General features: G+C 36.3%; 4 protein-coding genes across 7 annotated transcripts in view; all 4 read left to right on the top strand.

Moving 5' to 3' along the window:
- LOC115738893 (ABC transporter D family member 1) overlaps positions 1-14,556 on the top strand; it is a 17,306-nt gene extending 2,750 nt beyond the window's left edge. The window contains exons 1-24 of one of the 3 annotated variants that reach the window (XM_048274270.1): positions 1-390; positions 651-875; positions 1,231-1,428; positions 1,520-1,974; positions 2,213-2,351; positions 2,422-2,500; positions 3,445-3,683; positions 3,819-4,123; positions 4,210-4,321; positions 4,413-4,571; positions 9,249-9,348; positions 9,430-9,538; positions 9,995-10,085; positions 10,470-10,594; positions 10,728-10,877; positions 10,965-11,037; positions 11,944-12,124; positions 12,214-12,375; positions 12,687-12,848; positions 12,929-13,162; positions 13,341-13,501; positions 13,586-13,638; positions 13,738-13,816; positions 14,068-14,556. The exon at positions 1-390 is cut by the window's left edge and continues 850 nt beyond it. In XM_048274270.1, the coding sequence (XP_048130227.1) occupies positions 783-875; positions 1,231-1,428; positions 1,520-1,974; positions 2,213-2,351; positions 2,422-2,500; positions 3,445-3,683; positions 3,819-4,123; positions 4,210-4,321; positions 4,413-4,571; positions 9,249-9,348; positions 9,430-9,538; positions 9,995-10,085; positions 10,470-10,594; positions 10,728-10,877; positions 10,965-11,037; positions 11,944-12,124; positions 12,214-12,375; positions 12,687-12,848; positions 12,929-13,162; positions 13,341-13,501; positions 13,586-13,638; positions 13,738-13,816; positions 14,068-14,154 (3,546 nt within the window). In that variant the 5' untranslated portion in view covers positions 1-390; positions 651-782 and the 3' untranslated portion in view covers positions 14,155-14,556. The remainder of the gene's footprint in view (positions 391-650; positions 876-1,230; positions 1,429-1,519; positions 1,975-2,212; positions 2,352-2,421; positions 2,501-3,444; positions 3,684-3,818; positions 4,124-4,209; positions 4,322-4,412; positions 4,572-9,248; positions 9,349-9,429; positions 9,539-9,994; positions 10,086-10,469; positions 10,595-10,727; positions 10,878-10,964; positions 11,038-11,943; positions 12,125-12,213; positions 12,376-12,686; positions 12,849-12,928; positions 13,163-13,340; positions 13,502-13,585; positions 13,639-13,737; positions 13,817-14,067) is intronic. The other 2 variants (XM_030671684.2, XM_030671683.2) reach the window with 2 other exon arrangements.
- Positions 14,557-43,061: 28,505 nt separating this feature from the next.
- LOC115732317 (disease resistance protein L6-like) lies at positions 43,062-50,732 on the top strand. Its single transcript, XM_048278381.1, has 6 exons — positions 43,062-43,637; positions 44,427-45,513; positions 45,693-45,998; positions 46,120-47,724; positions 50,332-50,664; positions 50,724-50,732. The coding sequence occupies exons 1-6, from the start codon at positions 43,111-43,113 to the stop codon at positions 50,730-50,732; spliced, it is 3,867 nt and encodes a 1,288-aa protein (XP_048134338.1). The 5' UTR covers positions 43,062-43,110.
- Position 50,733: 1 nt separating this feature from the next.
- Positions 50,734-51,757, top strand: LOC115732104. Its single transcript, XM_030662770.2, has 2 exons — positions 50,734-50,934; positions 51,392-51,757. Exons 1-2 carry the CDS (start codon positions 50,741-50,743, stop codon positions 51,570-51,572), a joined length of 375 nt encoding a protein of 124 aa, XP_030518630.2. The 5' UTR covers positions 50,734-50,740; the 3' UTR covers positions 51,573-51,757.
- A 7,858-nt stretch (positions 51,758-59,615) lies between these two features.
- LOC115738825 (ABC transporter D family member 1-like) lies at positions 59,616-62,121 on the top strand. Of its 2 annotated transcripts, none has more exons than XM_048283353.1 (7): positions 59,616-59,883; positions 60,196-60,357; positions 60,438-60,668; positions 60,850-61,013; positions 61,098-61,150; positions 61,250-61,328; positions 61,580-62,121. In XM_048283353.1, exons 1-7 carry the CDS (start codon positions 59,670-59,672, stop codon positions 61,664-61,666), a joined length of 990 nt encoding a protein of 329 aa, XP_048139310.1. In that variant the 5' UTR covers positions 59,616-59,669; the 3' UTR covers positions 61,667-62,121. The 2 variants fall into 2 exon arrangements, with proteins under 2 accessions (XP_048139310.1, XP_048139308.1); XM_048283351.1 differs by having other exon boundaries at positions 59,622-59,883; positions 60,438-60,671.
- The last annotated feature ends 9,968 nt before the right edge of the window (positions 62,122-72,089 follow it).

Here is a 72,089-nt window from a genome sequence, read left to right as displayed (position 1 = left end):
GCAATTAAAATTGGTGTTTGCAGAAAAATTGATTGATGGAAACCTTAAGGAAGATGGTGCATCTTCTGGTTGTATGTGACAGCCTTGTGGCAATGTTTTTCAGACTCATTACTGGAAGTTCCTGGCTCAATGGTTTGTCGATGCTTTTCAGGAAAATTTCGATTGTCATGGACTGGGATTTGTTTCATTTAAAAAATTGAGTATAATCAATGTGGAGAATGTTTGGCCCATCAATATAATTGGAAGGGAATTTCACTCCATAGCCAGTATTGGCACTATGATCATAGTAATTGAGAAGTATTGATGTTACAAGTGGTGTCACTGGGGCGAGGAAACTCTATGTAGATCTTATGGTTAGGCGAGGTTGGTTTTGTAAGCCATGACAATCAGGTAAGAATGAAGATCAATGATTGTCCGTCCCTGTCCTTACTCCTCCTATGCACTGTACGTTCCTAATTGTTAAAAGATCTTTTTGTCAGTTTCTCTATGCCATAATTCGAATATCTAGTTGAGCGTTTTTTGTGGAGCTTTACATCTGCATTCACCAGTAATTAGTTACCTTCTTATGTCTGGCTTCATTTCATTACTTGCATTTAATGAATGGGAAGACCCCAGACTCGGGATGGGATGCTAACTGTTTTCTTTTTCAGGTATTTCGGACGGCTTTGAGCAATAGATTAGCAAAAGTGCAAGGTTTTTTGTTTCGTGCTGCTTTTCTTCGGCGCGTTCCACTATTCTTCCGGCTGATTTCAGAAAATATCCTATTATGCTTTCTTCTTTCCATGATACACTCTACTTCAAAGTACATAACGGGGACACTCAGTCTGCAGTTTAGGAAGATATTGACAAAATTGATCCATACCCATTACTTTGAGGTGTGTATTGTATTTGGGTCTTTATGCTGAAGTTTAGGACAGCTCTCTCTCTGTTTTCTTTAAGTCAGTGCCGATTTTGTCAAACCAAGCGTTCAGTTCCAGTTGCTTATTTCCCGTCTCTTACTGTCTACAAACACTATGCCGTGCCTTTAATTTGTGTGGAACTTTTCATTGTTCTAGCAAGTGGCTTGAAGCAATATGTCGCAAGTTGAAAAACGAAGTTTTGCTTTTCAAGTATCAGCATGTAGTACTGTCTCGAGGGAACAAGTTGTAATTATTCGGTTAGCTAGTGATCACACCATATTTTCTGCCTGCTTTGTTCCCTGCAGTTGCTTAATTCTCTTTGTGGTTACAGAATATGGCATACTACAAAATATCCCATGTTGATGGGCGGATATCTAATCCAGAGCAACGGATCGCAAGTGATGTGCCAAGGTTCTGTTCAGAATTGAGCGATCTTGTGCAGGACGACCTGACAGCTGTAGCAGATGGCCTGCTTTATACCTGGCGCCTTTGTTCTTATGCTAGCCCAAAATACGTTTTTTGGATTTTGGTAGTCCTCTCTCCTCTGCAACGTTGATTATCAGATGGTTTAGATTCAAAGGTCACTTATCTCACTATGAGTACTTGATATTATTTTACAGGCATATGTAATGGGGGCAGGGGTCATGATCAGAAATTTCTCTCCTCCTTTTGGGAAACTAATGTCCAAAGAGCAACAACTGGAAGGAGAATATCGGCAGGTCCATTCTCGGTTGAGGACCCATGCAGAAAGTATAGCATTTTATGGCGGAGAAAAGAGAGAAGCATCTCATATTCAGCAGAAGTTTAAAAATCTGGTGAAGCACATGAGAATTGTCCTTCATGACCATTGGTGGTTCGGAATGATCCAAGACTTCTTGTTGAAATATCTTGGCGCTACAGTTGCTGTTATCTTGATTATAGAACCTTTCTTTGCTGGTGACCTTAGACCCGACACTTCAACTCTGGGACGTGCTGAAATGTTGAGCAATTTGAGATACCATACTAGTGTCATCATATCCTTGTTTCAATCTCTCGGTACACTGTCTATAAGTTCGAGACGGCTCAATCGTCTGAGGTATTGCTTGATCCTCCTGTCACTCCTGTAGCAATTCTTTATGCTTTTCCTTTAACCTATTCACAAATATCTGGTTAAGTTTTTTCTTTTTCAAGCCAACATTTCTTTGGTGTTTTGGGTCTTCATGAAGCTATGTTGCTTCAAGAAACAAAGGCCTTCGAACCTTTCAATTCTTGCTAATTGAATGTCCTAGGCATGACTTTTCAGTTTCTTTCTGACACTGGTTTCATCTGCTCAGTGGTTATGCAGACCGCATTCATGAATTAATGGTCATATCAAGAGAGCTAAGTGCTGCTACTGAAAAATATTCTTCCCGAGGAAATGGAAACCAAAGTTGCTTCAGTGAAGCTAATTTCATAGAATTTTCTGGTGTCAAGGTACTAAAAATAACTTCACTCACTACATCATGCTTTCTTCCCCTTTTCACATATTAACAGTGTCTTCCAGGTTGTCACCCCGACTGGCAATGTTTTGGTGAAGGATTTAACTCTAAGGGTTGAATCAGGGTCAAATCTTCTGATTACAGGTATTATTAACAAGGTGTCTTGACTCAGTAATTTTCTTTTCTTTAGTCCACTTTGCGTCGTGAATTGTCAATGCATAATGGACTCACAAATTCAAACTGTTCGATCCTTTATATTAACATGTTAGCTTTAACAGTAAGCTACTAGGAAAAACTTGATTGCAATTGGAAAAAGATCGTGCTCATTTTTTAGCAAGCTAGGAGGAAACCCATGGTTTTGTAATTATTCTACTTGGCAAAATCTTACAGGGTTTGCCTAATTTTGCTGTTCCCGCATTAGGTGAGATCGAAGATGGCAAAGAAAGGGCGTTTGCTTTTAGATAACCCTATAGTAGCTTGTAATGGTGTAAATACAAAGATTTCATAAGCACTTCTGACATGATTTCTCCACATTCAATCCCTTTTTTTGGGGGAAGGGGGGGTGGGGGGTGGGGGTATTGCAGAAAGGAATTTTTGCAGAACCTTATAATGAGTGTTAACGTAAAGATTCGCATTAGAATCTTCATAAGTTCTTGCTTTAAGCAATCAATTAGATAATGGTTCTGTGCGTCGAGAAGAAGGTGCATTGCACAGAAATACTATTAAAATTGAAATTGCTTCTGCGTTCTTTTGAACTCTGCTGTTTAGATAATCTAATGCATATGCTAACAATTATCTCTGTTGGGTATTCAACTTCCAGGATAGCGATATGTGTGGTTAGCATTCTAAAATGAGATTTTTATCTTTGCTGGTCATAAATTAATTTAAGTTTGGTCTAGATGTAGGTGCTAAGTTCCACCTTCCCTTCTATTTGAGTTATTGGATTAGGTCACTTTTATTGCCTGTCATGATCTGTTGAATCAGTAGCAATGTGACCATTTCTGTGATGTCTTTACTCAATCTCTTTCTCCCGAATAGTTCATGTACCTGCATTACTAACATAAATTACATCATTGCCTCCAATATAGGACCAAATGGCAGTGGGAAGAGTTCGCTTTTTCGAGTTCTAGGAGGCCTGTGGCCACTTGTATCTGGCCGTATTGCAAAACCAGGAGTTGGTTCTGACCTGAATAAGGAGATATTCTACGTGCCGCAACGACCGTACACCGCTGTTGGCACTCTTCGTGACCAGCTGATTTATCCTCTTACAGCAGATCAAGAAGTTGAGCCACTCACACACAGTGGAATGGTGGAGCTGATGAAAAATGTAGATGCTTCCACCTGTCCTTCATGTGTTATCGTGTTTTGCTATAAATAGAATTGGATATTATTGCTACTAGTGGATGGATCTGTAATGTACTATTGACACTAGTTTCCATGGGTGTTTTCTCTTATCTTATAGGTTGATCTGGAATATTTGTTGGACCGTTATCCACCAGAGGAAGAGATAAATTGGGGTGATGAATTATCTTTGGGGGAGCAGCAGAGATTAGGGATGGCTAGGTTATTCTACCACAAGCCTAAGTTTGCAATTCTTGATGAGTGCACAAGTGCTGTGACAACAGATATGGAGGAACGGTTTTGTGCTAAAGTTCTTGCTATGGGAACGTCATGTATAACCATATCGCATAGGCCTGCACTGGTCGCATTTCATGACGTGGTTTTGTCCCTTAATGGTGAAGGAGGCTGGAGTGTGCACTACAAGAGGTTGGTGTGTTTAGATATTGCTGTACTTTCCTGGATTCTTTGGATCACAGGAAGCTGCTCTGTTGTACTGAACATAAAAGATGCAGGGAGGATTCTCCTGTCCTCACTGAAGCTGGAAGCAATGGGATTAAGTCTTCCGAGACAGAACGCCAGAATGACGCAATGGCTGTCCAGCGAGCATTTGCAACCAACACAAAGGCATGAAAACGTCAGAGTGTTGTCATTTGTTTCTTAAATTATTCCTGAGCTTAGTTAGGAACTAACATTCCATGGTTGCAATTTGTCTTAGGACGCTGCATTTTCAAATACAAAGGAACAGTCATATATATCAGAAGTGATTGCAAGATCTCCTTCTACAGACAATCGCAGTTCAATGCCTCTTGTCCCACAACTTAAGAGCACACCGAGGATATTGCCATTGAGAGTAGCTGCCTTATTCAAAGTATTGGTGAGTATCTTTCCTAGTGCTGATGATCTATGCTTGTTGCGCTTGTTAACTGTTAGCGGAATAACTTAACTTCATCTATAAAAACGAACGGTATATATACATATCAAAACCCTTAAAGATCATCATACCCTTTTAATACTCCCCCTCAAGCTGGAGCATGGATATCAAGCATGCCCACAGCTTGTTACAAATAAATCATATCCTACTACTCCCTAGAGATTTGGCGAAAATATTAGCTAATTGTTCACCGATCCTAACATAACTAGTAGAAATAACTCTAGCTTGAAGTTTCTCACGGACAAAGTGGCAATCAACTTCAATATGCTTGGTACGCTCAAGGAATACTGAATTTGAAGCAATATGGACAGCTGCTCGATCATCACGCCACAACTCCATCGGCGCAGGGTCTTCGAATCCAAGTTCAACTAATAGTTGACGCATCCGGACTAGCTCACGGGTAGCTTGAGCCATAGCTTTGTATTCTGATTTTGCAATTGATCTAGCCACAACACTTTGCTTCTTAGTCTTCTAAGATACTAGGCTTCCTCCTACAAAGGTACAATACCCCGATGTAGGCTTCCTATCTCAAGGAGATCTTGCCCAATCAGCATCCGAGAAGGTTTCCACCCTTCTGTGACCATGATTTTGATAAATGAGACCACGACCTGGAGCTTTCTTTAAGTATCTCAAAATTCTGATTACAATATCCCAATATGAGGTACGGGGAGAAGACATAAACCGACTTGCGACACTTACCGGAAAGGAAACATCAAGTTGAGTGATAGTCGGATGATTTAATTTTCCAACAAGTCTTCGATACCTTTCCGGATCATCTAACAACTCACCATCCTCTGCCATCAATTTCGAGCCCACTTCTATTGGTGTATTTAGTGGTTTAGCTCCTAGCATACCCGTCTCTATAAGCATATCTAGAACATATTTTCGTTATGAGATATAAATACTTTTTTGCTCCCGTGCCGCTTCGATACCCAACAAATATCTCAGAAGTCCCAAATCCTTTGTATGAAACTGCTGTTGCAAATACGGTTTCAACTCTTTAATCCTTGTAGGATCATCTCTAGTTATGACAATATCATCCACATAAACTACAAGGAATATTTGACTAGCTCCAGAAACCCGAAACCGGATAAAGCGTAGAATGATCTCCAGTACATCGACACAACCCAAATTGGAGTATTTGCCTTAGTAAACTTCCCGAACCAGGCTTTGGGAGACTCTTTCAAACCACATAAAGATTTTTTTAAGCAATAGCCCCCCGAGCAGCAAACCCTTATGTGTACGAGAATACCCAACAAAAATGCATTTAAGAGATCGAGGATCAAGTTTGGAAAGTCCTGGACGATGGTCACGAATATAATAGACAACCAAATATACAAGGTGCCGGATGAAACAAGGGTTCAGAAGGAAAAAGAAGAGAGTGAGGAATTGCACTCTTAAAAACAGAGGACGGCATGTGATTGATAAGATAACATGCAATCATAACAACGTCGACCCAGGAGGACTTATCTACCTTCATTTCAAACATCAAAGAACAAGTAATTTCTAACAAGTGGCGGTTCTTTCTTTCAACGATACTATTTTGTTATGGTGTATCCGAATAAGAAGATTGATGAAGAATGCCCCATTGGGACATGAATTCAGAGAAATTCTTAGAAAATACTCTTTGGCATATCACCTCGAAGAATACAGACAGAAGCAGAAAATTGAGTATGTACTTCGTTAACAAATGCACAATAAATAGAGAATAACTCAAACGACTTTTCATTAGATATAGCCAAGTGGCTCTTGAATAGTCATCTACAAAATTAACGAAGTACTTGAAACCCAATTTTGAAGTAGTAGGACGTGGACCCCAAATATCATAATGAACTAAAGCGAATGTTCAAGAAGCTTGTTTATTGACTCTTGGACTATAACTAATACGATGCAATTTTCCAAACCGACACGACTCACACTCAATACTAGATAAAGAATGAAACCGGGAATCAAGCTTCTTCAAACTTCCCAAAGAGGGATGTCCCAAGTGACAATGAACTTGATGTGAGGAAACTACCGAACAAGCAACATTAATAGCATCATCAAATACATATAGCTCTCCACAGTATGTATATAGCCCCCCTGACATTATGTCCTTTACCAATTGGCTTTTTCGTCTTCAAATCCTGAAAAACACATGAATCGGGATAGAAGGTTACAAAATAGTTATATTATTTGGTAAGGTGACTAACATATACAAGGTTAAACGGAAAATTTGGAAGGTATGTGACAGAAGATAAAGATATGGAGGATGTTAGTGGAACTGTGCCCATCCCTTTTACCATGGATAGAGAGCCATAAGCTAATGTAACACTAGACGTAGACTCCTGAAAGGCAGATTAGATACCTAAAGAGCCAGTCATATGATCGGTAGCACCCGAATCACTGACTCAGGGGCGAGAGGTAGATGAAAGACACGCTGTTGCATTACTTGTTTGAGCAAAAGTAGCTGTGGAGGAGGAAATTGGTAAAGAAGTCTGGAACTAAATGTACCTAGCAAGTTCCTTTTTCGACATTCTAGTCAGTGTTCTTACTTCAGAAGACTGTGAGGAAAGACTTAGACTCTACTGCATTGCCTACATTAGCTGCAGTCGAATAAGGGGGCCTTCCATGAAGCTTATAATAGAAGTGTTGAATGTGTCCAGGAACTATAGTAATGACGTGTGCGTACAAAACTGGTATTACTCCCTATGTCACCAGAGGTCCTACTGTATGACTGTAGTTGGCCTCTACCAACCCCATGGCCAATGCCACTACTACCGAAGCCACGTCCACCACCACCACTACAACCAACACCACGGTTCCCTTGAACAGCCTAGGCTGAGCTATCAATTGTGGGGAATCTATCCTTAGATGAGTTACGTGAAACCCTTAAGACACAAGAAAATATCTCCGTTTGTGAAGCCATAGTGTTTCCTCCAAGCGTTTGTGAACGAACTGCATTAAACTCTAGTCCCAGTGCTCCCAAAACCCATGACAGCCAATTTTTCTCGCTGCTCTTGCATCTTCTTAACATCATAGGTAATTGGCAACAGATAATTAAGCTTCTCATACATTTGTTTAAAATTAGCAAGAGCAAGAGGTTAGCCCTTTCTGTCAGCTCTAAAGAAATCCTGGGAAACTTCATAGATCCTTGAGAGGTTATTTTGTTTTGAATAAAGGACATTCAAGTAATCCCACAAATCCTTAACGGTAGTAACATGTGTAACCAAGGCTACCACACGAGATTCCATATAATTCCACAGTTGCCCAAGAATTCTAGCATCTATGGCATCCCATTTTGTATCAGCATTAGATTTTTCACATGTTAGATGATGATGTTGGAAACACCACAATTCTCCTCCATTGTTGGAAATTGGTGACACCAACTAATTTTTTCTGTGTCAAACGACTAGAGGATGCAGACATGACCTCAGTAATTACTCCTTTGCCTCCGCCATAACCCATGCTTCAGAACACTCTTAGGACCAGTAAATTAGAAATCTAACATTCCCTCCAAATCAAGAACAAACCTTCACAAACTATCACAACACCAATAATTACCGACTAAATCAGCACCACTGAGACCCCACAATCTTCTCCTTAGCTATCAAAGGATCACTAAAACCTTAAGAAGCCTGGCACAAACTAGCAGCCACATAAACACCTCATACCTCAACCCACCACAACGGACCTCCAAAATCCAGCATTTCTGAGACAACTCTACAAAACAAGTGTAAACCCAACATCCACAGGCACCAACTTCCACAAAAACAAGATGCAGTTTCAGCAACAGTTCAAACCTCCAGAAATTCCAACAGCCACACCACTTACCCAGATTTTCACCTGCCGGAGCATGAGAAAATCAGCCGGAGAACTCTTTCACATCAGCACCACATCAGAACATCTAGGCTGGAGAACACCGGCCTGGGCGACGCTGGAGAAGGACTTTGCCGGCCTAGGTGACGTCCAGCGACGTCGGATCTGGCTTCACCTGGCCTGGGCGACGCCGGAGAAGGACTTCGGCAGCCTAGGCGACGTCCGGCGACGTCGGTTCTGGCTTCGCCTAGCCTGGGCTCGCCGGAGCTGGACAACGGTCGCCGGGCTTGGGTGACACCTGGCTGAGGTCGCCGGCCTTGGGATCTACGATGGATGGTAGCTGGTAATCGGCGACGATAATTTTAGGGTTTAGTTTTTTTTTTTCTTTTAATTTGGCTCTGATACCATGTTAGTGGAATAACTTAACTTTGTTGATGAAAACGAATGGTATATATACATATCAAAACCCTCAAAGACCATTGTACCCTTTTTACCCTTTAACATTAACCATTGCTCTAAAATGTCTATCTTGCTTTGCAAGACATGGTCTTCCTGAGAAGGAGTATGACTGGATGGGATGGCTTAGATATGCCAGCGTTATGTTCTCATGCATTATCATATGCCCCTGAAAAGCTGTCTCTCTTAGTTTTGTTTTCTAGATAAGCCCCGAAAGTTTGTTTTAGTGCTAGGTAGATGAAATGATACACATGTTTTAGTAGGTTGCTGCTCCCTGTATTTCTGTCACCAGACTGCATTTCGTGGGTTTCTTTTCATGTCAACCAATTCATAACATGAGTTACTGAATTTCTTCCTGTTCTCCAGGTACCAACAGTGTTTGATAAACAAGGTGCACAACTTCTTGCTGTTGCTGTTCTTGTATTATCAAGAACATGGATATCAGATCGTATTGCCTCATTGAATGGTATCTTTTCTCCATGTCTCCATTGATTTATTTTCTTTAATGGGATGAATTTAAGAATAGCTGTTCAACAACTCTTATCAGGAACCACTGTGAAGTATGTCTTAGAGCAGGACAAGGCATCTTTCATTCGGCTTATTGGTGTTAGTGTCCTGCAAAGTGCTGCATCTTCCTTCATTGCACCTTCTTTGAGGTACTTTCACTGAGATTCAAATTACCTTACGGATCTCTGAAGCATTAGGGGGGGAGAGAGAGTGTGTCACCATTTTTTTTTTTCAAAGAGTTAATTGTCATATGTACAGTCCATCCTAGCCATTTCGGCCTGATCCTATGTTATGCAGGATATGGTTTGAGTAGATATGCCTGATTGGAAGTAGGAACATTTGGTATAAATTAGTTGTTTGCATGTTAGGTAAAATAATTTTTGCAAGGAAGCCGATTGCATGAACGTCGGAATATGTAAGTTGTAGTATAATGAGCAGGAGCCCCATATATACTTCTTTGCTACTGTAACAGCATTTAGAGTTTTACTTTTACATGCTGGCAGAATGCCTTAAGCTTCTTTGTTTATTTAAAAATTCATCTTGTTTTTGAAGCTTCGCCAATTAAGTTCTGTATTATGTATGAGCATCAGCTGGCTTCATTTCAGGCATTTGACACAAAGGCTAGCCCTTGGGTGGAGGATACGCCTGACTCAACATTTACTGAAGAATTATCTTAGAAACAATGCGTTCTATAAGGTAATAATATAAATAGGTGTCTTGTAAAACTAGCTGTGTGATTCCTTGCATTCATTGCATGAATCGCTTCATTTCTTTTGTTTTGGCTTTATTTTATTCAAGAATTAAAGAAATGCTCCTCTTTAATTTTCTTGCTAGCATCTTCTCAGTGTAGACAATTGCCTATGGTTTCGATGGGTGGAGACAATTTTCAGTTTTCCCTCCGATCTCTCTCACAAGATTTTTTAAATCATCGCAAGATTTCTACACCATCGTCTCACTTTCTCCCCCTCCCTTCTCTTCCAAACAAAGCCTAAAGGTCGCAATTTGTCTCGTAGCCATTTAAAATTTGAGTTAGTCGTCCCGGATACTAACTGAAGCTTTTATTTCATGTTTCTTTTTCAGGTCTTCCACATGTCGAGCAGAAATATAGATGCTGACCAGAGGATAACTACCGATCTTGAAAAGTTAACTATTGATTTATCAGGATTGGTTACCGGAATGGTAAAGCCATCTGTTGACATTCTCTGGTGAGTTTTTCTCTGTAATTTTGACTTCACAATGATACATATTTTGTCAATCTAGCCTCATGATGCAGGCATAGATCCTCTTTGGTTATTCACTGATTTCACAGGAACATTTCCTGATGCTGCATTTATTAAGGTTCACCTGGCGAATGAAGCTTTTGACGGGTCAGAGAGGTGTTGCCATATTGTATGCTTACATGTTGCTAGGTTTGGGTTTCTTAAGGACTGTGACTCCTGACTTTGGCGACCTGACTAGTCAACAACAACAATTAGAAGGAACCTTTAGGTAATGTAGTTTTGGTTCGTCAGCATATTTAGCTCTAATTTATCTAATTTCAGGCATATATATAATTTGCGGTAATGAATGAATTAGGTTCATGCATGAAAGGCTGCGCACACATGCTGAATCTGTAGCTTTCTTTGGTGGTGGTGCCCGAGAAAAAGCCGTAAGCTTATTCCCATTTCTTTTTCCCTGCTTTCAGTCTGAATGCTGCATGGTTGAAATTGGAAGTGTGTAAGATCACAGTCGAATCACTTGTATAGATGGATGTACATAAATAGCTCCTTTTTGCCTGCCTTTTTTTGCCTTCATTATCTATCTTTGTTCCTTTCAATCCTAGACTGATGAGTTATATGGGGGCTAAATGAGTTTTCATGCAAGATTCTAGTTTTGGAAGTTCACATTTTTGCTCTTGATGATGCTTCATTGGATCCTTTTCTCTTCATATTTTTCCCGAACTTTTCTCCTATTCTCAGAATCGAAGTTATGGTATTGCTGCCAGACTTTTGATTCTTGGCCGCCCCTTCTTTCATTTGCATTGGTCACTCAATTTATTTCTACCTAAGAAAAGTAAAATAAGTAAGACTACCCAAGGTGTATATAGTTAACAAAGACAGAAGCCGACACCCTCAACCTGTCATATGAGTCCACCATGTCTCCCAACATCCATTTTGCAATTGCTAGGTGACAATGGTTGCACTTTAAATCCTTAATGCAAATGCTTGATACTTGTCAATTGTCACCTGATATTTGGGCATCGGAGACTCTGGCTGCTATCTTCATTGGGAGATATTATGAGTAACTTTAATATTTGGGAGGCGTTATTGTTTAGTTAGCAATTCTCTTAATGAAGTGAACAAACTTAAGAAACTCAATTTCAGGTTTTTCAATTTTCTAGGGTATGTGTATACGACTTCTACAGTATGTATGGTCAAGTTTTAATGAAGTGGACAGATGCTTCAAGCATCATGCATATAAATTGATGGATGCATCCATGTATTGGTTTCTATGCCTCGTGTCAAAATACCCAATGTTCTCAATCATTCTACTTACATGTTTAAATATCAAGCAGATGGTTGAGTCGAGATTTCATGAGCTTCTACATCACTCTGAATTGCTTTTGAAGAAAAAATGGCTATTTGGCATCCTGGATGATTTTATCACCAAGCAACTACCCCATAATGTTACATGGGGCCTGAGCTTGTTGTATGCTATAGAACACAAGGGAGACAGGGCCTTGATTTCTACTCAAGGTGACTTTATTATTTAATCAAGTCTCTGCTTCATTGAAAGTACTCTCTGTTTTTTTTTTTTTTTTCGTAATTTGTTTGTATTCGAGCAGGTGAGCTGGCGCATGCTTTGCGGTTCTTAGCATCTGTAGTTTCTCAGAGCTTTTTAGCATTTGGCGATATTCTCGAGTTGCACAGAAAATTCCTTGAGCTCTCTGGTGGTATTAATCGGATTTTTGAGCTTGAAGAGCTTCTAGATGCTGCTGCTCAGTCTGGTACATCTTTCTCTGGAAATGCATTGATGATTAAATATTTTCTTTGTCCATGCTCTTTGGTAGGAATGTGCTTCAGTATGATATTTGGTCTTAGTCAGCAGGTTTTAAAGTGTCTACCTAGTCATATATGCATGAATGTGCTACTTTTTCTTTTTAATGTTTTTCTTTTTCTTTCTTTCAGACTAACGTACTTTTACTGTGTCAATGCTACCTCAACATATTTAGTGGTGTGCAAAGCAGTCCACAGTTTGTATTTTTACTTGGGAGTCCCAATGTTTTGCTCACTACTGATGAAGTTGATGGTCAATCAGGGGTATCTGCATCTGATGCCATATTGCCATCAAAAAGCAGCAATCTTCATTCTGAAGACGTCATTTCATTCTATAAAGTGGACATCATTACCCCGGCACAGAAATTGCTTGCCAGGAAGCTGACATGTGATATTGTATCTGGAAAGAGCTTACTTGTTACTGGTTAGAGATTTTTCTTTTGGTTTCTTTTGATAGTCTGCTATACTGGAAAATGTACATATAACAAATTCAGAGTTTTTTAGGTCCCAACGGTAGCGGCAAGAGTTCCGTTTTTAGAGCTCTGCGAGGTCTTTGGCCCATTGTTAGTGGAAGACTCACAAAACCATCCCAATCAATTAGTGAAGCAAGATCAGGTTGTGGGATTTTCTATGTTCCCCAACGGCCTTATACATGCTTAGGAACTCTGAGGGATCAAATTATATATCCACTTTCACGTGAGGAAGCAGAGATCAGACTATCACAGTTTCATGGAAGTGGTAAATTACGTGTTTATGAGATGTAATCTTTGTTCTTTTCTTTGTTTTTATCAAGAACTAGAAGAGAGGCATGCTCATTAATAAGATATGGATAGAGATTAGAAAAGGGCTCTGTAGCTCTTTTTTCTTTCGTGTGGCTGATTAAGTGCTATTATTGTGGATTGCAATGTGATTTCAGATCAGAGATCAGATGACTCAACCCACCTAGACATGCATCTGAAAACTATTCTTGAGAACGTCAGATTAAATTACCTTCTGGAGAGGGAGGGAGGTAGTTGGGATGCTAATAATAATTGGGAAGATGTCCTTTCTCTAGGAGAACAACAGAGATTGGGCATGGTGAGTGAATTGCCATTTCACATTTTGTGACAAAATTCTGCTGCCTAATCTACTTCTAACATGCTTACCTTTTTCCCCCACTAGGCTCGTTTATTCTTCCAGAAGCCCCTGTTTGGCATTCTCGACGAGTGCACTAAGTATGTCAAATGTTCAAACGTTTGTTTTTTCTCGGAACACTTCTATGATGTCTCATTGTGAATTATCTTTCTTCCCCTTTCTCCTTCGTTTGTCCACAGTGCCACGAGTGTTGATGTCGAGGAACACTTGTACAGGCTTGCGGCTGATATGGGAATAACTGTTGTCACTTCCTCACAGGTAAGTAGAATATGTATTATGATTGCTTTTCGGCTGTCTCTCTTAGCAATGATTGTTATTGTTGACCTTTCAAATGGGGGTTCCTAAATAGCAAAAATAAAAATAAAAATGGGGACTCCTAGTCAGTTTTAGGGGACTATAATGTGATGTTAGATGTGTCCCAATGCTTCTGATAGTGTAACTTCAGTTCTTTTCCGCTTGTTGAAGTTACATAATCGTTACTATGGACTTACATCGGTTTCTTTTTCTAGCGTCCTGCTCTTATTCCTTTCCACACGTTGGAATTGCGGCTTATCGACGGTGAGGGTAACTGGGAACTGCGTCTAATCAAGCAATGATTCTCATTAAGGTGACATGTGCCGTTCGAAGAGGTATATCCCTGCGTCCTTCAAAAATATTTAGAACCACAGCCATCTTCGGAGGATTGCATAGTTTTGATGCATACTTAAAGCTGCGTTAGCTCATTTTTACCTATCAGGCTGGATGTGAAAGTAAGCTAGTAGCCTTTGTCTTGAATGGATGGATATGGATGAAGATGGCATACATAACCCAAATAAAACTCAGTCAAGAACTTACTATGTACAGTATTTCTTTTTTCCTTCTGCATCATTATCATAGTCATAGTTTATGTAGTTTAGTCCTGTTGATTCAAGACCAATTTTCTGATTGATTCTGTAAGATGAACCCCTGATTATATTAAATTAGCCCCACTAAATAAGCCAGCGGGGAAAGAATATCTTCAATTCCACTTTCTTATATGCTAATGTAGCTATCAAGATGACGTGTTCTTTTTATTCTGGTGATTCCTTTCCGGATTAGCCGCGGCCTAGTTTGTCCGACAAAGTTCTTATGCTTGAGCTTTCAATGAATGTGATTGTAGTCTTTGCCTGATGAGTGATTTCTCTTGCTAAAGAGATGAGTTCAATTGGAAGTTCTCTTGCTAAGCCTATGTATTTTGCCGAAAGATTTCGAAACGTAGAGACATTTATTTGTATTTCCACAATTATCAACTGTTGTGATAATCTACTTACATTTATTTGTTATTTTTACGCGCGGTTACCAACTCTTTTGAAGATTAGTCAATCTTTTAGTAATGCTATCAGTATTTGTTTGCGGGGATTAAGTTACCCATTATTTTATCAAATTACCAGCTGCATTCACCGGTTAACTATACAACTTTAAAATAACTGTCAACTCTTTTCCAATAAGTCACCAATATTAATTTGTGGAGTTTAATTATTGGTTATAATATGAAATTATCAATTCTTATTTCACTACATACTACTTTGATTCGATCATTTAAAAAATGCCATCCGTTTTAATAATTTTCCGATTTTTATGTGTGCAACGTATGGGGGAGTTAAACACACTAACCCTTATTGAACTCCGTTTATCAACTTTTGTTTGATTGTTTCAAGAGTTAATACCACAACAAATCTTAAATTATGCCTTTTGTGACACGTTTATTCCAAACTGTTTTGTGTGATGCCAAAAATCTTAAATTTGTACTTGTGTGACACATTTATCTTTTTTTTGTTTTTTGTGATACTAAAAGTCTTGAACTTATATATGTGTGACACATCTATCATATGTTATAGTTTCATCAATGAGTGCCGTTGAAAATCCTATGTGGTAGCTAATGTGGATAATGGCGGAGCTAACGTGGAAACTATGCATTTTAAGTTGATAACGGCGAAGCTGACGTGGAAACTATGCATTTTAAGTGAAAGGACCCCATTCTAATTATAAAAAAAAAAAACTGACATGGCTCCCTCTGTTCCTCCAGTTTTGTTGCTGAAGCTTGATTTGGGGCAAATTTTAGGGTTCATCGTTCATGTTTGTTGGAATTAGACATCGATATTTTTTCTTTCTCCTTTTTCACTTTCTTCTGTCCTTCGCCCGAGCTCCCTTGTTCATTTTCTTCCTTTCCGAATGGTATCTTGACAATTTGCTCAACCATTGACGACGGTGACAAAGGTGCTGACGACGACGACGACGACAAAAGCACGAATGGTGACATAGTGGTGAGCAGTTGGAGGACATGTGGTGAGCAGTTGGAGGACATGACAACGCTCACGACCTCAAAATCGAGCCTTAGGCCGCGATTTCAGTAGTGATTTGAATTTTGATGGTGGCAATGAGCCTCCCAAAGGCACCAATGACAATCGATGAGTGGGGGTGTGAGCTCGAGCGATTTTGACAACGATTGAGGCAACTGTACTCGGCTAGAGTAGCTTAAACTGTGGCCACGTGACATCAGAAGATGAATGAACGTGAAGATTCTCCTTAGCTGATCCTCCTTTTTTCGTTTTTTCTACTGAATGGATTATTATCATAACAAAGTGAAGCTCAGATCTCTGTCTTTGGCCTTTCTTTCTTTTGCTTTGTTGTTTCTGGCAATCACACGGGATAAGGGGAATTATCATCTGTCGGAGTCACTTTTGGTTGGACAAAATGTGCTTGTTTACCATATCTAATCAACCGGTATCATCTCTCGAATGCAGAGATGTCAAGAATCAATTACTCGAGAATTTGGCAGTCTTTTTTATTGGGTCTAATTTGGCGATCGGTTATTTCCTATCAAACACAGAAAAGAATGATTATTTCCAGCAAACATGAACGAAGAACCATAAAATTTGCCCGAAATCAGTTGCGACAGAGACGTGGGAAACTAATCGTTATCCACATCAGCCGCCACATTGAAATTTTAACGGTACTCATTGACGAAACCATAACGGAGGGTAAATATGTCACGTGAGTATAAGTTTTGGGTTTTTGATGTCACAAAAAAAACATTAGGTAAATGTGTCACATGGATATAAGTTTGGAATTTTTTGTGTCACAAAAAAAGCTTGAGATAAATATATCATAGTAGGCATAGTTTGACATTTATGGTGGTATTAACCCTTGTTTCAAAAGTACATACTGTTCTAACGAACATATTAAAGTCAACATATTTTATATGAAACTATCGATACATTTTGAAAATTGCTGGCTTCGTATAATTTACCCACATTTTTTTGTACAATTAAGTCGCCAATTGTTATATGAGATCGGTAGCTCTCACTTGAGTTAATTACCATTAGTTATTTGGCGGTTTATGAATTATCATTTATCGATAGTATAATATACAAAAAGGGATAAGCACAATCAAATTAAAGTTCTAAACTTAACAAAAATGTACTTTCATGTGTGTAATGGCCAAAAGGTGCAATTAAGTATCTCCATTAACTCTATCTAATTTGAATAAGGGAAACCACTGACATGACTTTTTTGAATATTTTGCGAGGCCATGTGGGCACTAATTTTGTGCCATGTAGATGCCTCATGAAAAAGGTAAATAAAAAAGAGAGAAAAATAGAAAATAACAAAATGAAAGAGGAAAAGGATAGTGACGTGGTGCCCACTTAGCTAAACTATGTCACTTACTCATCTTATTGAATAACCCTAGCCTTACTTTAACAAATTGGAGAAAAATTCAATTTTCGTTTTCAAGAACCATAACCCTAACTAAACTCAAAACCCAATTCTTCAAATTGGGGCAAATCATCTCGTCGAATTTGCAATGGAGAGTAGAAGCAGGAGAAACGACTCATGATTTCATGAACAAAGCCAAGAGCAAAGTCAACTATTGTGGGCTATGAAGTCCAACAAGAACAGCTTGGACGAAAGACATAATCCAGGGAGAAGGCTCCGTGGATGAGCCAGGTGCAAAGAAGACTTTAATTGTGGATATTTCAAAGTTGAGCAATGGAGGTGATCTTGGATCTACTTCAAGGATGACATGAACCTTAACATGTATTGATAGATGAGTTGGACGATGTCAACTCAATGCTAGTGGAAATCAAGAGACCGATATCTTTGGTAAATCATTTGAAAAAGGAATTTTCAAGGATGAAAATTCAAACAGATATTTATTGAGTGTGCTTGCCATGAGGTTTTCGGGTTTGGTCTGTTTTGTGATCATATGTAACCTTTTTTTTTTTTTGGTCCAATATCATATGTAACCTTAGTAACGAGAAAAATCTACTGAGTCTACCATAGTTAAAGAACAATGAAATGTGTTATTGTATTTCGAACAATAAATGTTAGTTGTTGGAATATTTTCATGCTAGAATGTTCTTACTTTTGACAATTATCTGTTTGTGGATTGAATGGCTTGATTTGTGAGAGCTTGACTAAGTTGAATGGCGTTATTTTATGGTCTATTTGGTGGAAATGGTGTTTTATGATGCGATGTGCGCATTATTGTTGATTTATATGAGGATAGATGTATGTCCAAAAAAATATATAGAGGATAGATGGTTCGCAATTTGCTCTATAGTTTCTACGGCAATAACAGAAATGGTCCTACATTTTCTGGTTAGTTTTAGCTATTTTGCATATGGTGTTGAGGATAATAGAAGTTCCAATAAGTTTATGAATTATCGTTTGCGCTCCACAAATTTTTTAAGTGAACACTTGATTCATCAACTTTTAAAAGTGACGACTTAGGTTCCTTTACTTTTTAAAAGTGATTACTTAGGTTCTTTAACTATCTAATTAGCAAGTTATTGGCTTCACTTTCTTAAACACATCATGTAATAGCTTAAGCAAGATTCCTGCGTCTCATTTTTGTCATCCCGTAACAGCTTACAAGAAGTATTATTTCACATATGTCATCAACCTTGGCCTGAGTTCACACCAAACAGCATTGCATTGACACCACATAGCAAAACATGATCCTTGCACTAGCAAAAATATTTCTCTTACATCAATGGTTACATTCAGAGCGAACATCATTATTGTTAAATACATCACAAGCTAAAATGCAGCAATAACATCACACCTAACAACAAAAGCCAAATTTGACCGAAAAAAAAAACAACAAAAACCAACAAAATCCCAAACAGACAGTGACACATAATAAAATAAACATAAACAAACAAACCCTCCAATCCCAATTTAAGGTGATAGTCAACATATTGTAATAGAGCCTTCATATTTTTTCTTAAATGTAAAGTGCTTTGCATATTGTGATTCTTTGGTGTTGCTGCCACTATGTTCACTCCAAAATACTCGACAAGTGATATCTGAGCAAGATCATGAAAGTCAACGTTTGGTATCAGAGCCAAGCTTCCTTATCCAACATTATTGGTCCAATTCCAATGGATATAAACAAATCACATATGATATTTTTAAAAGTATGATTTTTCAAATGACGCGGTTAGTGACTTTTTTATTACACAAATGGCATCAAATCAATATATTGATGTCAATAACCTCAAGTTCGCTTGCTTTAAAAAATTATATTGTAAAAGTTCGGTATAATATGCTACAAGTATAATTAGATAATACATATGAACATTCATGTTGTTTGAGAATAAAATAATCAAAAGAGCTATTTTATCCCAAAACAAATAATTATTAGGGGCGAGCAAAAAGTGGTTCAATCCATTGAACCAAACAGTCTTCTGGCGGTTCAATCCGGTTTAAGAATACCGTTTTGAAAAAAGCGGTTCGCAAATTAAATCGAACTGTTTTTTGTGGTTTGATTTGGTTTCAACTTTTTTTTTTAAAACTAAACCGGTGTATATATTATAAATTTTGTTAATTAGTTCTACCATTCATATATCAAGTAGGCTATTCAACTAGGCTTGATTTTCATTTTGTCAGAATATATGAAGTGTTGTGAAGATAGAATTTGGTGTTATTTTCATGAAATTACAAAGACGGAAATAAAAAAGTGAAAGAAGAAAGAACAATTATAAGTATGTTAATCGAAAATGTCATATTGTGTTATTTGTAACGAATTTCATTCACTTATTTGCACAAGAGGAGTCACATGGGCCTCATTTCTTGAAGAAATTCTTCCCGGTGGTATGTTGGAGTACCCGAAAACCAAGAATCATCAGCAATCACGGCAAGTATGGCAATTGGGGTTTCCGTTTGTTCATGGGGTCGTTGTACCTCGCCGGGCTGACCACGAAACATTTCATGTTTACATGACAAGGTGGCTTGGGAGGAGGCTCACCATGCTCATCGCCCGCATCTTCTTCATCCTTGAAGAAATTTCATTCGGGTGCGGCATTGGTTTCACCAGTCATGTAATTTATCCGAATGTATACATGTGTGCGAATAACAAAATAAGGGCATGAAGTGCTCTCATTTTCTCAAATAAAGGTCTGAATTAAATATTTTAAATGAGTATGAAATGGATATTGTCTCAAATAAAGGCCCGACTTCACTGGCTGGTCAAGGGCATTCATCATTCACTTTTATTCTTTTCCTTTTTCCTTTTCTTTTTCCTCATTTTTTTCTTTATTGCAGCTGGAAACCCTTGCCCACATTTGGCGGGGGCTGGTCTTGCCTATGGGCGAGGGCTCGCCCGATCGGGCGAGGGCAGCCATCGCCATATCGGGCGAGGGCAACCCTTGCCCAGCCCTTTCCGGTGATCGACCATAGCCTGAGATTGACCACTTGTGAAAAGAAAGAGAAAAACAAAAAAAGAAAAGAAAAAAATTGGAAAAGATAAATTACGAAGATGCCCTTAATTGATAGGATTATTTGGTCGGTCGATGAGATTACACCTTTCTTTGAGACTAACATTACCACTATAAACGCTTAATGAAAGGAGACTCAAAAAAATCATGATTATGGTATCTACCATGAGCGCTGTGATTGTGCTTTGAAATGTGGGCCAAAACTATTGTCGTTATATGGCGCTTTTGACTGCTCAATTGAAATCTTGATTAATGGTGACGTGAAAAGATATGAAATGTGTATCGTGAGCGCTTTAGTAACAGCATGGGAATCTTGACTAATAATGACGTGGAAAGATAATCTAATATTGTGTGAATGGGGTCATAGGGATATTGGTAGGGCAAAGCACGATTCATCCTTAAGGACAAGCTATCTTTTTTACTAAGGAAGAACAAAGGAAACATTAGAAAAAATTATAAATTAATTGTAATTATGTTAATTTAATTTTAAACTTTATTTTTTGCTAATTAAATCCTAAACCTTTTATATTTGTGTCAATTAAGTCCATCCGGCTAATTTTGATCGGCTGACGCTGGCGAGAAATAAATAAGCCCCGACGAGGCTGGCCTTACCCGGATATAAGCGAGACAGTCTCACTTGTACCCGTCCTCGAGATTTTTTGATCAAAATTGATCGGATAAATTGAATTAATACAAATATAAAATGTTTAGGACTTAATTGGCAAGACAAAATGTTTAGGTTTGAATTGGCATAATTGCAATAAGTTTTGGACTTTTTGATAATTTTTTCTGAATAACAAAAGATGATATTTCACCTTCATATAAGAAAAGGGTTTTTTCTTCCTTTTTTGATAGGAGTTTCTTATAGAAAGGAGAAGAAGAAGAAAAACAATCTCAGCGTGATTGTTGGCCAGATAACATTAAATACATCATTTTTTAATTTCCTTTTCTTATTTTATTGAAAATAATGTGGTTAGTTCCTAACGGTATACATATATATATATATATATATGGATATATAGGTGTATGTATATATATGTATATGTATATATCTGTATATGTATATAATATAAAGGAGATTGTCCTCTTAGGACTAATAAGAGAAAATTTAAGAATTATCATAAGATTAAACCACAACAACATAAGCATAACAAACCAGGACAAAAACCTAAGAGAAAAATTAGTAAAGATATTAAATGCTAGACATGTGGGAAAAGAGGACATATTTCAAAATAGTGTAGGATAAACAAAAGACTAAATAAACTTTCAATAGATGAAGAAACTCTCTATCAATTAAATGACATTATGGCCGCAACAGATGACGACTTCTTCAAAAGATTTTCTTGATGGAGGAGGCCTTCAAGTTAATGAAATTGAAACCTCTTTGGAATTACAAAGGTTTACACATCGTCTTCTTGCTTATCGTCTGACCAAATTTCTTATTATACAATTACGCAAACACAACCTAAATGTACATGAGAGCACAATGGAATTCCAATTTCCAATTTCATTATGATATTTTCTTAGTCCTCCTTCCTCGAAGTTCTAATTACCTTATATATATAACCTTAAACAATAGAAAATTTCAAATAAAAACCTACAATGCCTTTATTTTCTCAAATAAGGATTAGAAGTAAACTTTATTTCAAATAATGGCTTAAAATAACCAAATCATCTAAAGAAGGTCTGAAATAAATTTTGTTTTAAATAAGAGTCTAAAGTGGATCTTATTTTAAGTAAGAGCTTGAAATGGCCATATCAATCTAAAAAAAGGGCCTGACCTTGCCGACCGGAAAAGCATTTTCATAATTTACTTTTTAATTTTTTTCCTTTTTTTTTCTTTTTTCTTTTTGCCTCTTCCCTCCATCGGCCGTCGCTTAGCCTCGTTGATGGCTGGCGGAGGTCAACTCTTTTCTTTTTCCTTTTTTTCCTCTCTTCTTCCTCGACCATCGCCGAATTTGGCGAGGGCATCCCTTGCTTGAGGCCAGCGACCTCCGTTGGCCATCGATGAGGCCCGGTGATGGTCGGGAGAGGAGAGAGGAAAAAAGAGAAAAGAAAAAAAGAGAGGAAAAGAATAGAAAAGTAAAAAAAATTAAAAAGTGTATATTTTAATGTTCCTAAAAGACTGCTTCTCCGACGGCTAGGATAGTCACATGCTCGCCGGTCGGCCAAAAGTCCTTATTTAAGATACTTAGACAATTTTAAGCTCTTATTTGAGATGATTTGGCCACTTCACGCTTTATTTGAAATAAAATTACCTTTAATAAAAAAATTGAGGATATATCAAGTTTTTATTTGAATTTTATTTTTCAAATAATAGTTCTTTAATCTTAATCTGCCAATACTTTTATAAAGATAGAGATGGATTGTGTTACTTGGCAGCTTTTCCGTGTGATTGCGACATGTCACACATTTTTGTCTGGTTTTTGGTCCAAGAGAAATCATATTGGAAACATGTTTTCGATAATTTTGCCTTTAAGAATGCCCTTTCGGCTTTTAGTCTGAAGGAACGTGGCTCAGTGAAACTCTGTGTTTTCTCTCTCTCTCTCTCGTCCAATCCAAAGTTCAGACTTTTTTCTTTTATTTTATCTTGTTCCCTTTCCACTTGACATAAACCTCAAAATTCAATTGGCCTGCCTATGAAGAAGCTCTTCTCTCACATCTGACAAATAATTGTTTAATCTTGCGGGCCATTGGAGTCGAAAATAAATTATTTAATGATTAAATTTCGATGATTTTGGGGTTACATTTCGATGTTTATGGGGTTATACATAACCGCCAAAGACCGTACTTAGTGGGGCTATTAGTTAATTCATTGCCCTATAGAAAGAAGAAAAAGAAGCAGCAGTAGCAGCAGCAGCTCTGGCACATTCAATCGTGTAACCTTCTTCTCTTTTTGATAAGCCTAAGTTAAACTTGACATGATTTTTGGACCCTGATAACATTAACATGAAAAGCATCAATTTTTTCATCTATATTCTTAATTTCATTTGAAAATAAAGTTGTTGGTTTCTTACGCTACACAATTTTCTTTTTTCGTTATCCATAATATTCAGAATTAAAGAAGGTTTCCTTACCAACTTTTTGTTAAACGTCTGACCAAATTTTTAATTAGACCACTAAGCAAACACGCTTAAATGTACATGAGATGACAATGGAATTCCCAATTCCCAATTTCCAAATTCCAATTTCTTTTTGATGTCTTCCTAGTCATCCTTCCTCGAAGTCGTAATCATTTTTTTTTTTCCTGATATAGTTTTTTTCTGCTTTAAGATACGAGAGAACTTCACATTGGACATCGAATGTCTTGGAGTTATCTAGATAAAGTAGACACATCACTTCAATACCCGTGAAACTTGTGTCTATTCCCTCTTTCGAGTCCAATCCAAAGTTTGAGACCTTTTATTTTTTTTCATCTCATTCCCTTTTCACCGACTAATGTTAGTTGTTTAAACAAGCACGCCATTGGATTCGGAAATAAAATATAAGTTATTTAATCCAGCAAAAATAAATGTGACAAGTGCCAATTAAACCACCAAATATGATACCGATATGTTTGGTGGTTTAAGCATAATCATCAAAGGCCATATTTAGCATGGCTATTAATTAATCGATTTCCGTAAAAGAAAAGATTTTCTCCGTTTTGAAATGATTAAAAATCCTACTATAAGTCAAAATTGTAGGTTTACCTACTACTTTTCGAAATTACCACCATTAATTAAAGTGTTTATCAATCTTTTGTTTATTAAGTTACCAACTATTTTTGCGTAAAGAACTCTTATTTTGCTTTTCTAAATTAACACCCTAAAACCACTGGGGGTTTGCCCCAGTGGTTACTCTTCTTACTTGAAAAAGGGGAGGTAGGGGGTTCGAATCTCCACCTTCGAAAGGAGTTGGGGAGGGGATGCATAAGGAGGGAGTATAGACTAGAATATGAACCAGACCAAAATAAAAATAATAATAACACCCTGAATTTTTGAGTTAGTTTCTGACATTTACTTTTCTTTTCTGCATATTCTCTTAGAAAGAAATCTTTATATGGTATTCATGGACTCTACAGTTTGTTACCGGGTCAATTTTCAATTAGTAGTCATTGACACTCATGGGCAATGCGAATTTATACAGGGATAGATATCACCTCTCAAGTTTTTCTATTTGAAATTGTCTTAGGTTTAATTCTTGTTGCTTTAGCTGGATTATAACTTGATCAGATAAAAACTGATGAATCACTTAATTAAAGTTAGTAATTTCATATAAGCGTAGATAAATTTAAGGCGTAGTTAAAAAGAGGTTAATAAAAATTAGTAAAGTATAAACAAAGTTGATAAACTCCAATGAGAGTTGCTAACCAAAACTAGTGAGTAATTTAATTGGAGTGCAATTAATAGGTCACTGTAATTGAGGTGAGTAATTCATAAAAGAGCTTGTAAATTCAATGCCTTCCTAAGAACCAAAAATAAAAGTTTGTGAATAATAAGAACTGTCGGCATTTAAAAAAGACAAAATAAATATCCAGCAAGTGATATTTAAGCAGTGTCATGAAACTGAGCCAAGCTCCCATATGCAACATTATAAGACCAACTCCACTAGATATAAGCAGACTATGGGTGCATTTGTTTTCCTAATAATGAACGATTCAGAAAACATTTTTGTAAAAATGATCGATTATATCGCTTATAAAAATGAACAAATGAAAAAATGTTTTCATCGTCTATGAGAATATTAAGACAAATTATCATTGATCATGTAAACTATTTTCATCGATTAACTATTTCAATTGATGCAGATGATCATTTTTAGGAAATTTTTTTTCTAATCATCCATTTTTTGTGAAACAAAAGAAAGTTAAATGGACGTTACACATGTAGAATTTTCCATATGACAAAATAGGTGCATTTTTTATAAGAAAAATAGCATTATATGTTAAAGATCTCTTGCTGAAGATGAAAAATTCTATTGTACGGTTTTATGAAAGTGTGTGTTGTGGCTCGAATCCATATTCAATCCTATTTTCGATAGGAGCAGTTGAGAATGGAATCCAATTTTTTCCATTATTTTCGTGTCCGTAATAGTGCAAAACGAAGGCTTGGCTCCAAGTTGTTCAAGAATAGTGGAATAGTGGCGTTGAGTTTCTCGACTCTTTATCTTAGGATTAGTTAGTTCTATTTCTTGATGGGAGCAGGGAAGGAATACAACTAAAAAAAAAAGGAAGAGATACTAGACATGAGCCTACGCATTGTGCTGGAATAAACAAGAAAAGAGCTATTTTATCCTAAAATCAATGATTATTAGGGATGAGCAAAAATCTGTCTAAACATTTCAACCAAAATTGAACCACGCCGTTTTTTGCGATTTGATTCCGTTTGAGAGTTTTTTTTTTTTGAAAAAAAAAGAGGTTAACAAATCAAACTAAGCCGTTTTTTGTGGTTTGGTTTGGTTTCAACTTTTTGGAAACCAAATCAAACCACTGAAACTTATTGTATAAATTATTAATTTTGTGTAGTTATCACTTATATAGGGATAAGAACACTACAAGTGTCAGGATTTTTGTACATCGCTCACTTGAGGTATGCAACTTTTTCTTCGATTACTTGAGTGCCATAACTTATGTACATTGCTCACTTGAGTGCCACAATTTTTTTCCGATCACTCGAGTTCCATATAACTTTTCAATCGATTACTAGAGTATCTTAACTTTATAAAAATGTTTACCGAGAGTGCCATGTCATGTCGGATTTTCTGTACTTGGGTGAACGTTTTTTAAAAGTTGTGGCACTTCTACATGTAATAACACTCAAGTAGTCAATTATATCCAATGGATGATAGAATACAACTTTCGCTGCTATTGTATGGGTGGAGAGTGGACCAGACTCCTTATATAGGTTATTAATAGATGACTTCAACAAGTGCATTCATTAGAATGTTCAATGAATGCTTTAATATATTCTGTCGATCAAAGCACGTTATATCTTCATAATAATTGCAGCTTTTGATATTCTATCTTCATAAGTTGCAACTTCTGATTTCTACCGTCATAAAAGTTGCAAATTTTCATAGTCAATACATTTTTCTTTTTAGCAGTTAAATAATTTTTGAACTATTAATAATATCATGTGGGCTACAATTATTCTTACATTCTCCCACTTGGTCCATATAACCTTTCTTGCATGGTTTAATAAAAACCATAATGTGCATAATAGTATTACGCCAAATTTTTTCTCAAATTAGCCATCATATAATAAGCACAATTAAGTAAAGAAAACTTATTCGAGTCATTGCAGTTGTATGTCATTAATCAATATAGTTCCTTCTATGTACTACGACTATAGTTCTCCACTTAACATGATCCATAAATGAGATCTATAGCAATGGTCCAACTATAATGGCTTTTTTTAAGACTATCTAGTTAAACATTTATCTATTTTCATCATGTATTCTATAGAAAACATGATGTATTAGAAACACATAAATGAGCTCGAAGTGTCAAATGAATAATCTTGATATAATCAAAATACAAGATTATTAAGACATCCAATAATGTCCATCTTTGCAAGATGTTCATGAAATGTTTTGGACTGTAGTCCTTTTGTTAAGGGATTTGCAATCATAAGGTTGGTGCTAATATGCTTATTTTTTTTTTTGTTGATAATATATTTAATTGACACTCTCTGTTTCCGAACTTCTTCTATAATGGATAAGTATTTAATCTCCATATGTTGAGTAGCCTTAGAATACTTATCTTTTTTAGAGAAGAAAACTGCTGTAAAATTATCACAATACATTTCTAGCGGCCTAGTAATATTATTGATAATCACAACTCTGAAATAAAGTTTTGACAGCCATAACCCATGAATAGTAGCCTCAAAGTATACCACAAACTCAGCCTCCGCAGTGGATGCAGCAATAACCGATCGCTTTGCACTTTTCTATAAAATTGACCGTCCAGCAAAAATAATAAGTAGCCAAATGTTGATTTTTTTTTGTAACAGTACATCCGGCCAAGTCCGAATCTAAATATCCAATTACCTCAAGATGATTAGATCCTTTATCGGTGAGCATATAATTCTTAGTTCCTTGTAGGTATCTAAGAACTTTCTTTGCGGGTTTCCTGTGATCCAATCCTAGGTTACTTTAATACCTACCCAACATTCCAACAACAAAATTGACGTTTGGTTTGGTGCAAGTTTAAGCATACATTGAGCTCCCAATAAAAGATGCATAAGGAATATTTCTCATTTGCTGTCATTCCAATTCATTTTTCTGAACTTGTATAGGGATAAATTTGTCCAATTTCTAAATTGGAATTACTCCCGATGAACATTTATCCATATCTAGTCTCTCTAAAATTTTTTAATAAAGCTTTCTAAGACAACCCTACCAATGCTTGTGATCTCATATCTTTTACTTCCAAATTCTTAGAAATAAATTTCTTGATTTCATGTAACAAACCAACATCATTAGTAGCAAGCAAAACATCATCAGCATATAGAACTAGAAAAATAAACTTGCTCCCACTGACCTTCATATACAAATACCGATCAACGGTTATTTTTCTTAAACCCAAAAGAAGTTATGGTATATTGAACTTAAGATACCATTGTCAGAAAACTTATTTAAGTTTATATATTGACTTATTTAACTTACACATCATGTGTTCCTTTCCTTTAACAAAAAAACCTTCAAGTTGGTCCATTTAAACCTCTTCCTCTAAATTCCCATTAAGAAAGACAATTTTAACATCCATTTGATATAACTCTACGTTGTAATGAACCATTAAAGCCATAATGATTCTAAGTGAATCTTTCTTTGAGACCGGTGAAAAGGTCTTTTCATAATCAATCCCTTCTTTCCGAGTAAATAGTTAGCAACAACTCCGGCCTTATATAGTTCGATATTACCTTTTGTGTCACGCTGGACCTTAAAGACCCATTTACACCCACCTTTTTACATCCTTCGGGTAATCAACAAAAACCTAGACTTAATTATGATTCATATATTTTAACTCTTCTTCCATAACAGTATACCATTTAGTAAAATCATCACATTCCATAGCCTGTAAAAATAAACTTGGATCATTATTCATTTCTAAGTCAATTTCTGACTCTTATAGATAAACCACAAAATCATGAGAAATTGATAAGCTCTTTTCTTTTTTATCTTCTTAAAGCTACTTCTTGTGGCTCAACAACTGTAGATTTAATATTGACAGTTTCATTATGGAGTGTGTAATAACCTATTTGTTGTTTTTAATTATTGTTGGGTTGAACTATGATATTAGGAGCAACTACTTTAGAAGTTTTGGGTACAGAAAATTCCACCTTAACTTCTTGAATGTAGGCATCGCACATTCTTTCATTTCCATTGATGTCACCATTTTCAATGAACTTTCGTTTCCAGATTCAATAATTCTTTTACTAAGATTAAGACAGTAAGATCTATAACCATTGAATTTCTTTGCATAACCAATGAAGTAAGCACAAGTTGTTTTAAAATTCAATTTATTTTCATGTGGATTATAAATTATTACTTCCACTGGAGAACCCGAAACATTTAGATGTCATAAACTAGCTTTCCTTCCCGTCCACAATTCAAAAGGAGTGTTTGAAATTGCCTTACTAGGAACCATGTTTAGTAAAAATATAGAAGTCTTTAATGCATACATCAACAAGGATAAAGGTAAACATAAATAACTCATCATACTCTTTAACTATTTCAAATAATGTACAATTACGTCTTTCTGCTACACCATTTTGTTGTGGTGTACTTGGGATCATGTATTGAGCACAAATACCATGTCTTTCAAGGAATTTAACAAATGGACCCAAACATTGTCCCAATTCATTATACTTTCCATAATATTCAACCCTTGTATCTGACCTTACTTTTTTCACCTTTTTATCTACTCTCAACTTCTTTAATATACACATCAAGCGCATTCACTGATTAAGCTTTATTATGCAATAGATAAATGTAACCACAATGTAAAAAACCATTAATAAAGGTGATAAAATAACTTTCTCCACCAAAAGATGGAACATCAAAATGGTCACATATATCGGTGTGTATAATTTCAAAAAGTTCTGTGATTCTTGTGGCACATTTCTTAATATGTTTTGTTTGTTAATATAATCAATACACACTCCAAAATCAGTAAAATCTAAATCCGCAAAAATTTCATTCTCCATTAATCTGTGCATTCTTTCGTTGGATATGCGATCGAAACGTTTATGTAACAAGTAAGAAGAATTCTCATCAACTGCATTTAGACCAAACATTATAATGTAAGGTCATTAAAGCCTCAACAAAAGCATTACCAAATTTAAACTTATAGAGAGCATCACGTAAATTTCAGTTCCAATAAGGTTATTATTTTTAAATAAACTGAAAGATCCAGAATCAAACTTAAAAGAAAACACCACTTCATCAAGTCATGGATAATAAACTAAAGTATGGAAAATGTAGGTATATAAAAGGTTTGAAACAAATACATATAAAGCCTAGTATTTAGGATTACTCGATAACCGCCAATGCCTTCAATTGGAACTTTGTTTCTATTCCCGTGTCTCATTCTTGTCATCTCGTAACAGCTTACAAGAAGTATTATTCCACATATGCCATCAACCTTGGCCTGAGTTCACACTAAATAGCATTGCATTTACACTACATAGCAAAACATAATCCTTCAACTAGCAAAATTATGTTCTCTTACATCAATAAAAGGCCGATGTTCTTACATTCAAAGCAAACATCATTGTTGTTAAATACATCACTAGCCAAAATGCAACAATAACATCACACCTAACAACAGTCACCAACAAAATCCCAAGTAGACAGTGACACCTAATAACAAAAACATACATAAACTAGCTCTCCCATCCTATTATAAGGTGATAGTCAACGTATTGCAATAGTGTCTTCATATTATTTTTTAAAGGTAAAAGTACACCTCAAGTACCAATATTAATGCATGGACCTCACTTTGGTGCCAATATTTACTCTTGGATCACTTAAGTGCCAATATTTTTGAAAAAATGATTACTTAAGTTCCAACCCGATTGAGGTCGCCAGAATTTCTTGCTTTTGGCATTAAAGTGATTGTTTTTTCTTCGATTTGGCACCAAAGTGGATCACTTAAGTGCCAATTTTTTTGAAAAACGATTATTTAAATGCTAACTTCAATGAGGTAGCCAAAACTTCTCGCCAGGGGCAATAAAGTGATATCTTTTTCTTCGATTTGGCACTTAAGTGATCCTAAAAAAATACTAGCACCAAAGTGAGCGCCGTACATAAACATTGGCATTTGAGGTGTCCTTTTGTCCTTTTTTAAATGTAAAGTGCTTTGCATATTGTGATTCTTTGGTGTTGCTACACTACAATCACCACAAGTGATATCTAAGCACCGTCATGAAAGTCAAGGTTTGGTATTAGGGCCAAGCTTTCTCATCCAACACTACAAATCCAATTTCAACACATAAAAATAAATCACATGTGATCTTTTTAAAAGTACGATCAGTGACATTTTTAGTACGCAAATGGCATCAAATCAATATATTGATATCAATACCTCTAGTTCACTTGCTTAAAAAAATTCATATTGTAAGAGTTCGGTGTAATAAGCTATAAGTATAATTAGATATGTAACATTCACATTGTTTGAGAATACAATAATCAAAAGAGTTAGTTTATCCCAAAGCAAATAATTATTAGTGGCGAGCAAAAAGCAATTCAATCCGTTGAACCAAATAGAACCAAGTAGTCTTTTGGCGGTTCGGTTTGGTTTGAGAATACCGTTTTGAAAAAAGTGATTCACAAATTAAATCGAACTATTTTTTGTGGTTTGATTTGGTTTCAACTTTTTTTTAAAACTAAACCGGTGTATAAATTATTAACTTTGTTAATTAGTTTTCCCATTAATATATTAAGTAGCCTATTGAACTAGGTTTGATTTTCATTTTGTCTGAATATATGAAGTGTTGTGAATGTAGAAGTTGTTTTTTTTTTTCATGGAATTACAAAAGATGGAGATAAAAAAGTAAAGTAGAAAGAACAATTATACTGAATCAAACCACCAAAAAAAAAAAAAAAAGATTTGGCTTTGTGGGTTCTTGACTATAAATGCGATATAGTTTAATATCACTTTCTTCGAACCGTATTCATGCAGTTAGTTTGGTTCGACTTCCAAATCCCACCAACCGCCTTGCTCACCCCCTAACAGTTGCCAATGAGGAAATAAGTGTTGTAAAAGAACGTCCAGACAACCACACATTTACACATGCATTTCTGTTCAAAATTGCATGTACGTTGACCGAAAAAGTCATATTATGTCATTTGTAATGAATTTCATTCGCTTATTTACATAAGAGGAGTCACATGGGCCTCATTTCTTGAAGAAATTCTTCCTGGTAGTCGGTTGGACGACCCCAAAACCAAGAATCAACTGCAATTACTGCAAGTATGACAATTAGGGTTTCCATTTGTTCTTGGGGTACCACCCGCCGCCTGACCACAAAACCTTTCATATCTTACATGACGAGGTGGCTTGGGAGGAGGCTCGCCATGCTCATTGCCCGCACCTTCTTCATCGTCGAAAAAATTCTCAATTCTTCAATCCGATAAATTTCAATCAAAAAATGACAAGGCAAGTTACTCGGTGCGGCATTGGTTTCATAATCGATCTTGGGAAAAAGAAAAAAAATCCACTTGTAAAAAAAAAAGGGATAATACATCGGACTCTATCCACAATACGAAAAAATTGGGTAGCACTTAAGCCTATCTTTATTCGTTAAAGCACTTTATAAACAAACATTAGGTAATATGTTCCCTGATCATGCTCCGTTTAATACATGTGTGCGAACAACAAAATCAGGAAAAGTTTAAAATAAGATTATCATAACTTATAATTTTTATAAATAATTAGCAAGTTTAAAAATATATTTAATAATAAGTTTTCATGGTTTGTAGCCCCCCATTCCAATAAAATATTTCAAACCACTTTGGCGGACAATTTTCTCATTTTCTCAAATAAATGCATGAAGTGGATGTTGTTTTAAAAAAGGGCATGAAGTAGACCTTGTCTCAAATAAATAAGCACAAAATATCGAAATTAAGTGGCTAAAAAAAATGCTACTAAATTTATCTCGATTAACACATTATTTTAAAGAGTGCTTATGACTTTTTTTATTAAAAAAAAAAAAATTAGGTCAACTTTTTGTCGATTGATCAAGGGCAAATTCTCTTGTCATTTATTTTGTATTCTTTTGATCCCTTCAATTCCGTTTACATTTTTATTTCAATAGATATTTTAAAATATAGGACAGTTAAAGAACTAAGAGCATTAAGGAAATTTGAAATATGTTAAGTTATAACGCGATGTTGTCAAGGGTATTCCATTTTTTCTTCATTGCGGTTGGTGACCCTCGCCCACATTTGGTGAGGGCTGGTTAAAAAACTAATTTTGGCTCGTGGCCCGAGAGAGCCACCCTTGCCCGGACCTTCTCAACTCCAATTTTTTCGATGGCTAGTCATAGCCCGGGTACCACAACGAGAATCAGTAAAACAATGGGCTTGATCTTCTATTTTTTTTTTTTTTTTTTTTTTTTTTTTTTTTTTTTTTTTTTTTTTTTTTTCCCGAAAAGGAAGGGAAAAAAAAGCACAAAGAAAGAAAAAAGCAAAAAAAAAAATCAGAAATGGTAAATGATGAAAATGTCCTTGATCGACCAGAACATTTGATCGGCCCATGAGGTTAGACCTTTCTTTTAGACTGACATGGTTACTTCAAATGTTTACGTGGAACAAGACTCACTTCAAATCATTATTTGAAAAAATGAGGGTACTTCAGTCATTTATTTGAAATTCTCTAAAAAGAATCATGAATATGGTGTCTACCATGTGCGTTATGATTGTGCTTTGAAATGTTGGCCAAAACTATTGTCGTTACACGCGCTTTTAAGTGTTGAATTGGAATCTTGATTAATGATGACGTGAACAGTAGTTGCATGGGAATCTTGACTAATAATGACATGGAAAGATATCAAGTATTCTGTGAGTGGGGTAATAAGGATTTTAGTTGAGCAAAGCACGATTCATCAGGCTATCATTTTGACTAAAGAAGAACAAAGGAAACATAACAAAAAAAATTATAAATATGTTATAATTATGTTAACTCAATTTTAATTTTTTTGTTAATTAAGTTATAAACCTTTTCCATTTGTATTAAGTCAGTCCATCCGATCAACTTTGGTTGGCTAGCGCTGGCGTGGAATGAATAGGCCCTAGCGAGGCTGGCCTTACCCGGATCTAAGCAAGATGGCCTCGCTGGCAGCCGTCCCTCGAGATGTTCTGACCAAAATTGGCTAGAAAAACTGAATTGATACAAATATAAAATGTTTAGAAATTAATTGGCAAGATAAAAGGTTTAGGTTTGAATTGTCACAATTACAACAGGTTTTGGACTTTGTGATAATTTTTCCGAAGAACAAAAGGTGATATTTCACCATCAGATAAGAAAAGGGTTTTTTTGCTTCATTTGTTGGTAGGAGTTCCTTATTGAAAGGAGAAGAAGAAAAAAAAAAAATCTCAACGTGATTTTTGGCCAGATAACAATAATTACATCAATTATGTAATTTCTTTTTCTTATTTTATTTGAAAATAATGTCGTCAGTTCCTAACGCTATAAATATTTATATGTATAGATATGGATATATAAATGTATGTATATAATATAAAGGAGATTGTCCTACTAAGACTAATAAGAGAAAATTTAAGAATTTTCGCAAGATTAAACCACAACAAATTAAGCATAGTCAACCAGGACAAAAACCTTAGGAGAAAAAATTAATAAATATATTAAATGTTATACATGTGGAAAAAGAGGACATATTTCAAATAATTATAGGATAAACAAAAGACTAAATAAACTTTCGATAGATGAAGAAACTCTGTATCAATGAAATGACATTATGGCCGCAACAGATAATGACTTCTTTAGAAGTTTTTCTTGAAGAAGGAGGCCTTCAAGTTAATGAAATTGAAACCTCTTCGGAATTAGAAAGGTTTCCATACCATCTTCTTGTTGATCGTTTGACCAAATTTCTTTTTATACGATTAAGCAAACGCAACCTAAATGTACATGAGAGCACAATGGAATTCCAATTTCAAAATTCATTATGATGTTTTCTTAGCCCTCCTTCCTCGAAGTCCTAATCAATTTTTTTTTTTTTTTTTTTTCATATAGATAATGTAACCTTAAATAAGAGAAAATGCTAAATAAAGGATTAAAATGCCTTTATTTTCTCATATGAGAGTCGAAATTGAACTTTGCTTCAAATAATGGTCCGAAATGGCCAAATTGTCTAAAAGAAGACCTAAAGTGGACCTTGTTTTAAATAAGAGTCTAAAGTGGACCTTATTTCAAATAAGAGCTTAAAGTAGCCATATTAGCCTAAAAAAAGAGTCTGACCTCGTCGATGAAGAGCATTTTCGTCATTTATTTTTAATTTTTTTCCTTTTTTTTTAATGTTTTCCTCTTCCCTCCATCAGCCATCGCTAGGTCGTCGATGGCCGGCCGAGGTCAACCCATTTTTTATTGGTCCATTTAAGCATCTTCCTTTAAATTCCCATTAAGAAAGATAATTTTGACATTTATTTGGTATAACTCTATGTTGTAATGAGCCACTAAAGCCATAATAATTCTAAGTGAATCTTTCTTGGAGACTGGTGAAAAGGTCTTTTTATAACCAATGCCTTCTTTCCGAGTAAAATATTTAGCAACAAATCTAGCCTTATATAGTTCGATATTACCTATTGTGTCACGCTTGGCCTTAAAGATCCATTTACAGCCCACCTTTTTACGTCCTTCGGGTAGTCAACCATATTTTAACTCTTCTTCCATAACAGTAAACGATTTAGTAGAATTATCACATTCCATAGCCTGTGAAAATAAACTTGTATCATTATTAATTTTTAAGTCAATTTCTAACTCTTGTAGATAAACCATATAGTCATGAGAAATCGATAAGCTCTTTTCTCTTTAATCTTCTTAATGCTATTTCTTGTGGCTCAGTAATTGTAGATTTAGTATTGACAGTTTCATTATGAAGTGTTTCATTATTTATTTGTTGTTTTTAATTATGGTTGGGTTGAACTATAATATTAGGAACAACTATTTTAGAAGTTTTGGGTATAGGAAATTCCACCATAACTTCTTGAATGTAGGCATCATGAATTTTTTCACTCCTACTGATGTCCCCATTTTCAATGAACTTTTGTTTTCAGATTCAACAATTCTTGTACTATGGTTAGGATAATAAAATCTTACCCTTTGGATTTCTCTGCATAACCAATTAAGTAAGCACCGATTGTTTTAAAATTCAATTTATTTTCATGTGGATTATATATTCTTACTATCGCTGGAGAATCCAAATTATTTAGGTATCAAAAACTAGCTTTCCTTCCCATCCACAGTTCAAAAGGAGTCTTTGAAATTGCCTCACCAGAAATCATGTTTAATAAATTGGCAAAAGTACAGTAGAAGTGCCAATATTTGTGTACGGCGCTCACTTTTGGTGCTAATATTTTTTTGGATCACTTAAGTGCCAATTTTTTTGAAAAATGGTTATTTCAATGCCAACTCCGACGAACTTCCCCGAAAATCCTATGTGGCATCCGTGTGGCTCGCCCGAGCTTCCAAGTCGAGAAAAAAAAAAAGCAAAAAGTTAAAAACATTTTTAAAAAATTAAAAAAAAGAAGAAGCCTGGTGTAGCGGCGAGGGCCGTGAGCCCTCGCCGCCGCCGTCCCCACCATCGCCGGCAACGGTTGACAAGGGATGGGGGATGGCGGAGGGGGTCGCCAAGCCCCGGCGACCCTTGCCGAGGCCTCGCCGGGGTCGGTGAGGCCTAGGCTGTTACCAGCCTCGCAAACCCACAGCGAGGCCGACCTCTTCTAGATTTGGGCGGGGTCGAGCCTCGCCATGGTGGGAAGCAGCTGGGTTCACCTAGCGAAGGCTAAGCTTCACCGAGTCGTCACCGGGCGAGGCCGACTACAGCCGGGCCTCGGCAACCCCGGCGAGGCCTTAGTGGCGATTGCCGGGGCTCAACGACCCCCCTCGATCATCCTCCATCCCTCGCCGGGCATTGCCGGCGATGGTGGGGGGGGCGGCGGCGAGGGCTTACGGCCCTCGCTACCGCAAACTCACGGTTCCCTTTTTTTAGGGCTATTTTTCTATTTAATTTTAATTTTTTTAACAAATAATTATTTTTAAGTTGAACAATCCACATGGACGCCACGTGGGTTGATTTTTTTTTTAAATTAACACGTAACATTAAAAATTTAATTAAAAAATGCCACGTGTACTGTTTGGTCGGAATTAGCACTTAAATAATCATTTTTGGCCGGAATTGGTACTTCGGTGATCTTTTTTCTTCGATTTGAAACTTAAGTGATCCGAAAAAAATATTTGCACTAAAGTGAGCGCCGTACACAAATATTGGCATTTATGCTGTACTTTTGCCTTAATAAATATATAGAAGTCTTTAATGCATACATCAACAAGGATGAGGGTAAACATAAATAACTCATCATACTCTTTAACTATTTCCGTTAAGGTACGATTATGTCTTTCTACTACACCATTTTGTTGTGGCTGGGATCCTGTATTGAGTACAAATACCATGTCTTTTAAGGAATTTAACAAATGAACCCGTGCATTGTCCAAATTCATTATACTCTCCATAATATTCAACCCTTGTATCTGACCTTACTGTTTTTACCTTTTTATCTACTCTCAACTTCTTTAATAAACACCTCAAGTGCATTCACTAATTAAGATTTTACAATAGATAAATCTAACCATAAGGTAAAAGATCATCAATAAAGGTGTAAAATAACTTTCTCCACCAAAAGATGGAACATCAAAATGATCACATATATCGGTGTGTATAATTTCAAGAAGTTCTGTGATTCTTGTGGCACTTTTCCTAATGTCTATTGTTTGTTATAATCAATACACACTCCAAAGTCAGTAAAATCCAAATCTGCAAGAATTTCATTCCTCACTAATCTTCACATTCTTTTTTTGGATATGTGATTGAAATGTTTATGCCACAAGTAAAAAGAATTCTCATCAACTTAACTGCATTTGGTGCCAATATTATGATGTAAGTCATTAAAGCCCCAACAAAAGCATTATCAAGTTTAAACTTACAAAGACCATCGTATAAATTTCATTTCCAATAAGATTGTTATTTTTAAATGAATTGAAAGATCCAAAATCAAACTTAAGAGAAAACACCGCTTCATCAAGTCTTGGTAAATAAACTAAATTATGGAAAAATGAACGTACATAAAGGTTTGAAACAAATCCAAATAAAGTCTAGTATTCGATAAGCACCAATGCCTTCAATTGGAGCTTTATTTCTATTCCACGTGAACACATAATTTTGATTTGGTTTTATGGTTTGGATTGTAAGGAATCCCTGCATCATATCTGAAACATGAGTGGTGGCATCACAATCAATCCATCAAGTAGTATGAGAAACTTCAGTAAAGTTTGATTCGGAACATACTAAAGTACAACCATTACCATTCTTTTCAAACCAAGCTTATGCTTCAGGCAATCTTTCTTCAAATGTCTAATTTTATTATAAAAATGACACTTAATAAGATTATGTTCGTTCTTGTGAATTTGAGAAGCCTTAGAAGAGTCATTCGGGTTATGTAATCCTTTCGTCTTGCTCTTTCCACCTTTTCTTTTGGAATTCTTTTAAGCTTCTTGATGACTTAAGAGATGAACAAAATGAGCTCTTTGACTTTTTATCCTTATTTTCTCTTGAACAAGCATACTAGCCAATTCATTTACATTTCACTTATCCTTGATAGTGCTATAGTTCATCTAAAATGACCCACATTGTACATGAACCAAGGAATTGGGTATGAACTGTACTAAGAAGTACACATCCATGTTCATTTCCAATGTCCTAATTTTGCTATTTTGTTCGTCATCTCAATTACATGCTTATGCGTGGTACGTAAACCATCGTAGTTCATGGCGGTTAAAGTATTGATCAATTTACCAACAAGTGATTTATCAATAGTTAACACTTCTCCATAAATTTTAAAAATCCTTACCACTATTAGTTTTTGGGAAAGAGTATTTGTTAAGTTATTTGCAGATGTCATTCACATAAACATTATGCTTAACCTATTCATTTTTCCAGAGCTTTATGGAAAGACCTTTCATTATCACTATTCTCATCAGTAATGGCAGCCGATTCTTCTACTTAAAGTGCTAAGTCAAGATCTAGGACACCTAAGTGAAACTGGACTTGTTCACACCAATTAGAGAAATTTATTTCATTAAAAAATAGAACATAAGAAGCATCTAAACAAAAAAAAAAAAAAGTCTAGATGCTGCAAATTTACAAGAAAATACTCATACAATAATGCTTTGAGACTATCACATAATCATATTCAAATTAAACAAAACATGTATAACATAGTTTTGCTTTGGGCGATCCTATGATATACAAACATACATTAAACCATAAGCGTTAATATCACAAAAAACTTCAAATTGGTACCCCCATGATAAATTTACTAAAAACTATTTTTTTGATCATGAAAAATCCCAAACTGGTACACCTATGATAAATTTATCTCAAACTATTTTTTTTACCATAAAAAAGTTCAAATTGGTACACCTATTACAAATTTACCCAAACTATTTTTTTTAACCACAAAAAATTCCAAACTAGTACACAAGCGATAAATTTACCCCCAAACTAATTTTTTGACCATAAAAAATCATAAACTGGTACAACCGTGATAAATTTACCCCTTGTTAATTTTTGTTAAATTGGATTAATACCACGAAAAATCCCAAATTGATACACTTATGACAATATAGGGTAAAAATCTCAAATTGATACACCCATTGACAATCACATGCCATCCAACTCAGTAATTTGATGGTAAAATTTAACGAAAATTAACGAAAGGTAAATGTGTCACAAATGTACCAATTAAGGATTTTTGGTGGGCAAAAAATAGTTTGGGATAAATTTGTCACATGTGTATCAATTTTGAGATTTTTCATGGTCAAAAAAATAGTTTGGGTTTAATTTGTCAAAGGTGTACTAGTTTGGGGCTTTTCATGATATTAGCCCAAACCATAATGATGCTAATAAATTTTATTTTTCAATTACAAATATACCTCATTAAAATTTATTTGCTATATTTGGATATACTGACAAATTTAACAAGGCATATGAATTACCAACTATTACGTTCATAAATTATAAGAAATTGATTAACCTTTGGGTTAATCTCTAAGTTCTTATAATAAAAGAACTTCAATATACCCATGACACCAATAAGGGTATTTAATATATCAATTTTAGTCATAGCATCAATTAGTCATGGGTAATTGAATCAAAACATTATATAATTTTAAAATTCCAGGGACTTTTAAGGTTCGACACTTTGATGACTAACTAAACATTCATAAGTGAATTTTAAAATTTAAAACACAATAAGTGTTTCATAATTGGGTTATCTCTAAACGTTAAGATTTAATCACTTTCATGATAAAATCGTCATAAAAGTATGAGGATCAATTTATGTATTATGATGCCTTAAGAATATATGTGAATTCATATATAATTATACGAATACATGTAGCAAAACAATTATTGTTCTTTAGAACATTACAAACAAAATACATCAATAGCACTTAACCCAAACAATAATTTACTAATCGAAAAATCATGAGATTCTAAACCATATTCTGATACCATATGTTAGTTATAATGTAATTCAATTATGTGGAATTCATAATCAAAGGATATTAGACCTCCATGATTTATTCACGACAAGAGGGATTAAGGCATACCTTATCCATAGCAATAGTTTTGAGGAAGCAACAATATGGTGAAAGAAATGACCTTGAGAATTCGATTGATGCAGAAACAGGAGAAACCGATCCACTTTTTCTTAACTATTTTATCTGGTGGATGATAAAATTCATAAAAGTTGCAACTTTTCATTGCCAATACATTTTTATTTTTAGCATTTAAATAATTATTAAATCATTAATAATATCGATTGGATGCGTTGTCGATTTCGCTAATTTGTCCCAATTTATACATGTGCGCATATTGGAGATTCGTAATTATGATATCTAGCTTGTGCATTGTGAACGTGTTTTAAAATGTGGTCCAAAAAGGATGGCGTGGTATTTGAACATCAGGTAAGAAAAGGTTTCTTTCCCCACTTTTGATAGGAGTTCCTATAGAGAAGAAGAAGAAGAAGATTAGGCTCTAGCACATTAAATCATATAAATTTATTCTCCTTTTGATAAGCCTAAGTTAAACTCAACGTGATTTTTGGACCCTAATAATATGAATCACATCAATTATTTCAGTACTTTTTTTTAATTTCGTTTGGAAATAATCGTTAGTTGCTAACATTATTAAAGTATTTTTTTTTTCAGTTTTCTAAACTACTCAGAATTAAAGAAGCTTACCAGGTTCTTGTTAATCCTCTGACCAAATTTCTTGTGTTACAATTAAGCAGTCACAACTTAAATATACATGAGTTCACAATGGGATATTCCAATTTCCACTTTCGTTACGAATTTTTTCTGAGTCCTCCTTCCTCGAAGTCCTAATCACCTTTTTTTTTTGTCTTTTCTCCGACATAGACGTCCCAACCCTAAATTATTGTCCTTCAAGCTTAGTATGCCAATAATTTTATAAAGATAGAGACGGACTCTGTTACTTGGCAGCTTTTCCTACGATTGCGACATTTCATTTATTTTTGTCTGATTTATGGTCCAAGAGAATAATATTGGACAGACTATCGTGACTCAGACAGTTGAAGCAATAATTTTGCCTTTTTCCCTTTGAGCGAAAATAACTCAATTTTTTTAATCTATTATATTAGTACCAATTCAATCTTAAATATTTTAATTAGATCAATTTTCAGTTTTCTAAACTACTCAGAATTAAAGAAGCTTACCAGGTTCTTGTTAATCCTCTGACCAAATTTCTTGTGTTACAATTAAGCAGTCACAACTTAAATGTACATGAGTTCACAATGGGATATTCCAATTTCCACTTTCGTTACGATTTTTTCTGAGTCCTCCTTCCTCGAAGTCCTAATCACCTTTTTTTTTTGTCTTTTCTCCGACATAGATGTCCCAACCGTAAATTATTGTCCTTCAAGCTTAGTCTGCCAATAGTTTTATAAAGATAGAGACGGACTCTTTTACTTGGCAGCTTTTCCTACGATTCCAAGAGAATAATATTGGACATAGACTATCGTGACTCAGCCAGTTGAAGCAATAATTTTTCCTTTTTCCCTTTGAGCGAAAATAACTCAATTTTTTTAATCTATTATATTAGTACCGATTCAATCTTAAATATTTTAAAAATATTAAATATTAAATATTAAATATTATAATTAAATCAATTTTATCCTAAACTTTTTATATTGGTATCAATTCAATCCATATGATCAATTTTTAGCCCGAATCACTAACATGGACGTCGGTCGTCGTCGGCCATCCTACGTGGCACAACCAGTGATGACTTGGATAATAATAATAATAATAATAATAATAATAATAATAATAATAAATTATTATTATTATTGTGGCAGCGAGGGTTGAAGGCTCGACCCCGGCGGCCTGGACGAGGGCTCGACCCTCATGACCTAGGCAAGGGCCATCGTCGCCGGATCTGGCGAGGGGTTGGCGACCCTTGCCTTCGGCAGGCCATAGCCTGGGTGAGGGCCGCCTATAGTGAAAAAAAGAAAGAGAAATGAAAAAATAATAATAAAATTAAGAAAATATTAAAAATTTGGCTTGATGGACTAAAATGGTACTAATGCAAAATGATTAGGACTAAATTGATTGGATTGAACGATTAAAGAGTGAATTGATACCAATATAAAGGTCTATGACTTTTTTAGTACTTTTCCCTTTTTTCGGCTTTTCGTTTCACTGTTCTTCAAACTATATTTATGCAGTCTGGTTTGTTTAGGCAGCGCTTAGGTGGAGTATTTTTTGTGAACAATGCAGCAAATCCAACATGCGCAACATGAAGGAGATTATTTAGTTACCTAAAGCCTAATGGCTCATCATGAACAAAGATTTTTTAGGTATATTTTTTTACCAATTTTTCTAATGTTATGGACAATTAGTGTATTGAAGAAGGAAACATTTTATTACTAGGCGCGGCTAACAAGTTCCCTGACTTAACAAAATGTTTGAAATAAAAAACCTTGGCGTCGCTATGGCATGTCCTGTCCATAAGCAAATGTTTCAAATGTTTTCTATTTAGGCCACTATTCTAATAAGCCATAAGAATAAACGTTGGTATATCATCAAAGTAGTTAGGAATCTTGAAAGTATAAATAAATGTTAGTACTTTTCCAAACCAAACAAGAGAAAAAGTTGCTTAGTGATTAAAATTAATTGGTTTTTAATGTGACATGTTGGTATATCGGTCAACTTAAGTTTGGTAATATCGAATAATAGTTAGTAACTTCAAAGAAGTTGGCAAGTCACGAGAATAAGTATTGGTAGATCATTAAACTAAATGCTAATCTTCTACGTATAAACAAATGTCGGTACTTTTCAAAATAAGGAAAAAAGTGCATAAATGTATGTCAACAATATCTTCGGTTCATACGAAATTGGTTACACCTAGTACAACATGCTAGATGAAAAAGTACCTCAATCGTGCCTTGTATATATATACATATATAGAGAAAAACAGATAGAGGGGTGACCTGCTAAGTGTCAAGTGAGCTCCTATGGCAAACTCAGAGACAGGAACGAGCACCAGCAACCCATTCGGAGGTGAGTATCAGGTGTTCCTGAGTTTTAGAGGGCCCGACACTCGTCGGGGATTCACCAATAGCCTCTACCACGCCTTGGTAGATGTAGGGATTCACGTTTTCATGGATGACGAAGAGCTTCGACCAGGAGAAAGAATTAGTGGCAACCTTCTGCAAGCAATCGACAACTCCAAGCTTTACATACCCATTTTCTCCAAAGATTATGCTTCGAGTCACTGGTGCCTCCGCGAGCTTGCAAAGATGGTGGAGAACACCTCTAAATCTAAAGAAGAGGAGAATGAGAAGGTGATATTGCCCATCTTTTATGACGTAAAACCTGCTGATGTGAAGCTGAGAACCTCGTTGTACCACGATACCATACTTAATTTGGAGCAAAAGATGGAGGATCAGAAGAAGTACAGCTCCGAAAAAATAGAGACATGGCGTCAGGCACTCAGCGAAGTTGATGGCACCAAGGGGTGGGAGCTGAATAAATATCCGGGGTAATCATCTAACCGTGAATGTCAAAATTATCTTTTATAATCGGGTATTGATTTGATAAAAAGTCATTTATTATTAGGACCTAATAGGATTAATTTCGTTTTGACCTTTCCATTGTGTAACAATTTGTAAAATTCTTTTCCACGTCAAATGAAATAAGTAAATCTAATATTGCCATACTTCATCATACATTTATATTTTGATTCTTCCACTCTTTTTTTTTTACAAGAAATTTTGATTCTTCCGCTTGATTTAGTAATAGAAAAATGCACCGCAACCACGACAGCTGGAGAGTCTTTGAGCTCGTGGCTATGGCCGCTTGAGCTTAATCGAGTTTGGCCGTTGCGGCAGGAGCTTCGTCGAGGTCGGGGCTAGGGTTGGTCGAGCTTCTTCGAGCTTGCAGCCATGACCAGCAGAGCTTCCATGTAGTATTTCAAACTCCTATGTCAATAACACAATTCAAAGAAACCATGAAAAGTTTTAATGAAGAATCGAACAAATGATCAGGTTGGAGAAAAAAGCTACTGGAGATGGAGCAAGCAAGATTTCTTACCACTTTTCTTCGTGCCTCTTATTACCTATTTTAATTTATTATAGTTTTTTGGCCTATTTTCTAATGCCAAGTCAATATTTTCCATTCATTAATTTAGATGGTGCAAATGGAATGATTTGATTGTATTAGTTTGATAAATTTTAGTATTTGATTGTATTTCCTGAAAGATTTAGCGCTGGATTGTATTTTTGCGAATTTGTTAACTTTTCTCAATTGAAGCTGTTCAACTTTCTGGCAGCGAGGGGGATCTTATCGAGGCTGTTGTCAATGAGGTTGTGGTTAGACTCAAGACAAGACAAAGAAAAGTGACTGGAGATTTAGTTGGAATGGAGGATCGAGTAGAAGCCATAAACAGTTTATTAGACATCCAATCCGGTGGTGCACGGCTCATCGCAGTTTACGGGATGGGCGGCATCGGTAAATCGACACTTGCCAAGATCATCTACAACCAACTATGTCCTCGCTTTGGGAAAAACTGCAGCTTTCTCGATGGCGTAAGGGAAATGGCAAAAACCAAGGGCTTGGTGAAGCTGCAAGAACAATTGCTGTCCGATATCTCTAATTCCAAAGTGGCTCGCAACATTGATAACATTGATCATGGGATCAATAGGATTAGAGAAACGATTAGCAACAAGAAGGTACTAGTTGTATTGGATGATGTTGATGAGGGAAACCAAATCGAATACCTCATTGGAATTAATTCTTTGTACCCTGGCACTAGGATACTTGTTACCACTAGGGACAAAAGTGTTCTGAAAATCAGAGGGTTGAAGTATGAAATCGTGCCTTATGAAATGGAGGTGTTGAGTGACAAAGATGCGCTTCAACTTTTCAGCAGGCATGCCTTCGATGCCGAGTTTCCTCTGGCCGATTATGATACTTTGTCAAAAGACATTGTCTCTACAACGGGTGGACTACCTTCAGCTCTTCGAGCAATAGGTTCATTGCTTTTTCTTCAGCAAGAGAAAAAAATATGGCAAGAGATGCTAGAGAAGCTAAGGAAAACACCCAATAGTGATGTCTCAGGAAAGTTAAGGATTACCTATGATGCCTTAGAAACGGATCAACAACAGATATTTCTCGACGTTGCGTGCTTTTTCATCAGTAAAGATAAGACTAATCCAGCCTTTGCATGGAAAGATTGTGGGTTTAGCCCGGAATATGCTATTGATGTCCTTAGTAACAGATGCACAATAAAGGTTTTAGACGATAATACCTTATGGGTACATGATCAGTTTAGAGATCTTGGAAGGGCAATTGCTAATCAAGAGCGTTCTAGGTTATGGGCTACAGAAGACATCATTCGCGAAATAAGATCGACAGAGGTAAAGTACGACCAAATTTAATTTGAATAAAAAAATTACTTACCTTGTTCGTAACTGAGGATTCGCGTTTCTGAACTGGGAGCTAATTTTCTGTTTCATTTTTGTCTCCTTCTCTTCAACGGAGTAAAATTGTATGATATTGACAAATTCCTGCTTCTACTCCTCAATGTCATGGGCAGAACAAGACAAGCGTTCAAGCACTGGATTTGACAAATTGGTCATGGACTGATGACGACATGACCATCACCGCGGAGCAACTTAAACGGTTCCCAAATCTTCGGATGCTGTGGTTGCACAACATAACCTGCCAAGGTGACTTTGCTGGCTGTCTTTCCGAGTTGAAATGGATCAGCTTGTTCTACCCTGATGGAAGTTCTGAACGTCATCCACGTTTTGAGGCAACCAATTTGAATCTAGAAAACGTGGTTGTGGGGAATCTCGTTGGCCATGGGTTCACGGATGATCATGTCAGGAGCCTCATCAAGGTATGTCAGTTTCCCTCTTGGTTTAATTTTCTCATTTTTTGAGAGGATCAAAGGACAAACGATCCGATTTCTCATACAGACGACCAATTGTCCGTTCCTGATGTTTCATTGGCTTTTGTAGGAGGGGAGGAAACTGAAGGTTCTCACTCTTGAAAATAATACGTCAATATACAGGACTCCGACATTTTCCGAATACTCGGCTTTACAGAAGTTAACTATTTCTAAATGTGCATCTTTGATGGAAATTGACAGCTCTATTGGAAAACTGTGGTGGCTGACTGATTTGAGTATTGAGTCATGTCAAAATCTTGGAAAATTGCCTGAACAACTTGGAGAGCTAAGGAATCTTCAGCACCTTTCTCTCAGAAACTGTGACAGCTTGAGCGAACTCCCCGAATCGGTTTCGAAGTTAGAGTCATTGATGAAGTTGGATGTATCGCACACGCATATCAGGGGATTGCCAGATTCCATTGGTAGACTACCAAGCCTGTCATCTCTCAATGCATCATCCACACCAATTGCGGAAGTGCCCGGAACAATGAGCGAGCTCGGTCGCCTCCAAACACTGGACTTAGAGCATTGTCATAAGATCCAAGAGTTGCCGGAGCTTCCTAGCAGTTTGACCGCTCTACGGCTGAGATCCAGTTCGTTGCAGACTGTCCCTAACCTCTCAAACCTTACTAATCTAGTTGAACTGCTCCTATCTGATGGCTCTGAATCTGACGCCACGTCAAATATAATACAAAGTGGCGATGACTTGCAGTGGATTGGGATGTTATCCAAACTGAAGAAGCAGCAGCTGTGCCTTTTAAATGTCCGTGCACCGCCGACAGAGTTGGGCGCCCTTTCTCTGCTGAAAGAACTTACTCTGTATGGACTAGACTTCCAATCCCTCGAACAACTTCCGTCAAACCTGACAGCTCTAGAGCTTGATCGCACTCGGGTGAAACAGGTACAGCTCGATGGGCTTCCTCAGTTGGAAAAGTTGACTATCAGAAGGTGTGAACTGGTCAAAAGATTATCGATCCCATCGAGTCTAAGAAAACTGACAGAAGCTCAGGTGTCTTCTTGCACTGAGCTAGTCGAAGTTCGATTTCTCGGTGTCCTAATGTCGTTGGAGGGATTATGCATTGAGGACTGTAAGTCTTTAGAGAGGTTGGTTAATCTGTCGGACGAGCCAGGGCGCAACGAGCTACGAGCTCCCGAGTTGACCGATGGTGGGAGGAGAGTGTCCCTTGTCTCCAGCTCCCTAAAGATGCTTCAAGTATTCCGGCTGTCGAGGTGCCCAGAGCTACAGGAGATTCATTTTGCCTCTACGCTCAAACCACTGGGAGTATTCTCTGTCGAAGGGTGCACTGCACTAAAAAGGATAGGCGGTCTGTCAAACTTGAAGAACTTGACGCGGTTCGGCCTTGTAGGGTGCGAGAGCCTGCAGGTTGTCGAGGGCATGCACGAGTTAGAGCGTCTGGAGCAGCTGAAAGTTAATAATTGCAGATCCATGGAAAGGATAGCTGATGCATCGAGCTCAAAAATACCAAAGGGGTGCCAGATACAGATGAGGGATTGCGGGGAGTCACTCGACACCGGTCCGGACGGTTCAAGCATCACTTGGGAGTCTTACAGAGAGAAGATCCTGAATGCACCAACAACACAAGCGTCGGACTCCGAAATCGAAATGACTTTCTACGACTGCGAAACAGAAACAGGGGATCCTCTATTGGAACAGGTGCGCGCCTTCTTTCTGTTCTTTGGATCATCACCGTTCTAGTCTGCTTCATTCGCTTTCCATTTCTGCTCTGTTCAAACCAAGAGAGAGAATAGCATGATTCTAAACTCTGTGCAACCATGGACAATCTCATTAAAAATCCTAGGAATCTTCATTTGCTTTATGTGTGTCACCTTGGGAAGTGACAGGTATCTTACATCCTTCTTCCTATTTGTGATTTTAGTCCATTCTAAACCAGTCTTTTTTTTTTTTTTTATTTCTATTTAGAATCTAGTTACCATAATTAAGCATTTCACATACTTAATTTTTTTAGTATATTAAAGTTTTTTTAGGGTATTCTTAAATAATCCTATTACATTTTATATACCCCGTAAGTATCTCGTTAATAGTGAGGGAAAAACGATAAATTCTATGATATAGTAAAAAATTTGGAAGTCTCTTTTACACCATTTCTCTTACAAGAACATGTCTATTCTTCATCTCTCTTATATATTGTTTTTTGTCAACTTTATCTCTCTCACTTTTTTTTTTTTTTTTGGTCCAATATCTCTCTTACTTCAAAAGCTCACTTTCTTGGTGGATCTTTTATTTTTACTTTCATTAGTCTAAAATATATCAAGTCTCTTTAATATCTATATTAAATATTTTATTTTTTACCCAAGATATTTTTACGTAAAGCATGTAAGAAGTTATAGAAATATCCAGGTACACACTAAAAACATTATGCATGATTCGACATTTTGATATCATTTCATTTATTCTTTATGGACGATACTTATTTTTGTTAGTCCAAAAGTAATGTTATATCATTAGCATTTAAAAAAAAAAAAACCTTGTTTTCTGCATTGTTTTGATTTGATTAATTTTCATCTTTAAAGTTTCAAGTTGGAGAATGTAATTATATTTTATTTTTGAATAACTTTGAGGAGAGTTTTTTCTTCCACCGATCGTCCCGTGTGTGTATATATCTAAAAAGAAGACTGATGAAAAGGGATTTGACGGTATTGGTAATGTACACAACAAAAAGTGAAAACTTAATATTTATAAACAAATGATTGTATTAAAAAATTTCTATGACATATTTTCTAGATTCTATTTGACAATTTATCCATAAATTTGCTCGACAAGTAGAAAAGAGCTAGGTTTCTTGGGAATTTCTCTTCTCACCACAACTAATATTTATGGAAGTAAAATCTAACAATAGAAGAACATAGTGCCTTCAATATACGTGGGGATTTTGTCATTTTGTTAACCAGATCCTACGAAGAAATAGAAAAACCAAAAAAAAAAAAAAAAAGTAAATAAATTTGGGGCCATGACTTTAAATTGCAATTGAATTATTGAGGGCAATTTTATCTTTTTGGTAAAAATTGGGTGGATTTAGTCGGACAAAGAGTGAAAATAGCTGACCCAAAACAATTACAAGAAGATACAGCCTGTAATAATACCAAAAGGATTTGAAAATAGGGTTAAAACGAGTCCTATGCATGTCCTCAGCTCCACCGGGTTCTTGGTTGCGCGGCCCGACTCGGTCAGGCTCCGGGAGATCAAGCTCGACGTGGTATGGGTGGACTAACAGGTGCCTCTGCAAGCGTCCGGTAACGACCCTCCGAACACCCCTACACACAAGCAGATGCCTATTTGCATCCATTCACTCGTATACAAGCCTTGAAATCTTGGTCAATACTCATGACATTCTCGACAAATCTCCACAATGGCTCGAGTTTGCAGCTAAGTCACGGCATGATTCGTCGCTTCCTTGGGCCGCTCGACCCCCACATGTGCGCATCGATCAAGCCACATGTCTACAAGACTCTCTGCCACGAGAATCTTCTCACACATGTTATCACTGTCAACGAGTGTCTCGTAACAAAAACCTTTCACCTCGTGTCACAACCCACAAGAGTAACAACATGACAGCTTACAGATCGACCACTCTCTAGGTTGCCTGCTTGACTTAGGTCTCCTCACCAACTTACTACCACGCTAAGTTATGTTCATCTTTCTTTCGAGTTTGCTGAAGTGTGGAGTGTTGTTAGTAGTGTGGTGTTTCATTAAGCCTTTCTCAGCGCAATTTGGCTAGAAAAATTTAAACAAGAAAAACTAAAAATTAGAGGGAAAAAAGATAAAAGAAAAGCGGATAACAATTAAAAGAGTTACAAAGCTAAAAATTTATTCTCGAACAAGAAAGTAGGCCATCGGGCTGCGTCGGCGAGGGCCCGCGACCCTCGTTGGGTGTCAGAGCTGGCGGTCGGCCCTCGTTCGATAACTATCATATCAGTACTTTTTTTTTTTTGGTCGAACATCATATCAGTACTTGATCCTTGAAAAAACCCACTTTTGTCTCCTAAATCAGATCTCCTTCTTTTCTTCGTTTGTGTCAAGTCTTGGGAAAGTCATGAAGAAGTTGATCAAAGCCTAACAGTCGCTCTGTTCCAATTTTGAGGGAATGAAGATATTCAAATTTGTGAAAACCCTTTATGTTGATTCTTGCTAGGTGTTTGCGTTTGGGTGTTCAAATCAATGATTATATTCATATGATATTTGGGTGTTCTGTTTTCTCTTAATCTATTTGAGATATGGTATTTTGGAACCTCCCTCTCTCAGCAAGATGATGGTAACGAGGATGAGCATGAGGACGATGACGACGACAGGAAGGATGACGACGGTGTGCATGAGGACAATGAGGAAGATTATGGTCAGGATGACGAGAACGACAATGTGCATTCGTCTAGCGGGCCTTCATCGGTTTGTTCTGTGGACGATAACAATGAGAAGGGCAGTGTAGACGAGGAAGGCGAATGCGAAGGTGATGGCAACAGCGATAGCAAGGCCGACGAATATGAGGGCAATGATGGCGAGGATGACGAGGACAACAATCTAAATGAGGTTTGGCAGTCGTCTCACTGGCCTTCACCGGATTGTTCCGTGGATGACAACGTTGAGAACAACGATTTCAATGAGGAGGGCGACAGCGACCGCGACGGCAACAACTATAGCAAGGATGACGAGGACGATGGCCGTGAGGATGATGAGGACAACAATCTGCATGAGGGTTTGCAGTCATCTCGCTGGCCTTCGCCAGTTTATTCTGAGGACGATAACATTGAGAACAACAATGTCAACGAGGAAGGTGATGGCGACGGCAATGGCAGTGGCAATGACGACGAGGACAAGGAAGAGAGGGACGATGAAGAAGCCGAAGAGGAGGTAAGAGACGACAATAGCCTATAACTCAGCTGAAATCTGTTCTCTATTCAAAACTCGTGCAGGTTTGTTGAAAAACTGAAATTAAATCTAGTGATAGTTATTGCTCTAGATCGCGAGCTTGCTACAACTAAACACCGTGATTGAAGGAATTGATATTGAAACTGTTGGTTTTCAATCAAACACAGGGCTTTTTGCACGTGGCCATCCTTTGCTTTGCCCATTTTTGTCAAATCCGAGTACCTACTGATTGAGAGGGAAAAAAAAATCACGCCAGCATTTTATATTAGTCAACTTGGATGGAATTAAGAGATTATGTTGATTCTTTCTAATTACTTGCATTTGGGTGTTCAAACTAGGGATTAATGCAATGTGATAAGATATTTGGTGATTTCGATCTTTTCTTCTTAAGATGTTTAATACACCTTAAACTGATATTTTAAATCCTCCCTCTCCTCAGCAAAATGACGGTGATGACTTTGACGACAATGATTATGGCTACGACAGGGAAGACAATGCCAATGAAGACCAAGACGAGGGCGACTACAACGACGAGGACGATGACGGCGACTAGGACGACAATGTGCAGGAGGTTCCGTAGCCGTCTCGCAGGCCTCTGTGGGTTCATTCCTTTTCAGTAGTTCTATTGTTAATTCACTCCTTTTTTTCTCCTCCATAAAATGACAATGGTGTGCAAGTACCCTATTTATATCACGAATTTGATTGGATTTCACTAGTTAATCTGTTCCGATTCAGTGTATGCATCTCATTATGTCGAGAGGTCCCCTGTAGATGCATGCTTCATGAATCTGTCTTTGCTGATATTGTTCGAGACTCATCGGTTAACCACTCTATGACACTCAAAAACCATAAAACCAATTCTAATGTTCTTTGCCTAGACCAAATCCTTCGTCCTTTGCCTGTCAGGCAAACAGGTGATTCCTAGGATTTTCATCCTCGAAGGCTCTTTCATGGTTGATAAGATCATGGGCCAACTCCCACTTTTTTCGTGAAGGCAGGCCCAATTAACCGGGGCTTCTTCTCCGTCACGAAATGTAATTTCACTGCCGCCATTGTCACTCGTCTGTAAAGTACATAAACAAAACAGGTCCATCTCATTAGGAAAGGAACTAACGCATTCAATCTCATGTTACAATTTGTCCAAGTTGATGCGATGGCCTTTTGAAGGACCAATTAAAGATGGCAATCGAAAAACGCTTGCCTTGCTAAAAGAATGAACCTAAATCCATGCACTGACGGCTTTTAGGCAAAAGAGAAGTCAAGAATAATCAGTGAAGTCAGCAAGAACGTGTGCAAGAGAAAAAGGTAGATGAAAGAGCCCATGGCGACAGAAACATAGTTTACTTTGCACTTCTCTTTTGTGTCCTCCTTTGATACAATCTTAAATGGCGGTCTAAAGTAACACAAAAGAAGGGTTCCAAAAACAAGATTATATATGGTTAGACGGGAGAAATTTCATTCAAAATCGTAACGGGCAACGGTGTTGTCCCAAGTGATATGTATTTCACGCTTGCTCTTCAATCGGTGGGATTGATCCAATTACTCACTTGAATAGCTAATAGCCCATCTTTGAATCGATTGTGCCCATCGACATGTATTTCATTTAAAATCCTATGGTTAGCAGAAGAAATTTTATTTTGAAAACTTCGTGGCCCGCCAAGTGGGATTTTAAAGATTTTCTCAGGAAAACTTGTAGTAGAGCCAGCCCCCTTCACTAAAAATTAGCATTGTAACTGTGCAGTCATCCACTCATTTTCCATTTATTAACAACGAAAAGCAGGCTTTCTTACCATGTCGAGGAACACAAAGAGAGTAGTTTTGAAAAGTTACTTTCAAAATGCGGGCTTTCTTACCACTTTCCAAGAACGCAGAGAGTAATTTTGAAAATTATCTTTTGAGTGAGTCGCAGGGTCAAAGAATTTAACCAAAAGTCTTTGGAAAAAGTACATTTTTAGTGCCAAAAGTTGTGTACAAAGATCACTTTGGTGCCAAAAGTTTCAATTGGATCACTTTAGTGCCAAGTAAGAGATAAAAGGATTACTTTGGTGCCTTTGGCGAGAATTTCCGGCCAAAATTGTCATGTGTCATTAATAATTATTTTTTAATGAAAAATAACATTTAAAAAAATAAATAAATCCACATGGGCTGCCACGTAGACTTATGCACTTTAAAATAAATTAAAATAAAACAAATCCAAATTTAAAAATTAGCTAAAAATTAAATTCATTTAAAATACAAACTTTATTTAAAATAAAATTAAAAATAAGCTACAATTTTTTTTAACTCAAACTTAAAAAAAAAAATTTGGGTGGACAACGACCCTCGCCGCCGCCGCCCCCACCATCGCCGGCGATGGTGGGACATGGCCCGTAGGGGTCGCCGAGCTCCGGCCCGCGGTCGGCGGGGTCACCGGCCCTTGGCCGAGGCTCGGCGACCCCCGCCGGCCATGCCCACCACCGCCGGCCCGTCCGGGCAACGTGGGGCGGAGGCGACGAGGGCCGTGCAACCCCTTGCCGCCTGCAAGTTCACCCTTTTTTTTTTTTTGAGTGTTTACTTTTTTTTTGTTAATTTTTAACCTAATTTTTCAAATTATTTTGAAAAAAAAAATTGTATTTTTTTATTTTTGTAAACTAATTAAGTTTTTATTTAATTTATTTGACAAAAAAAATAATTAAGTTTTTATTTTTATTTTTAATATTTTTTTAATGTTTACCTTTTTTAATTGTTGACTGGACCTTGCCGGTGCCACGTCGCCTTCAAATAATAATAAAATAATGTCACGTCAAATTTCCAATGGAGCAAATCGAAGTTGGCACTAAAACAATCGTTTTTAAAAAAAACTTGATACTAAAGTGATCCGATTAAAACTTTTGGCACTAAAGTGATCTCCGTACACAACTTTTGGCACTAAAAGTGTACTTTTCCGACAAGTCTCCGTTTGCTTTGGCAAGAAGTTTCTTTGTCCACTTTCCTAAACATTGGTCGTCTCTTACGTTATACAATGCTCAGAGAGGAGAAAATATTCATTGATATTTCCCTAGAGAGAGAGGAGAAAATCTGAAAAACGTTTTTTGGAAGTTATTTTTCGTGGAAGCCATGTGAACTTTTACTTATTGAGTACATTGGCGGTATAAAAAAAAAGTTTCTCCACAAGTAAAGTTAAGATATTCATATACATTCAAGATTTAATTTTGAAAATTGTATTCATTTTGTCAAATTAGGGATATTTTTCTTTCACTAATGTAAGCGTAAAAAATGTTCGACATTGGGGATATTGCTCATATGATACATTTGTTTCGTCTGCAATAAAGATGTTTAAACCGTTCTCCTTATATTGAATGCAAAAAGAATTTATGTTGATGATGTTTTCAATAAGCTGTCTTTTTTATTTGCTTATTTTTATTTCAATTGATTTACTATTGTTTTTAATTTGAAAAATTCCCACGTAGTGGCCCACTAAGTGGGATTAAAGATTTTCTCAGGAAAACTTGCGGTGGAGGCAACCCCATTACCAAAAATTAGTGCTGTAATGGTTCAGTCATCCTCTCATTTTCCATTGATTAATACTTAAAAGTGTTGAAGTTTGTTTGCAAAGCAAACAAGAAAAGTGCCTTTTATTCATCCCATGTTGGATAGAAACGAAAGTGTGAAACACTTTATTATTTAGAAGGCTATTGTAGTCTTCTAAACAGAGAAATAGGCAAGTGGGCTACATCCCACTAAACCCCCATGCCGATGCGCAATTATTAGGCTCTCTTAGCACACTTGCGCGGGCGCAGTCGATAATCAACAAACATATTATTATTTTTTATTTTTGAAATTAAATAATAATTTAACAGTAATGTCCTAGCGAAACAGTCTGGTTGTTCACATAAGAGTTGCGGTTATTTTTTTATATTAATTTTGAATTTTAATTGATTAATTATGTCCAATGGTTGCAACTTTTCAGATTTGACATTTCGAACACAATGTTGCGTCTATCCGAGTTAGCAATTTTTCATACGAAAAGTTGCATTCTTTTAGGATGTGAAAAGTTATGACATTTTCGATATATAAATAGACACACACACAAAAAAAAAAAATGCTCATTGTTCATTGCTTCAACTTTCATTTTTGTTTTTCTCAAATAAACACAGCATTCTTCTCCAATAGTTTCGAGATCTTGGAGGAAATTGCTATCTACTATTCTTTGTACCATGGAGGAGATTTGCCAGAAACCATTAGTAATGTTGTGGAGCAAATAAATCAATACACACACACACACATAGTGTTGTCGTGCCTCCCATTCTTTCACTATATTTTTCCCAATAAAAAGCAAGCTTTCTTACCATGTCGAGGGACACGAAAGAGAGTAATTTTGAAAAGTTACCTTTCAAAATGCAAGCTTTCTTACCATTTTTCTGAAATGCAGAAAGTAATTTTGAAAAGTTACCTTTCAAGTGAGTCGCAGTGTCAAAGAATTTAGCCAAAAGTCTTCTTTTGCTATGGCAAGAAGTTTCTTTATCCTCTTTCCTAAACATTGGTCATCTCTTTCGTTATACAATACTCAGAGGGAGGGGAAAATATTAAGTGATATTTCTCCGGAGAGAGAGAGGAGAAAATCCGAGAAACGTTTTCCTGAAAGTTATTTTACACGAAACAAACGGATCCTTAATTTGAACTTTTACTTCCCAAGTACATTGGCGACATAAAAAAAGGTCTCCCCACAAGCAAAGTTAAGATATTTATAGACACTTGAGATTTAATTTTGAAAACTATTTTCAATTTGTCGAGTTATGGATTTTTTTTTTCACTACTGTAAGTGCGAAAAATGTTCTACCTTGGGGATATTGCTCATATGATAAACGTGTTTTTGTCTGCAATAAAGATGTTTAAACCGTTCTTCTTATATTAAATGCAAAAAGAATTTTTGTTGATGATGTTTTCAATAAGCGTCTCTTTTATTTGCTTATTCTTATCTCCAGATTTACTATTGTTTCTAATTTGAAAAATTCCCACTTAGTGGCCTGCCATGTGGGATTTCAAATTCGACCAAAAAAAAGTGGGATTTTAAAGATTTTCTAATGAAAACTTGTGGTGGAGGGGGCCCCTTTACCAAAAATTAGCGTTGTAACTGTGCAGTCATCCTCTCATTTTCTATTGATTAATACTGAAAAGCGGGCTTTCTTATCATGTCGAGAAACACAAAGAGAGTAATTTTGAGAAGTTACATTGAACACAAAGACAGTAGTTTTGAGAAGTTACCTTTCAATGCGCAAGCTTTCTTACCATTTTGCAGGAACGCAAAGAGTAATTCTGTAAGATTACCTTTCGAGTGAATCGCAGTGTCAAAAAATTTAGCCAAAAGCTTCCTTTTGCTTTGGCAATAAGTTTATTCATCCACTTTCCTAAAACATTGGTCGTCTCTTTCCTTATGCAATGCTCAAATAGAAGAGAAAAAATCCAGTGATATTTTTCGAGAGAGAGAGAGGAGAAAATCAGGAAAATATTTTCTAAAAGTTATTTTCACGAAACAAATAGAGCATTAATATGAACTTTAAATTCCTAAGTACATTGGCAGTATAAAAAGAAGTTTCGCCACAAGCAAAGTTAAGATATTTATAGACATTCGAGATTTAACTAAGAAAAACGTATTCATTTTGTTGGATTATGGATATTTTTCTCTCACTGCCGTAACTGCTGAAAATGTTCTACATTGGGGATATTGCTTATATGATACAAGGTGTTTTGTCTGCAATAAAAATGTTTAAATCATTCTTTTTATATTAAATGCAAAAAGAATATATGTTGATGATGTTTTCAGTAAGCTTCATTTTTATTGCTTATTCTTATCTCCATTGATTTACTATCGTCTCCAATTTAAAAAATACCCACTAGTGGCACACCAAGTGGGATTTAAAAGATTTTCTCAGGAAAATTTGTTGTGGAGGCAGCCCCGTTACCAAAAATTAGCGCTGCAACAGCACCCAAATCAAACCATACCCAACTGGCTAGTTTTGGATAGTTCCCACCGGGTATCGATCCGATTCCCAATTCCAATTTGCTAAAACTGGCGGGTATAGGATCGGTTCTCAATTTTAGGTGGGAACCATGCAACGGACAAACCAGACCTAGCCTATTTACGTAATATATATATGTGTATATATATATCTATGTATATTAATTGAAGCAATTTCCCACAATTCTGAGATATAGCAAGCTTACCTCACTTAAGGTCCTCTCTTGAGATATATCTCAGCATCGTTGTTAAGTGTTATTTAGCATATAAACGTCTACATTAACAAAAAAAATTATTCAGAACATACATTGTCCCAGTTGCATACAAGCATTAAGAAGTTAGCCAAAAAAATAAATGGTGGATTAGTCTACAAAGGCCTAGGAAGTAAGAGAACTCATCCTCCTTTCCGAAGCCATTCTGCAATAATGAAACAAAGCAAAAGTAATAATGGGACTGGTTCCATGGATCCACCCGGGAATCGGACAGGACCGGTGGTTCGGTTCTCGGGTGGATTCATGGAATAAACAAGTGGTTCATGGTTCCCATTTTGCGGAATCGGTCCTTGTGGTTAATTCTCGATTCTAGAGTGGAAACCACCCATCCTAGAACCGATCACCCCTATTTCTTACCATGTCGAGGAACACAAACAGAATAGATTTCAAAAGTTACCTTTCAAAATGCAAGCTTTTTTACAATTCTGAAAAGTTACCTTTCGAGTGAGAATTTTAGCCACAAGCCTCCTATTTCTTTAGCAAGAATTTTATTTATCCACTTCCCTAAACATTGGTGTTTCTTTCGTTAAACAAAACTCGGAGAGAGAAGAAAATATTCAGTGATATTTCTCCAGAGAGAGAGAGAGAGAGAGAGAATCCAAATAACGTTTTCTTGGAAGTTATTTTTTGCGAAACAATCGGATCCTGTTCCTAGGAACATATTTGGAATAGAAATATTTTTTTGTGTTTTTGTTCTTGGCTACGATTTTCGAGAACAGAAACGCGTTTGGCAAGTAAAAAAAAAAATACTTTTTTCACCAAAAGGAAGGATTTAAAACTGGCGGTGGGCGGCAAATGGCGGGGGCGGTGGATGGCAGTGGGTAGCGACGGCCGGCGACATTTGACCGGCGGCGGCGGCGGCGGCTTACACGAGCTCGCCCTCGAGTTATTTCTAAAAAATGTTCAAAAACCCAGAAACAAGTTTTTTTTGTTTCTTTTTTTGGCTTCAAAAGTGTTCTTTTTTTCAAAAATGTTCTCCGGAACACTTTTGGAACATTTTTCAGCCATACGCGTTTCTGTTCCAAAAGTGTTCCGGGAATATTTTTGGAACAGAAACACTTTCCAGGGAATGTTACCATACATACCCTTAATGTGAACTTTTACTTTCTAAGTACGTTGGTGGTATAAAAAAGTTTCTAAGTACGTTGACGATATAAAAAAAAGCTTCTCCACAAGTAAAGTTAAGATATTTATAGACGTTCAAGATTCCATTTTGAAAACTGTATTCATTTTGTCGAATTATGAATACTTTTCTTTTACTAGTGTAAGTGTGAAACATGTTCTACATTGGGGATTTTGCTCGTATCATACATTTGTTTCGCTTGCAATAAAGATGTTTTAACCGTTCTCCTTATATTGAATGCAAAAAGAATTTATGTTGATGATATTTTCAGTAGGCGTTTTTTTTATTTGCTTATTTTTATTTCGATTGATTTACTATTGTTTCTAATTTGACAAATTCCCACTCAGTAAGCCGCCAAGTGGGATTAAATATTTTCTCAAGAAAACTTGCAGTGGTTGCTGCCCTGTTACCAAAAATTAGCGCCGTAATGGTGCAGTCATCTTCTCATTTTCCATTGATTAATACTATTGAAGGATACAAAAGAGAGAAGTTTTGCAAAGTTACCTTCCAAAATGCAGGCTTTCTTACCATTTTTCAGGAACGCAGAGAGTAAAACTCTAAAAAGTTTCCTTTGGAGTGAGTTGCAGGGTCAAAGACTTTAGCCAAAAGCCTCCTTTTGCTTTGGCAAGAAGTTTCTTTATCCACTTTCCCAAACATTGGCTGTCTATTTCGTTATACAATACTCAGAGAGAGAAGAAAATATTCGGTGATATTTCAAAGAGAAAGAGGAGAAAATCTGGAAAATATTTTCCTAAAAATTATTTTTCGCCAAAACAAACGGAGCCTTATTGTAAACTTTTACTTCCGAAGTACATTGGCAGTATAAAAAAAAGTTCCTCGGCAAACAAAACCTCAATCTCCATTAGCAAATAAAAAATATCATTCAATGAACGACGCGTGGCACCTGGGTCCACGATGGGACGAACACAGAGAGCATTGACCCCGTTTGGCTTTCTTCTTCTTCTTTTTTTTTTTTTTTTGTTTTTGGTTGGGATAATTTCGGCCATAAATATATATACAAAAAAAAAAAAGAAATTTGGCTGGGGACAAATGGTCTCAAATGACAATGGCTCCTTCTTTTGGGCTCAAATAGTTCCAACTTTAAGGCCCATTCTGTCTCCCTCCCTCCCGGTCCCATCCCCTCTCTCTCTCTTTCTTCTCTCTAGAAGAGAAGAGAAGCGAAGTGAAATTGATTTGAGAAGCAGAGGCGAAGGAGAGAATTAGGCGGGCGGCATTTCTCAAATCCATCCATCCATCAGAGCCCTCCTGATTTCCCACACCATCATCAATCACGGTCGCCGCTGGTGCTCTCAGCTCTCCAACCATGGAAGATGAGTCCTTGAACCCACTCCGTCGCATGTCCAGCCGGACTCGCAAGGTCGCTCCTAAAATGGTTGCTGCCCTCACCAGCAGCGACAATCGAACTCAGGTCTGGCTCTCCCTCCCTCTCTCACGTCATACCTTTGATTTTGAGCTCTCTGGTGGTGTTAATCGGATTTTTGAGCTGGAAGAGCTTCTAGATGCTGCTGCTCAGTCTGGTACATCTTTCTCTGGAAATGCATTGATGATTAAATATTTTCTTTGCCCATGCTCTTTGGTAGGAATGTGCTTCAGTATGATATTTGGTCTTAGTCAAGCAGGTTTTAAAGTGTCTATCTAGTCATATATGCATGAATGTGCTGCTTTTCCTTTTTAATGTTTTTCTTTTTCTTTCTTTCAGACTTACGTACTTTTACTGTGTCAATGCTACCTCAACATATTTAGTGGTGTGCAAAGCAGTCCACAGTTTGTATTTTTACTTGGGAGTCCCAATGTTTTGCTCACTACTGATGAAGTTGATGGTCAATCAGGGGTATCTGCATCTGATGCCATATTGCCATCAAAAAGCAGCAATCGTCGTTCTGAAGACGTCATTTCATTCTATAAAGTGGACGTCATTACCCCGGCACAGAAATTGCTTGCCAGGAAGTTGACATGTGATATTGTATCTGGAAAGAGCTTACTTGTTACTGGTTAGAGATTTTTCTTTTGGTTTCTTTTGATAGTCTGCTATACTGGAAAATGTACATATAACAAATTCAGAGTTTTTTAGGTCCCAATGGTAGCGGCAAGAGTTCTGTTTTTAGAGCTCTGCGAGGTCTTTGGCCCATTGTTAGTGGAAGACTCACAAAACCATCCCAATCAATTAATGAAGCAAGATCAGGTTGTGGGATTTTCTATGTTCCCCAACGGCCATATACATGCTTAGGAACTCTGAGGGATCAAATTATATATCCACTTTCACGTGAGGAAGCAGAGATCAGACTATCACAGTTTCATGGAAGTGGTAAATTACGTGTTTATTAGATGTAATCTTTGTTCTTTTCTTTGTTTTTATCAAGAACTAGAAGAGAGGCATGCTCATTAATAAGATATGGATGGAGATTAGAAAAGGGCTCTGTAGCTCTTTTTTCTTTCGTGTGGCTGATTAAGTGCTATTATTGTGGATTGCAATGTGATTTCAGATCAGAGATCAGATGACTCGACCCACCTAGACATGCATCTGAAAACTATTCTTGAGAACGTCAGATTAAATTACCTTCTGGAGAGGGAGGGAGGTAGTTGGGATGCTAATAATAATAATTGGGAAGATGTCCTTTCTCTAGGAGAACAACAGAGATTGGGCATGGTGAGTGAATTGCCATTTCACATTTTGTGACAAAATTCTGCTGCCTAATCTACTTCTAACATGCGTACCTTTTTCCCCCACTAGGCTCGTTTATTCTTCCAGAAGCCCCTGTTTGGCATTCTCGATGAGTGCACTAAGTATGTCAAATGTTCAAACGTTTGTTTTTTCTCGGAACACTTCTATGATGTCTCATTGTGTATTATCTTTCTTCCCCTTTCTCCTTCGTTTGTCCACAGTGCCACAAGTGTTGATGTCGAGGAACACTTGTACAGGCTTGCGGCTGATATGGGAATAACTGTTGTCACTTCCTCACAGGTAAGTAGAATATGTATTATGATTGCTTTTCAGCTGTCTCTCTTAGCAATGATTGTTATTGTCGACCTTTCAAATGGGGGTTCCTAAATAGCAAAAATAAAAATAAAAATGGGGACTCCTAGTCAGTTTTAGGGGACTATAATGTGATGTTAGATGTGTCCCAATGCTTCTGATAGTGTGACTTCAGTTCTTTTCCGCTTGTTGAAGTTACATAATCGTTACTATGGACTTACATCGGTTTCTTTTTCTAGCGTCCTGCTCTTATTCCGTTCCACACGTTGGAATTGCGGCTTATCGACGGTGAGGGTAACTGGAAACTGCGTCTAATCAAGCAATGATTCTCACTAAGGTGGCATGTGCTGTTCGAAGAGGTATATCCCCGCGTCCTTCAAAAATATTTAGAACCACAGCCATCTTCGGAGGATTTGCATAGTTTTGATGCATACTTAAGCTGCGTTAGCTCATTTTTACCTATCAGGCTGCATGTGAAAGTAAGCTAGTAGCCTTTGTCTTGAATGGATGGATATGGATGAAGATGGCATACATTACCCAATAAAACTCAGTCAAGAACTTACTATGTACAGTATTTCTTTTTTCCTTCTGCATCATTATCATAGTCATAGTTTATGTAGTTTGGTCCTGTTGATTCAAGACCAATTTTCTGATTGATTCTGTAAGATGAACCCCTGATTATATTAAATTAGCCCCACTAAATAAGCCGGTGGGGAAAGAATATCTTCAATTCCACTTTCTTGTATGCTAATGTAGCTATCAAGATGACGTGTTCTTTTTATTCCGGTGATTCCTTTCCGGATTAGCTGCGGCCTAGTTTGTCCGACAAAGTTCTTATGCTATGTGATTGTAGTCTTTTCCGGATGAGTGATTTCTCTTGCTAAAGAGATGAGTTCAATTGGAAGTTCTCTTGCTAAACCTATGTATTTTGCCGAAAGATTTTGAAACGTAGAGACATTTATTTGTATTTTCACAATTATCAACTGTTGTGATAATCTACTTACATTTATTTGTCATTTTTACACGCGGTTACCAACTCTTTTGAAGATTAGTCAATATTTTAGTAATGTTATCAGTATTTGTTTTTGTGGAGTTGCCCATTATTTTATCAAATTACCAGCTGCATTCACCGGTTAACTATACAACTTTAAAATAACTGTCAACTCTTTTCCAATAAGTCACCAATATTAATTTGTGGAGTTTAATTATCGGTTATAATATGAAATTATCAATTCTTATTTCACTACATACTACTTTGATTCGATCATTTGAAAAATGCCATCCGTTTTAATAATTTACCAATTTTTATGTGTGCAATGTATGGGGGAGTTAAACACACTAACCCTTATTTAACTCCGTTTATCAATTTTTGTTTGATTGTTCAAGAGTTAATACCACAACAAATCTTAAATTATGCCTATTGTGACATATTTATCCCAAATTGTATTGTGTGATGCCAAAAATCTTAAATTTGTACCCGTACGATACATTTATCCTAATTTTTTTTTGTGATACTAAAAGCCTTAAACTTATATATGTGTGACACATCTATCATATGTTATAGTTTTATCAATGAGTACCGTTGAAAATCTTATGTGGTAGCTAATGTGGATAATGGCGGAGCTAACGTGGAAACTATGCATTTTAAGTTGATAACGGTGAAGTTGATGTGGAAACTATGCATTTTAAGTGAAAGGACCCCATTCTAATTGAAAAAAAAAAACTGACGTGGCTCCCTCTGTTCCTCCGGTTTTGTTGCTGAAGCTTGATTTGGAGCAAATTTTAGGGTTCGTCGTTCATGTTTGTTGGAATTAGACATCGTTATTTTTCCTTTCTCCTTTTCACTTTCTTCTGTCTTTAGCCCGAGCTCCCTTGTTCATTTTCTTCCTTTCCGAATGGTATCTTGACAATTTACTCAACCATTGACGACGATGACAAAGGTGCTGACGACGACGACAAAAGCACGAATGGTGACTAGTGGTGTGCAGTTGGAGGACATGACAACGCCCACGACCTCAAAATTGAGCCTTAGGCCGCGATTTCAGTAGTGATTTGAATTTTGATGGTGGCAATGAGCCTCCAAAGGCACCAATGACAATCGATGAGTGGGGGTGTGAGCTCGAGCGATTTTGACAACGATTGAGGCAACTGTTCTCGGCTAGCGTAGCTTAAACTGTGACCACGCGACATCAGAAGATGAATGAACGTGAAGATTCTCCTTAGCTGATCCTCCTTTTTCGTTTTTTTCTACTGAATGGATTATTATAATAACAAAGTGAACCTCAGATCTCTGTCTTTGCTTTCTTTCTTTTCCTTTGTTGTTTCTGGCAATCACACCGGGATAAGGGAATTATCATCTGTCGGAATCAATTTTGGTTGGACAAAATGTGCTTGTTTACCATATCTAATCAACCGGTATCATCTCTCGAATGCAGAGATGTCAAGAATCAATTACTCGAGAATTTGGCAGTCTTTTTTATTGGGTTTAATTTGGCGATCGGTTATTTCCTAGCAAACACAGAAAAGAATGATTATTTCCAGCAATCATGAACGAAGAACCATAAAATTTGCCCGAAATCAGCAGCGACAGAGACGCGGGAAACTAATCATTATCCACATCAGCCGCCACATTGAAATTTTAACGGTACTCATCGACAAAACCATAACGGAGGGTAAATATGTCACGCGAGTACAAATTTTGGATTTTTGATGTCACAAAAAAAAATTGGGTAAATGTGTCACATGGGTATAAGTTCGGGATTTTTTGTGTCACAAAAAAAGCTTGAGATAAATATATCATAGTAGGCATATTTTGAAGTTTATGGTGGTATTAACCCTTGTTTCAAAAGTACATACTGTTCTAACAAACATATTAAAGTCAACATATTTTATATGAAACTATCGATACATTTTGAAAATTGCTGGCTTCGTATAATTTACCCACATTTTTTTTGTGCATTTAAGTCGCCAATTATTATATGAAATCGGTAGCTCACACTTGAGTTAATTACCATTAGTTATTTGGCGGTTTATGAATTATTATTTATCAATAGTATAATATACCAAAAGGGATAAGCGCAATCAAATTAAAGTTCTAAACTTAACGAAAATGTACTTTCATGTGTGCAATGGCCAAAAGGTGCAATTAAGTATCTCCATTAACTCTATCTAATTTGAATAAGGGAAACCACTGGCATGACTTTTTTGAATATTTTGCGAGGCCATGTGGGCACTAATTTTGTGCCATGTAGATGCCTCATGAAAAATGTAAAAAAAAAAGAGAAAAATAGAAAAAAAAATGAAAGAGGAAAAGGATAGTGACGTGGAGCCCACTTAGCTAAACTAGGTCACTTACTCATCTTATTGAATAACCCTAGCCTTACTTCAACAAATTGGAGAAAAATTCAATTTTCATTTTCAAGAACCACAGCCCTAATCGAACTCAAAACCCAATTCTTCAAATTTGGGAAAATCATCTCGTCGAATTTGCAATGGAGAGTAGAAGCAGGAGAAACGGCTCATGATTTCATGAACAAAGCCAAGAGCAAAGTCAACTATTATGGGCTGTGAAGTCCAACAAGAACAGCTTGGACGAAAAACATAGTCAAGGGAGAAGGCTCCATGGATGAGCCACGTACAAAGAAGACTTCAATTGTAGATATTTCAAAATTGAGCAATGGAGGTGATCTTGGATCTACTTCAAGGATGACATGAAACTTAACCTGCATTGATAGATGAGTTGGACGATGTCAACTCGATGCTAGTAGAAATCAAGAGACTGAAATCTTTGGTAAATCATTTGAAAAAGGAATTTTCAAGGATGAAAATTCAAACAGATATTTATTGAGTGTGCTTGCCTTGAGGTTTTCAGGTTTGGTCTGTTTTGTGATCATATGTAACCTCATTAACAAGAAAAATCTACTGAGTCTACCATAGTTAAAGAACAATGAAATGTGTTATTGTATTTGGAGCAATAAATGTTAGTTGTTGGAATATTTTCATGCTAGAATGTTCTTACTTTTGACAATTATCTGTATGTGGATTGAATGGCCTGATTTGTGAGAGCTTGACTGAGTTGAATGGCGTTATTATATGGTCTATTTGGTGGAAATGGTGTTTTATGATGCGATGTGCGCATTATTGTTGATTTATGTGAGGATAGATGTATGTCCAAAAAATATATAGAGAGAGAGGATAGGTGGTTCGCAATTTGTTCTATAGTTTCTACAGCAAGAACATAAATGGTCCTACATTTTCTGGTTAGTTTTGGCTATTTTGCGTATGGTGTTGAGGATAATAGAAGTTACAATAAGTTTATGAGTTATCGTTTGCGCTCCACAAATTTTTTAAGTGAACCGTTGATTCATCAACTTTTAAAAGTGACGACTTATGTTCCTTTAATTACTTTTTAAAAGTGATCACTTAGGTTCTTTAACTATCTAATTAGCAAGTTATTGCCTTCACTTTCTTAAACACATCATGTAATAGCTTAAGCAAGATTCCTGCGTCTCATTTTTGTCATCCCATAATAGCTTACAAGAAGTATTATTTCACATATGTCATCAACCTTGGCCTGAGTTCACACCAAACAGCATTGCATTTACACCACATAGCAAAACATGATCCTTGCACTAGCAAAAATATTTCTCTTACATCAACGGTTACATTCAGAGCGAACATCATTATTGTTAAATACATCACAAGCTAAAATGCAGCAATAACATCACACCTAACAACAAAAGCCAAATTTGACCGAAAAAAAAACAACAAAAACCAACAAAATCCCAAACAGATAGTGACACATAATAAAATAAACATAAACAGACAGACCCTCTAATCCCAATTTTAGGTGATAGTCAACATATTGTAATAGAGTCTTCATATTTTTTCTTAAATATAAAGTGCTTTGCATATTGTGATTCTTTGGTGTTGCTACCACTATGTTCCCTCCAAAATACTCGACAAGTGATATCCGGGCAACGTCACGAAAGTCAACGTTTGGTATCAGAGCCAAGCTTCCTTATCCAACATTATTGGTCCAATTCCAACGGATATAAACAAATCACATATGATATTTTTAAAAGTATGATTTTTCAAATGACGCGGTTAGTGACTTTTTTATTACACAAATGGCATCAAATCAATATATTGATGTCAATAACCTCAAGTTCGCTTGCTTAAAAAAACTATATTGTAAAAGTTCGGTATAATATGCTACTAGTATAATTAGATAATACATATGAACATTCATGTTGTTTGAGAATAAAATAATCAAAAGAACTATTTTATCCCAATACAAATAATTATTAGGGGTGAGCAAAAAGTAGTTCAATCCATTGAACCAAACAGTCTTACGGCGGCTCAATCCGGTTTAAGAATACCGTTTTGAAAAAAGCAGTTCACAAATTAAATCAAACTGTTTTTTGTGGTTTGATTTGGTTTCAACTTTTTTATTTTAAACTAAACTGGTGTATATATTATAAATTTTGTTAATTAGTTCTACCATTCATATATCAAGTAGGCTATTCAACTAGGCTTGATTTTCATTTTGTCAGAATATATGAAGTGTTGTGAAGATAGAATTTGGTGTTATTTTCATGAACTTACAAAAGACGGAGATAAAAAGGTGAAAGAAGAAAGAACAATTATAAGTACGTTAGTCGAAAATGTCATATTGTGTTATTTGTAACGAATTTCATTCACTTATTTGCACAAGAGGAGTCACATGGGCCTCATTTCTTGAAGAAATTCTTCCCGGTGGTATGTTGGAGTACCCCGAAAACCAAGAATCATCAGCAATCATGGCAAGTATGGCAATTGGGGCTTCCGTTTGTTCATGGGGTCGTTGTACCTCGCCGGGCTGACCACGAAACATTTCATGTTTACATGACGAGGTGGCTTGGGAGGAGGCTCACCATGCTCATTGCCCGCATCTTCTTCATCCTCGAAGAAATTTCATTTGGGTGCGGCATTGGTTTCACCAGTCATGCAATTTATCCAAATGTATACATGTGTGCGAATAACAAAATAAAAGCATGAAGTGCTCTCATTTTCTCAAATAAATGTATGAATTAAATATTTTAAATGAGAGTATGAAGTGGATATTATCTCAAATAAAGTCTTGACTTCATTGGTTGGTCAAGGGCATCCATCATTCACTTTTTTTCTTTTCCTTTTTTCCTTTTCTTGTTCCTCATTTTCTTCTTTATTGTAGCTGGAAACCCTTGCCCACATTTGGCGGGGGCTGGTCTCGCCTATGGGCGAGGGCAGCCATCACCCGGGCGGGCAAGGGCGACCCTCACCCAACCCTTTCCGGTGATCGACCATAGCCTGAGACTAATCACTTGTGAAAAGAAATAGGAAAAAAAAAAAAGAAAAAAAAGAAAAAAAAAAAAAAAAGATAAATCATGAAGATGCCCTTAATTGATACGATTATTTGATCTGCCGATGAGGTTATAACTTTCTTTGAAACTAACAAGACCGCTATAAACACTTAATGAAAGGAGACTAAAAAAATCATGATTATGGTATCTACCGTGTGCGATGTGATTGTGCTTTGAAATGTGGGCCAAAACTATTATCGTTATATGGCACTTTTGACTGCTGAATTGAAATCATGATTAATGGTGACGTAAAAAGATATGAAATGTATCGTGAGCGCTTTAGTAACAGTATGGGAATCTGGACTAATAATGACATGGAAAGATATCTAATATTGCGTGAATGGGGCCATAGGGATTTTGGTTGAGCAAAGCACTATTCATCCTTAAGGACAAGCTATCTTTTTTACTAAGGAAGAACAAAGGAAACATTAGAAAAAATTATAAATTAATTGTAATTATGTAAATTTAATTTTAAACTTTATTTTTTACTAATTAAATCTTAAAATTTTTATATTTATGTCAATTAAGTCCATCCAGCTAATTTTGATCGGCTGATCTTTGCGAGAAATAAATAGGCCATGACGAGGCTGGCCTTACCCATATATAAGCAAGACGGTCTCACCCGTAGCCGTCCTCGAGATTTTTTGATCAAAATTGATTTGATGAATTGAATTGACACAAATATAAAATGTTTAGGACTCAATTGACAAGATAAAATATTTAGATTTGAATTGACATAATTACAATAAGTTTTGGACTTTTTGATAATTTATCCGAATAACAAAAGGTGATATTTCACCTTCATATAAGAAAAGGGTTTTTTCTTCCTTTTGTGATAGGAGTTTGTTATAGAAAGGAGAAGAAGAAGAAAAACAATCTCAGCGTGATTGTTGGCCAGATAACATTAAATACATCAATTTTTTAATTTCTTTTTCTTATTTTATTGAAAATAATGTCGTTAGTTCCTAACGGTATACATATATATATGGATATATAGGTGTATGTATATATATGTATATGTATATAATATAAAGGAGATTGTCCTCTTAGGACTAATAAGAGAAAATTTAAGAATTATCATAAGATAAAACCACAACAAGATAAACGGGCATGGCGTGTTTGGTGAGAATCAAACCCATTAGCGTCGGCGTAAGCCATATTCAAGGGTTTGAAACTTTCCCAACGCGTTTCTCGGACTTAAGTGGGGGGCCCTTGCTGGTGGGTTGCGGGGCCAGCCTCCCTCCGGATATAGTCGCCATCGGAAAGAACGAAGCCCAATTATGACCGTGCAGATCCTGGATCATAAAAAAAAAAAAAAACAAGATAAGCATAACAAACCAGGACAAAAACATAAGAGAAAAATTAATAAAGATATTAAATGCCAGACATGTGGGAAAAGAGGACATATTTCAAAATGTTGTAGGATAAACAAAAGACTAAATAAACTTTCAATAGATGAAGAAACTCTCTATCAATTAAATGACATTATGGCCGCAACAGATGACGACTTCTGCAAAAGATTTTCTTGATGGAGGAGGCCTTCAAGTTAATGAAATTGAAACCTCTTTGGAATTACAAAGGTTTACACATCATCTTCTTGCTTATCGTCTGACCAAATTTCTTATTATACAATTATGCAAACACAACCTAAATGTACATGAGAGCACAATGGAATTCCAATTTCCAATTTCATTATGATGTTTTCTTAGTCCTCCTTCCTCGAAGTTCTAATCACCTTATATATATATATATAATATGTAATTTGTAACCTTAAACAAGAGAAAATTTCAAATAAAAACCTACAATACCTTTATTTTCTCAAATAAGGATTAGAAGTAAACTTTATTTCAAATAATGGCTTGAAATAGCCAAATCATCTAAAGAAGGCTTGAAATAAACCTTGTTTTAAATAAGAGTATAAAATGGATCTTATTTCAAATAAGAGCTTGAAATGGTCATATCAATCTAAAAAAAGGGTTTGACCTTATAGGCAGAAGAGCATTTTCACAATTTACTTTTTAATTTTTTTCCTTTTTAAATTTTTTTCTTTTTGCCTCTTCCCTCCATCATTGCTCATCCTCATTGATGGCTGGCGAAGGTCAACTCTTTTCTTTTTCTTTTTCTTTTTCTTTTTTTTTCTTTTTTCCTCTCCTTCCTCGACCATCATTGAATTTGGTGAGGGCATCCCTTGCTTGAGGCCAGCGACCTCCGTTGGCCATCGATGAGGCCCGGCGATAGTGGAGAGAGGAGAGAGGAAAAAAGAGAAAAGAAAAAAAAAGGAAAAGAATAGAAAAGTAAAAAAAATTAAAAAGTGTATATTTTAATGTTCCTAAAAGACCGCTTCTCCGACGGCTAGGATAGTCACATGCTCCCCGGTCGGCCAAAGGTCCTTATTTAAGATACTTAGACAACTTTAAACTCTTATTTGGGATGATTTGGCCACTTCACGCTTTATTTGAAATAAAATTACCTTTAATAAAAAAAATTGAGGATATATCAAGTCTTTATTTGAATTTTATTTTTCAAATAATAGTTCTTTAATCTTAATCTGCCTAATACTTTTATAAAGATAGAGATGGATTGTGTTACTTGGCAGCTTTTCCGTGTGATTGCGACATGTCATAAATTTTTGTCTGATTTTTGGTCCAAGAGAACATCATATTGGAAACATGTTTTCGATAATTTTGCCTTTAAGAATGCCCTTTCGGCTTTTAGTTTGAAGGAACGTGGCTCTGTGAAACTCTGTGTGTCTCTCTCTCTCTCTCTCTCTTGTCCAATCCAAAGTTCAGACTTTTTTCTTTCATTTTACCTTGTTCCTTTTCCACTTGACATAAACCTGAAAATTCAATTGGCCTATCTACGAAGAATCTCTTCTCTCACGTCTGCCAAATAATTGTTTAATCTTGCGGGCCATTGGAGTTGAAAATAAATTATTTAATGATTAAATTTCAAATTTTGAGGTTAAATTTCGATGTTTATGGGGTTGTACATAACCGCCAAAGACCGTACTTAGTGGGGCTATTAGTTAATTCATGCCCTATAGAAAGAAGAAAAAGAAGCAGCAGTAGCAGCAGCTCTAGCACATTCAATCGTGTAACCTTCTTCTCTTTTTGATAAGCCTAAGTTAAACTTGACATGATTTTTGGACCATGATACCATTAACATGAAACGCATCAATTTTTTCATCTATATTCTTAATTTCATTTGACAATAAAATTGTTAGTTTCTTACGCTATACAATTTTCTTTTTCCATTATCCATAATATTCAGAACTAAAGAAGGTTTCCTTAACAACTTCTTGTTAAATGTCTGACCAAATTTTAATAATACAATTAAGCAAACACGCTTAAATGTACATGAGATGACAATGGAATTCCCAATTTCCAAATTCCAATTTCTTTTTGATGTCTTCCTAGTCATCCTTCCTCGAAGTCGTAATCATATTTTTTTTTCCTGATATAGTTTTTTTTGCTTTAAGGTACGAGAGCACTTCACATTGGACATCGAATGTCTTGGAGTTATCTAGATAAAGCAGACACATCCCTTCAATGCCCGTGAAACTTTGTGTCTATTCCCTCTTTCGAGTCCAATCCAAAGTTTGAGACCTTTTATTTTTTTCATCTCATCCCCTTTTCACCGACTAATGTTAATCGTTTAATCTAGCACGCCATTGGATTCGGAAATAAAATATAAGTTATTTAATCCAGCCAAAATAAATGTGGCAAGTGCCAATCAGACCACCAAATATGATGCCGATATTTTTGGTGGTTTAAGCATAATCATCAAAGGCCATATTTAGCATGGCTATAAGTAGGTTTACCTACCATTAATCGATTTCCGTAAAAGAAAAGATTTTCTCCATTTCGAAATGATTAAAAATCCTACTATAAGTAGGTTTACCTACCATTTTTAGAAATTACCACCCTTAATTAAAGTGTTTATCAATCTTTTTTTATTAAGTTACCAACTATTTTTGCGTAAACAACTCTTATTTTACTTTTCTAAATTAACACCCTAAAATCACTAGGGATTTGCCCCGGTGGCCACTCTTCTCACTTGAAAAGGGGGAGGTGGGGGGTTCGAATCTCCACCTTCGGAGGGAGTTGGGGAGGGGATGCGTAAGGAGGGAGTTGATCTTTATTTGTAACACTTACCAACTTTTCTTCGATTAAGTTGTCAACTAGGTTAGGGTTACCAGCTCTAATTTGAGTTGCTTACCAATGTTAACTGAATGATCACAATGCATAGAAAGAAATCTTTATATGGTATTCATGGACTCTACAGTTCGTTACCGGGTCAATTTTCAATTAGTAGTCATTGACATTCATGGGCAATGACAATTAATATAGGGATAGATATCACCTCT

Source organism: Rhodamnia argentea, chromosome 1, assembly GCF_020921035.1.
Source record: "Rhodamnia argentea isolate NSW1041297 chromosome 1, ASM2092103v1, whole genome shotgun sequence".
Lineage (NCBI taxonomy): Eukaryota > Viridiplantae > Streptophyta > Magnoliopsida > Myrtales > Myrtaceae > Rhodamnia > Rhodamnia argentea.
This window is presented reverse-complemented; position numbering and strand designations above follow the sequence as displayed.

Coding starts and splice junctions, on each gene's coding strand:
- LOC115732104 (XM_030662770.2), top strand. CDS start 50,741: ATGGCCGTGAGGATGATGAGGACAACAATCTGCATGAGGGTTTGCAGT. Junction 50,935..51,391: donor ATGAAGAAGCCGAAGAGGAG/GTAAGAGACGAC, acceptor CCCTCTCCTCAG/CAAAATGACGGTGATGACTT.
- LOC115732317 (XM_048278381.1), top strand. CDS start 43,111: ATGGCAAACTCAGAGACAGGAACGAGCACCAGCAACCCATTCGGAGGT. Junction 45,514..45,692: donor GCGAAATAAGATCGACAGAG/GTAAAGTACGAC, acceptor TGTCATGGGCAG/AACAAGACAAGCGTTCAAGC. Junction 47,725..50,331: donor GGGATCCTCTATTGGAACAG/GTGCGCGCCTTC, acceptor TCCCTCTCTCAG/CAAGATGATGGTAACGAGGA.
- LOC115738825 (XM_048283351.1), top strand. CDS start 59,670: ATGGAAGATGAGTCCTTGAACCCACTCCGTCGCATGTCCAGCCGGACT. Junction 60,672..60,849: donor ATCACAGTTTCATGGAAGTG/GTAAATTACGTG, acceptor ATGTGATTTCAG/ATCAGAGATCAGATGACTCG. Junction 61,014..61,097: donor AACAACAGAGATTGGGCATG/GTGAGTGAATTG, acceptor TTCCCCCACTAG/GCTCGTTTATTCTTCCAGAA.